Genomic DNA, 72,089 nt, shown 5'->3' with positions numbered 1-72,089 from the left:
GGTTCTTTACCACCGCTGATCAGTGCTAAAGTGCATATGCGAATTGGTAATATGGATTGGTGTTTCCGTGATTGGCTTGTTTGACTTACTGCTAAGTCCCTACTACAGTGCACTGTGTCTGCGGTGGGCATGTCAGTCAAATGCTACTAGCGGGCCTGCAGCACTGATTGTTCCACCCATACAAGCAGCCTTGCAAAAGGTTGTCAGACCTGCCACTGCTGTGTCTGTGCACAGTCTGGTACTCCCATGTCGACCTGGCAAATCCACCCACAATGGTTCTCTTGTTCTTTGTCTTTATTTTCTTAACTTCTTATGCCCAGCCAACATGTGTTTCGTCGTAAGGGTAGTTCCCAACGACTTCTTCAGGGCTGTATTTTTAAAAATGTCACTTGGCAAAACCAACCTCCAAGCCGGTTTTAATTCCGTCCTGGCCGTTCAATATGTGCCTTCCAGAATATCGGCGCTTCACGAAGATCACTTGCTCACAGGTATGATAAGATTTGGATACTAGTCGAGAAGAATAAATGGAGTTGACATATGAATATTAAATTGAAAAGCACCAATTACTGATCAACACCAGATACGGAGAACGGATATTTTGGAAGGTGCATATTCAACGGCTGGGATGGAATTAAAACTGGCTTGAGGTATCTGGAGGTATCATACCTCTTTTTAAGCGAAGAGGTGCAATCATTGTGGTAAAAGAAATGCAGGGAAAAATGCAAACACCTTTCGAAAGTCCATGGAGACGGAATTGCAACAACTTTACACTGTTCCTTAACCAGTGCCTTCTACCCTACATCGAAAGAAAGAGTGAAATAAACTCTATCAATGAAATTAATTGTACATCTTTCCCATTTACTTGCTTTCAGTGGGAAAATAATACGCAATCACAATCTAACGGAAAATATATATTGTTATAAACACCTGCGCATGGAAGCAGTTTCCCTTCAGTATGCTCCTAAGCACATTTTCTGTAATAATGGAACAATTGCTTCCAGCAATTTATTGGTACTAACTTTAAATTACAACAAATCTAAAAAAAAAAAATGCGAGCCCTTAGGAAAATGTCGGGCAAATGAGGGGATGCTCAATAGCAAAATATGATCAATTAAAATGCCAGACCACTGTAAATATTAAAATAAGGTAACATGCACAACAAAATCCATACACCAAGGAAGTCTAAAAGTAGTACGAGCATGGGTACAAAGGGATACACCGCAGGTAAATCAAGACAACTGGATACCAGGGAGCAGGAGGGTTTCTAACACTGGGGCCAGCAGTGACAGCACCGTGTCAGCAGAATATAACAGGAATTTGATGTCAACTCTATCCTACAGGGAATGGTGCCCTGTTAGTTGCCTGGGGTGCCCTCCTGGCGTTCCTTGTTATGCATTAAGTAGGCACCGCAACAATTTGTAATCACTAGTTTCCAATTATTTTATTCCCCTGTTTGCCACATTTACACTCCATGCAAGTCCTTTCTACCATTTTTATAGCAGAGCAGTTAATGTGCGCAGGGCGGCTTGTTCACTGTATGTTCAATCTATTTCCAATGAGAGCAATAATTGATGAAACATCAGTTTACTCAGGTCCTAAAATTATGTTGTTTTCAGCTATGTGGACATAGAAGAAATTGCTGTCAATATTTCATATTTTATACGTGCAAAATGTAATAACCAGTGGTATTATTTTCATGTATGGTTATCGAAGTATCAAAAAAAATTAAGTTAGATTACGTCTAATGGATGATACTGCAGAAAATGAGAAAATCAATATGTGGTTAATGATGTTTAGCATTGTAAGTTCTTTGTCATAAGGGCAAGTGAAATACCATGGGGCAGCTCAGCAAATACGCAGTGGACTGGCCCGTTTTGCTTCCTATACTCAGGTAAATACTTCCATCAGAAGAAACATCAAGTTACAAACAGGCAAAACTCTATCCTACCTTCACCCCTTTACCATAGTTCAGCCACAATGCAGGATGTTTCTACAAATTTCCTTCCAAAAGAGCTTATGTGCTAATGGCAAGCTCTTTCACAGCATTTTCAGTATTTTTGCACACCTCTAGATTTATAATCATTTAGTTCATATTATATACCCAAAGGTAAAATCAGCAGCTATATTCTACACAATTGATACTCTATTGTTCTTGTTACCTAATCTGAAAACGGGATTTAGGTGACCAAACATATTTTTCTAACATAAAATTAATGCCCATGGTTTAAAAAAAAATAAAAAAATGCATTACCAACTTAAAAATACTGTCATCTGAAATGATGATGTTTTCGCCCAGTAGCGGCACCTAGAGGGAGTGCTGCCGGGCGGTGATGCAGGGCAGGGAAGGGGCAGGGTGTGGGGCAGTAAAGTCCGGATTATGGCAAAATGGAGTTAAGTATAGAAATAAATAAATAGAACGAATGTCATTGTGCGCACTGCATCGCATTTGGCGATGCAGCACGCGCAAGAAAATTTGTTTTATTTATTTATTTGTATACTTACCTCCGTTCGGCCATAATCCTGAGTTAACTACCCCCACCCTGCGTCACCACCCAGCAGCACTCCCTCCAGGAGCCGCTACTGTTTTCGCTTTAGAAATTGTTTAGCTCCAAACTTTGAAACGTAGTGATTAAACATAGGAATGGACCAATACCTGGCACTGGTGTGGGGTAGTCCTGGGTGGAGTTTGTGGAGTTCCACAAAGTGACAAAAAAACTCCAAGCAGCGGAGTGAGGTAAGTCGCACTGCCCATGCTGGTTTTTAGTGCCAGGCATTTGTTCCACGCTGTAAAATCAGCACAAATGGGACAACGTGCAGCGGAACAGGGCACAGCTTTTTTCTGCCGCTCAAGTAGATGTTGTACTCAAGTGGCAGCTTCATCAACGCGAGTGCCATGGCTCTCAATGCGAGCAGTAGTGACCTGCCGCAAACGCCCATGTTGAGAAATCTTGCCGGAAGGTGGTCTAGCATTGGATTTTCTATGCTCGCCAACTTAATGTTGGTGAGCCGCGAAATTGAAAAACTCAGCTCCTCACCACTCCGCTGAATTTTTTGGAACTCTACGCAGAGTGGGAAAAACTCTGCTAACTCCAAGCAGAGCTGAGTTTACTGCCCAGGCCTAGTGGGGAGGACACCAGTTAGCTATTTTTCATATTAAACAATTGCTGCAAGTTACTATTGCACTATTCTGTTTGCCTGTGATCAGCTCGCTCACCTCTGCAGTTGATTGACGCTCTCTGCAGTGATCCACAGCAGGGTTCTGCCACTGGTTCAGTTTGCATAGCAAGGAAAGGGGGGAACTGAGGGGGTGGGGGTGACATCTTAAAGTAGCTGCTCCAGTATCGGGAAGAAAATGCTGTTGGGAAGATCAGCTATATGGAACAGAATCAACATCTTGACCCTCCATCACCTTCAGAAAAGCATCCTTGTTCCATGGCCCCTTCTATGTCCCCAGTATTCCTTTATTCCATCCTGAGTGTCACTCATCATACGTAATGACAACTGTTCGGATTATTGCAGCCTTTTATCCTTAGTGCCTGTCCTTTTTGTGCAGAGGAATACCAGCGTGCCTTTTGCAAACACGGTGAGAGGCAGCATCCTTGCTTCTCCCATTCTTAGTGGACAGCGGTCATTCTTAATTAGGCACCAACCTACGAGGCAGATATATACTTGTTTACAATTACATAGTGATTAACCTACCTCTAGCATAATGACAATGTCCCTCTGTACAGCTTAAGTGCCATTTAATGTGTGCAAAATGTCCACACTCTAGGTTCCACAAACTAAATGTATGCCATGTTATTATCTGATTTGATTTGAGGACCTTATAAAGTGCATTTTGTCCTCATTTAGTATCCAGGAGCCAGGTTCAAGGGGGCTGTAAGAAACCAAAGTTACAAAGCAATTTAGAGGTCAATTGTATGAGGAAGAACACCATCCGCATCACGACCAACACCGAAGACACCCTCATAGCCGCCGAGCACCTACACTTCCAGATCCACACCGACCCCAAGACCACCCTCAGAGGCACCCTCATCTACAGACCCCCGGGACCGCGCACACAATTCAGCGAAGACATCGCCGACTTCATCAGCCCGCACGCCCTCCCCTCCGCTGACTACATCCTCCTCGGGGACCTCAACTTTCACCTGGAGAACAAGCAACCGCAACACCACCACCCTGCTGGACAACCTCGCCACCATCGGTCTCAAGCAGCTGGTGACCACCCCCACCCACTACGCCGGACACACACTCGACCCCATCTTCTCATCCAGCAAGCACATCGCCTTCAGCCACGCCACCGGACTCCACTGGACGGACCACAGCTGCGTCCACTTCAGCTTCAATAAGAACACGATCCACCACCACCAGCAACAGGTCGCACGCAGAAACTGAAACAAGATCACAGCCGGCCAGCTCGCCGCATCCCTGAGCCAAGACCCCCCCGCCAGCTCCGCGAACTCCAGCCAGGCCGCCAACAACCTCACGAAGTGGATCAGCAACTGCGCAGACGACCTCGCCCCACTGAGGACCCCGTCCAGCAGACCCGGCAGTAAGAAAGCACCTTGGTTCACCGACGAACTCAAGAGCTCCAAGAAGAACTGCCTTGCCCTCGAGCGAGCCTGGCGCAGAGACCCTACACCAGACAACATGACCACCCTCAAGCTCGCAACCCGAAAACACCACCAATTGATCCATACCACCAAGAAAACCGCATTCAAGGAACGACTGGACAACAACACACACAACAGCAAGGAACTCTTCAACATCGTCAAAGAGCTCTCCAATCCCAACGCCGGAAACAACGACATCACCCCATCACAAGACCTCTGCGACTCCCTCGCCTCCTACTTCCACAACAAGATCGCAGACATACACAACAGCTTCAGCACACAACCGACGCACCCTATGACCGCACCAACGACCCCCACCACCACCCTCCGCGCCTGGACCCCGATCACCACCGAAGACACCATCCGCACGATGAACTCCATCCACTCCGGATCCCCAACCGACCCCTGCCCTCACCACATCTTCAACAAGGCAGACGCTGTCATCGCACCCCACCTGCGAGACATCATCAACACCTCCTTTACCACCGCTACCTTCCCAGAGAGCTGGAAGCACGCCAAACTCAGCGCTCTACTGAAGAAACCATCAGCAGACCCCACCGAACTCAAAAACTACCGCTCCATCTCGCTCTTCCCGTTCCCGGCCAAAGTCATCGAGAAGACCGTCAACAAGCAGCTTGCCGCCTTTCTCGAGACAAATGGATCCCTCGACCCCTCGCAGTCCGGCTTCCGGGCCAACCACAGCACCGAGACTCCCCTCATCGCAGCCACCGATGACATCCGAGCCCTGCTCGACAGCGGAGAAACTGCGGCCCTCATCCTCCTGGACCTCTCCGCAGCATTTGACACTGTCTGCCACCGCACCCTAGTGCAGCGCCTCTGCAACGTCGGAATCCAAGAGAAGGCACTAGATTGGATCATCACTTTCCTCGCCGGAAGGACACAGAGAGTCCGCCTCCCCCCGTTCAGATCAGAAGCCACTGAAGTCATCTGCGGCGTTCCTCAAGGCTCCTCGCTCAGCCCCACCCTCTTCAACGTCTACATGAGCCCCCTCGCGGCCATCGCACGCCAACACAACCTCAACATCATCTCTTACGCCGACGACACCCAGCTGATCCTCTCCCTCACCAGCGACCCCGCTACTGCCAGAGCCAACCTACGCGAAGGGATGACAGACGTAGCCGAGTGGATGATGAAAAGCTGCCTGAAACTGAACTCAGACAAGACGGAAGTCCTCATCCTAGGCCCGTCACCCTCCGCCTGGGACGACTCATGGTGGCCCACCGCCCTGGGCAGCGCACCCAAACCCACAGACCACGCACGCAACCTGGGCTTCATCCTGGACTCCTCCCTCTCCATGACCAGACAAGTCAACGCCGTCTCCTCGTCATGCTTCAACATCCTGCGCATGCTACGTAAGTTCTTCAGGTGGATCCCCACCGAGACCAGGAAGACGGTCACCCAGGCCCTCGTCACCAGCCGACTGGACTACGGCAACTCCCTCTATGCCGGAACCACCGCCAAACTCCAGAAGAGACTCCAGCGGATCCAGAACGCCTCAGCAAGACTCATCCTCGACATCCCCCGACACAGCCACATTTCCGGACACCTAAGAGACCTGCACCCTGTTCCGGTCAACAAGAGAATCACCTTCCGTCTCCTCACCCACGCACACAAAGCTCTCCACAACCAAGGCCCAAGATACCTCAACAGCCGCCTCAACTTCTACACTCCCACACGCCAGCTTCTATCGACCAACCACGCCCTCGCCGCCGTCCCCCACATCCGGAGAACCACCACAGGAGGAAGGTCCTTCTCCTACCTGGCCGCCAAGACCTGGAACACCCTCCCGACCCACCTACGCCTGACCCAGGACCACCTCGCCTTCAGGAAGCAGCTCAAGACCTGGCTGTTCGAGCAGTAGCAGACCCCCCCTCCCCAAGCGCCTTGAGACCCTCCGGGTGAGTAGTGCACTATACAAATGCTTGATTGATTGATTGATTGATTGATTGATTGGAATCATATCAATATTAGGAATCAGAAATCAATAACCGAGTCATATACCAGCCAATGAGATACGTTTGATGTGTACCTACTTCAAATGTGTCTTAACCCCTTGCATGCTGATGACGGCCCCCAGCCGTAATGCACTACGGCGCTCATGTGCTGATGATGGCCATCATAAACCCGCCCACTCGCGATTTTGCCGCACAGGCGCAGAATCGCTGCTACATGGAAGGGGTTAAATGTTTAATGGCATATTTATGAGTCAGTTTGCGTCACACTTGCACCATGAAACGTGGTGTTTGCATCGCTCTTGCACCACAAACCGTGATCCCCGCCAGAGATGCTGCGTCCTGCGATTCTGCAACAGGCACAACTCGAGCCTTGATCTGGACGGTCTAATTGACTCAAAAGCGGGATATCCTGAAATCCTTGCTATCATTGGTCCTAACTGAACCACTCCTCTCGACCTGTACTACCTCCCCGCCTAAGGATCTGCCTTGCATGAAAGGCAATTGTTTATAATTCCAAGACTAACATGATTTATATATTTGTCCTGTGATGATGCCATTTATCTTGTTTTTCGGCATCGAAGCGTCATCGACACAGTAGGATCATATGTACTGAATATGCTTGTGAATGCTATGTACAATGGTCACTCAAACTACAATAAAGTCTGTTCACTGATTATAAGTATACAGACCTATTTGCTCGCTCTTGCCTATACTTGTTGTTTTGTCTTGTTCACTGTAGGTCACGGGCTGTGCTCCCTTGACATTACTTTCTGATTGTGTGCATCGCCAAATAAATTCCTGTCCGGCTGGACAAAGGACATACATACTATTCCAGTTTGTGTCTATTCTTACCCTGATCCCCCAAACTACTAGGGTCCACTGTTTTTTGTAATAAGTTAAATGCCCAAGGTCCCTAGTGTACTACCTTCGGGTTCCCTTGTTTCCTATAACCATATGTGATTTAAGGGCCTGATTTAAATCTTGGCGGTAATGGTCCCACGGTTGTTTTTCCATCTCAATCCCCGTCCACCTACTAGGCAAACCACCCACTCTATTTATATGCTGCAGGGTGCCTGAATGAAAGTCCGTGGGACTGCCACCATCTCTGTCAGAATTTCTTGCCCACGTTGACGGCGCCATGGGCAAAAGTGACTGTCTGAGGTAGTACAGCAACTTTGTCCACCGGGCCAATCACAATGTCCCTTCCCACCAATGTGACTGTGGCAGTAAAACCTCCACACCTGAGTTGGCGGTTTGGAAGGGGTATAAGGCACAGACTCACCTTTTCTCACTTTCACACTTCCTTTTACACCATGTACCCAATCTTCCAAGTCCTGCCTCTGCTGCTTTATGAACAAAATCAACATTATTGTGGATGGAAACGATGGTATGCGCCACTATTTCCTGTTACCTTTTGACTAGTCTGTTAAAATTTGCACTGGACGCGTGCATTTTTAAATCTCTCTTACATGCGATAGCATACCAATGTGCAATGCATATGTCGGTAATGTTGACATTTAAGTAATTTAAAGAAACACACCTGTACAATCACATTGTATGCATACATTTGGTGCAAGGTGCCTTAATAAAAATGGGCATTTGAACAAAAAAGGATATCAATCAAAAATGAAAAAAATAACCATACATGTGGGATTAAATACATTTTGAAAATTGTCAAAATAAAAACATATGCATTACACATTATTGCGATAAGTGCACTGTAACAATGTAGAATTTGAGCTAGACAAGGTGTAACCTTTACCTTACTAATTACTTATCAAATCAATGCCAGACCCAAATTTGAATCAGTCAACATATTCATCCATGTAACATTTCCCCTTGTCTAGTGCAAGTCCTGTATTGTATCCAATTTCAATCGTCACATTATTTTATAAGATGTAATTCGTATGTGTTCATTCTTATCAGTTATCAAGTTGAAACAAACACACCTGAAATAACACTTCAAAAAATAGATGCAAACATCCATTTGTTGGTGCAAGTGTCCATTATCATGATATATGCCTGCACCCAAATCCAAATTACCATCACAAACTATTCTAAACAATGTATGCACTTAAAAAAGTAGACATTATATGTTGTATGTCCTGCCATAATAGTAAATAAAAATGGGTTCCTCACATTTTAGTTTGAAACATTTCTAGGAATCAAACAATTGCTAAGTAAAATGAATTCCAGGACAAACTTGGTGAAAAAAAAATTGAGATTTATTCAAACAACGAGATATGTCTCTCAAAATAAATCTGAATCAAATGGCAGTCCATGACAATATAAAAAGTCCAGTGCACTGTTGTGCTGTGACACTAAGCTTGCCTCCTGGTCACTGCCAAGGGGAAACTCCTTAGGAAGGGGCATCTATTGGGCACAGAGAAGGCAACTCAATTGGTCTTACTAGGGAGGGGGTGGTTTGGGTTTGGGAGTGGTGGTCTTGAGTTTGGGAGGGGTGTTTTTTTGGTTAGGGAGGGGTAGTTCTGCATTTGAGAGGGCTGGTTTTGGCTTTGGGCGAGGTGGTCTGGGGTATGATAGGGGTGGGTTGGGTTTTGGATGGTGGATTTGCATTTGGGAGGGGTGTGCTGTTCTTTAAAAGGGATCAAGGCAAGGGCAAAACGTACATCTTCATGGGAAAAATGGGTAGGATGGTCACCAGAGAGTTGAGTTTGGAAGGTAGAGGGAGTAGCAGTGGGTGATGAGCATGTGTCTGTTGAGGTTGCAGGTGCCTGTGGGTCTGGTGTATGTGGTGTACCTTTGGGGGGTGTTTCTTCCTAGTTGTATGTTGTTTGAGTGAGTGTGGGTGTTTGTGTTATGTGGGTGTGATTTCTAATGTTGGGTGGATGGGTGTGCTGTTGAGGTGCTGGGTGTGGTTGTGGTGCATGTGGATGTGGTGGTGCATGTCAGTGTGATGTTTGTGGGGTGTCCTGGTGGTGGTGTTGGTGCATGTGGGTGTGGTGGTGGGAATGATGTATGTGGGTGTGCTGTTGGTGGCGGTGCATGTGGGTTGTGGTGGTGGGTGTGGTGTCTGTGGGAGTGCTGGTGGAGGTTGTGGGTGTGGAGGTCGGGTGGTGTCGGTGGGTTTGCTGATGGTAGTAGGTGTAGTGTCTCAATGTTTGGCTGTGTGCCTGTGTTTTCTGGTGTGTTTGTGTTATGTGTGGGTGTGCTGTTTGTGTGTGTTGTAGTGGGTGCATGCAAAGAAGTGAATGTGCTTGGGACAGGGCTGGGGATAGGGAATAGGGATGGTGAAGGTGCCTGAGTTGGGGCACAAGGTTGGGCTATTTGGGAGGCTGCAGCGAATGAGGAGGCTACGCCTGTAAATGCTTTCTGCTGGCCAGGCATAGCACATTTGTTGCATGTGGCAACTAGGCCCCTGGATGACATTCAGGAGTGCAGTATGGCCTACAGAGATGTTCCGTAGGAGGTCAATAGGCTCCTCACTCAGCACAGCCAGGGGGACAGGGGTAGGTGGTGCGGAGCCTGCAGCAAAGGAGATGCCACCCCTTTTGAGGGGGGTGTTGCTCTTCCCTCACCCTCCATGCCACTGGGTCCCTCGATGTCGGGGGTCTCAGCACCCAAACCACAGTGGCCAGCTGCCTCACTGCCTACATGGACATTGACTCCCTCGTCTGCTCCTGATGATGCTGAAATGACATATACAATATATTGAGTTTGTGTAAACCAAACTGATCATGAGCCTTGATCGCAAAAAAGTTTTCATATTTTACCTGCTTCAAGGCTCTCAAACTTTGGTTCTACATTAATATAAGCTTATGCATATAGGAGACATTTTCAGAAACCATTTGGTCACATTTTTGTAATTCCCCATGATAGCTCCTATATCATGTTTGTTCTTGTGTCTTATCCATCTTTATTTCTCTCCAGGAACTGTTAAACACCACTGAAAGGTTGCGCTTTGTAGTTTAGAATTGTGAACTCATGTCACCAAAACAAATATAAACCAAAAATACCTTTATACAGTGAGATTACAAGGCCCAAAATCTGCTTTTTTTCATTCAGAAAAAGTACAATATGAATAAATGTGTGTCAACAAATACTGCAATGTTGTACCAAATGTTTTATAAACTGAAAGCCTGTTTCCTTTGTTTGGGCAGTTCACAATGGTAACACTTACTTCAAGTAACTAAAGTATATTTCAAATGTAAAAAATAATATATGGAATCAGTACTGAAGTATCTTATCAATGTATCACGCACTATGTAGATACCTAGGCTGTTGTAGAAATGAAAAATATTCTTGGGTGGATTGACAAATTACTTCTACAACATAAGTAAATACATAGGCCTTGATATATTTCCAGTCCACTTCAGTACATAGCAAACAAAATTCCACATTTGACTCCTTAATACCTCTAGTTATTTGAAGTTTGTTTTACCACTGTGAAATTGTCTTACAAAATGTGCTGTTTTTTGCTTTAGGTGAACATTGGTACAACATCCCGGTAAATATTAAATACACTGATTCATATTTCATTTTTACTTCAAAGGTTCAAATGTAAACCACAGTATGCAACATATGATACCTTGATGCATTTCTACATTTGCCTAATGAATCATGAGTTGGGCCTGATTTTTTGTTTTTCAGATGGGATATTCCTACATATGTGTGATGGAACATTACAGCTACGAACGTCCCTTTAAGTATTCCATTTTTCTTCATCATTGATTTATCATCTGGATATAACAAAGTATAACTTATGAGCAATCAACACCACTGCAATTCCACCGCAGCATATCTGAGGATTAAAGATGTTACTGCCCTCGAACCCTTTTTGGATATCATCACCATTCCAATGGACCGGGCCCTGTACATCAAGTTTAGATTAGGAACCTTACCCCTAGCCGACCTCCTTTCCAGATGGAATTCGAATAAGCAGGTATCACACTTCTGTGCCCTTTGCTCTGACTGTTGCGAAACAGTGGCGCATTTTCTCCTTGACTGTCCAGAGTATGCGCGCCCAAGATCTTTTTGGCTTAAACCGCTCTGTAACGAGATGGGTATCCGCCAGCATTCTGTGGCTCTACGCATTTTACTGACTAATACTGCCCCCCCTATTGTTTGTGCTGTGTCTAAATTTTTTAAATGGGCCTGGTTGATACGTCTTAAAAGACTGTCTTTATCGATTTAATGCTCTTTTTACAAATAACTTATTTATTCTGTTTTTACCATTTTTATGTTATTATGTACATTCTACAATATTCTGATGTGTTGTTTTATATATTTCTGTGTAATGCTTTTATGATATATGCATATCGAATAAAGCTATCAATCAATCAATAACAAAGTATATTGATAATGTTTTTGGGTTTGTGTTACTCTGTCACCAATGAATACACATTCCTGCCTGTTTTGTTCCAAAAATGATATGCCTCTCACAAATCTTTCTCAAAAATACAGACTGGTGTTCAAGCACACTTGTGATGGAGTAAGGCATCATGAAAATCTGTCACCTTTAACATGAATGAAATAGTATTTTGCAATAAAAACACATTTGGCATATGTTTTGAATCTAAAATGTAGCCATTTTATCTGACGTGAGTAGACATTTTGGCTGACTTGCTCACTCTTTTTTAAGTATGAATTCAACTTACCAATATGACGTTTGGAACATCCACTGTATCATAAGTGCATTTTATACTATGCCACCTGTAATAGGGCAAACCTTACATCATTTACAATAGTGAAGGAGCCTCACATCTGATACAATAAAGACTAGTGGCCTGTTTGGTACAACTGCCCCTTATAACATTAAACAAACTCATGTAAATGTAAATGTAAATGTATTGCGATTTATATAGCGCACGTATCACCCGAAGGCATCAAGGCGCTTGCCTTGGGAACCCGTCCTGGCTTTTTCCCTGTGGGATAACCCATACTGGACATCCCCAAGGTGAAAGCCAGGCATCCCGCAGCGGGGTGGGCCGCCATAGTGGAGATTAAGCAAGCTATTGCCCAAAGTTGCAGCGTGGGACCCCCTGATTAGAAACGGCACCGAGGCGAGAATTGTCGAGTCCGTGGACATTTTGGGTATATTTGTTGTTTATGCAAGCATGTGTGTGCTGAAACCAATCCTTTGATAGAAATCAGGGGGTATCCTTTTCAACAAATTCATATACAAAAGACATCATCATACACCTTGTGCAAAACTTACACCTTCAAGAAATTTTCTATCTTTGACATGTGTCAGCCCTACTTTTGATGGCAAAATTAGATGCTGTAAAACAAATAGTTATTTAACATGTAGAACTCACATCAGAACTTACCCCCTTGATACTGCTGTTGGGCTCAACTGCCCCTCAAAGTCTGCATAGGCCACCACAAGTATGCAGGCCATTAGGGGAGGCAGGGTGCTGAGCGCGTGCTTCCCATATTGGGAGGATTGACTGAGTTGGGCATCTGATGACGTCTTGGTCAAGTATCATCGGTCCTCCCACCTCTTGCAACGGTGAATGCTGCACCTCTTGTAGACCCCCAGGGTCCGCACCTTCTTGGTGATGCCCTTCCATGTCTCCTATTTCCAATGGGCGTTGACCTATATGGATACAAGAAATGAAAGAAAAAAATAATTGTTTTGTGACTTGTTGTTTTTCTGTATTGATGTAACACAATTTTACCACATCAATCACAAGTTACTTCTCATCAGTGAATATCATTGAGAAATACTGAAGGCTAAACTATTTGTGCATTAGAACCAGACACCCCCATGCCCAGCTACATTGACTAGAAGCCGAAAGTCCATAGAGCCCGAAACCATGGTTTGAACTAAATACCAAGACTAAGGGCACTATGAAAGGGCTGCCATGTGTGTCAGTGAGAGCGTGCTCTTTGGGGATGCATGAACATTTGTGCATATGAAGGGGATATATTTCTATGGGTGACTGAGAGCCTGTGAAATGTAAACTGTATGTGTAATTAATAACTCTCCATTTAATTTTGCTATTTAAAAGCATTCAGTAGCATCATTTTGTTCACAACTACAATTCTGAGTTGACAAGGAATTTTTTCTCAGAGTCCAATAACTCAGTGATTCAGTTGTTCACCTCTCGTCAGAGACTCAGTCTGCTTCACAAATCTCACTGAGCACTGCTCATTGTCAGGCCCTTCTATATACAGCCTAATGATCATGATGTCACATGAACACAACTTTCCCTAACTTTTAGATATACATATGACCTTCTACTCATTTGAAAAATAACTCACGGCTATGAGCTACTCGGAAGGTGTCTGGGAGCTACTGGTAGCTCCCAAATGACTGGTTTGGAAACAACTGATCTAGGCTGAGTGATATGTGGGATAATACACATAGCAAACATCATTTTCATTTTGTATTGAAAACATGATATCTATGTACAGTAGTAAATAAGATATGTGTTTTCTATATTTACATGATGTGAAATTTCTACATTTCACATTAAAATCATACATATACATAGCTATATCTGAAAATACACACCAAAGAAAATGTAGAGCTCCAAACATACAACACATACTATGGGCCTCATTATGATGTTGGTCGGAAAGGCTCTGAACGGCATTCAGATTTTCCCAATCCGAGTTGGAACCCATGTTTGCAACCAACTTGAAAACATTTCTGACCAACCAATTACGATGGTAGGTAACAATGTGACTCAGTTCTGACTGGCATACAGAGACTCCAAAGTTGGTCGAAGCCGAATCGTACAGCCCTATGGACAGCATTTGCGACCGACATATTACATTGTTGGATTCAGACAGCCTTTCCGACATGGTTTTTTAGACACGAAATGGCTGTCGGAAACTGACTTTCGGGGGCCATTGGAGGCCCCCCTTCAGCTTGAGGCCTCCGGTTGTGGCCTGTGTGGGTACCCATGGGACCCCTCTTTCCAACCATGCACAGTGTGGCTGCACCATGGGGTGTCCGCCACAGGGTGCAAGGTTTTCCCCAGCCACCCCTTTTTTCAATGGGAGCCTGTGTTGTCGGTCGGAACACAGGCTCCCATTGCAGTCAATGGGAGTTCGACTGAACGGTGTTCAGAAACATCGTACTCGGTCAGACTCCCCGAACCCGAGCCGGTCGAAAACGATTCCGACAAAGAGTTGGTTGGAATGCTTTCTGACCAACATCGTAATGAGGCCCAATGTTGTAGTTTTCTCTCATCATTATGATCTTACAAATTCACACCATCATTGTTTAATGTAATGTTAAAAATAAATGACTCTTCAATTCAATCACTACACTTCACTTAGGAGCTCAAAGGGACATTCTAGACAGTGTATTAAAAAAACAGATAGGCAGGTTTACAAATACACTTTAAACATGGACCTGTTCCTCTCGTGAGCTCTTATTCTGGCTGTATGGGGACAAAATCTCTGTTGCCAGCAACGCCAGCTCCTCTGGCGAGAAGGCTGAGGTCCTATCACCTGCTCTTCCTGGCATTGTGAATTGCAGAGGTCAGAAACAGCAGCAAAGGTTGAGAGGTCTTGTTGGCTGCAGTGTTAGGAGGCAAGTGAGCTTTTTTTGAAACGCCACATACATGTACATGACATACTCGATCGCCCAAGGACACATCCATTTGCTGTCCTATGTTGCTCTCACACACATTAGCTGATGGCTGGGTCCATCGTGAACTTTCACACCCACTAGGCGGTCAACTTCAGCCGCAGTCAACTACTTTTAAATGTCCTGATGGCGAGGTCAGGAGACTGCAATTTTATATTGTGGAATAGTGTGATTGTGGCTGTTAAGTTCGTCACCACTACTCACAATTATGGCAGCTTTGTTTGCATCTTGTTCTCAGTGGTGTGTATACCGCCTTTGATGGTATTTTTACAGAAAAAAATTAAAAATAAATAAGAATGTGTAAATAATACATTGACAATGTATTAGTTACATATTTTAAAAAAAGAATCATTTACACATGTAATTGATGTAAATTTGAAAAATAATTATACTAAATATAATAAGGTTCTGTATAATTATGTATGAAAAATGTATGTTTATTGAAAACTAGATGTAGTGTGGTTAGCAAACATTTACGACAAATTTTTATTTTTCTGTGCAGACATATAAACCTAGGGAGAGTGAGGAGATGACAGTCACAAGTGTTTCGACGATTTCCAGACCTTGCCACCATGGAAGAACAGGATATTATTAAAAAAATCCAGATTGAATAGGCAAACAATTCCTCATTTATATCCTCAGCTGCAGCCAGACATTCTGCCGCACAATATGAATTCCACATCAATACCACCAATAGTCAAACTCATGGCAGTGCTCCATTTTGTGACCAGAGGACCATTCCGATACACTACGGCAGTATCTGGTGGAATGTTGCAACCAACTTTCAGTGGTGTGCTACAAGAAGTTCTTTCTTCAATGATGAGACACATCAGCAGCTTCATTCTGTTTCCTGCAAACCAGGATTTTGCCAATGTGAAGGTTTTTTTTTATGCCTAGGCCCGACTACCACATGTGGTTGGAGCAATTAATGGCACACAGTTTGCCTTACTGCCACCACACACCAGAGAGCAAGTGTACCACAGTCAAAAGAACTTCCATTCAATCAATGCGCAAGTTGTCTGCTGACTAGATTTGTAAATCAAAAGCGTGTGTACGCATTTATCTTGATCAATCCATGATTCCTTTGTACTACGAAGTAGCAGCATACCCATGAAAATGTCAGAACTTGGACCTGAGAGGGCCTGGCTTGTTGTTAAGTACTATCTGCCACTATATTGTTTGGTTACAGTAAAGTCTAATGATTTAAAAATGTGCTATAATTGTTTGCACATTTATTTTTCATCCCATATAGTAGACTCAGCTTATCCTAAATGACCATGGTTATTAGCACCACTGAGAACTCCAATAACGGCCAGTGTAGTGGGTGCTTGGGCTCCCAAAGGCCAGATTATAATGTTTGGACAAGACTGGTGGAGCCCTCCTCTACTCACCCAATAAGGTATATAAAATCACCATGGTATGTTGGATGTTACACAACATTGCCCTTCGATGGAACATCTTATACATTACAGATGAAGAAGGGTGCACAGACATAATATCGACTCCAAAATATCGTTTGGACAGAATATCGAGTCAAAAATATCGTTTGGACAAAATATCGACAGGACAGAATATAGACAGCCAAAATATCGTTTTTAAGGTAAGTGAAGTAATATCGACTGTAAATAATATAGAAAGTGAAAATATGTAAGTATATAATATAGATAATAAAAAAATTCGTTTTTATTTTTAGGGTTCAGGGTCAGTTTTGGGTTTTTGGGTAAAGGGGTATTTTTAGGGTTCAGGGTCAGTTTGGGGTTTTTGGGTAAAGGGGTATTTTTAGGATTCAGGGTCAGTTTTCGGTTTTTGGGTAAAGGGGTATTTTTAGGGTGCAGGGTCAGTTTTCAGTTTTTGGGTAAAGGGGTATTTTTAGGGTTCAGGGTCAGTTTTCAGTTTTTGGGTAAAGGGGTATTTTTAGGGTTTAGGGTCAGTTTTCAGTTTTTGGGTAAAGGGGTATTTTTAGGGTTCAGGGTCAGTTTGGGGTTTTTGGGTAAAGGGGTATTTTTAGGGTTCAGGGTCAGTTTTCAGTTTTTGGGTATTTTATTATATTTTGTTACTATATATATATGTTTTAATAAATATGAAATAAAAAAATATTTATTTAACTTTCATTAATTATTTAATTATTATAAGTTAATTTTAGTAATTTTAAGTATATTTTAGTAATTATTAATATTAATTTAATTTAACACTGTTTTTAGTAAATACGATGTTTTTTACAACTATATTTTTGTAAACGATATTTTTAACTCGATATTTTTGTACTTACCTGTTTGTAGATAGAAACTCGATATTTTGACTGTCGATATTTTGTCAACGATATTTTTGATGGTCGATATTCTGTCCCTCGATATTATTTCAGTGATCCATGAAGAAGAACATGCCACTGGGAGAGGATGTTGAAATGCCAAATAAAACTGACAGTGATGAAGAGGAAGAAAATAAATTGATTTACGTCAAGATGTAATCAACAACTTTTTCACATGAGTATATCATTGCATTTTATTTTTTGAAATGTTAAACCAACTTTTTATGTAATGCTGTTAAAAGCCTGTGCTGGATATTTGTTTGAAAGGCCAAGTTAAGTGACATCCAGGGCAAAGATGTTTGTTGATCAACATATTGATACATTGACTACTATGTTCATTTGCATTCTTCATCTTTGATTGTTCTTACAATGTGTTTCCTCAAATATATTAATTTGTAAGGTATCATAATTTAATAAACCTTTTTTTGATTTTCTCTGTTTTAGGACCCTCCACCATGTTATCTTCATTTGGACACTTCAAAGTTGTGACATTTGCAGTTATAGGCTGTTGCTGCAAACTGCAAAAGGAAACATGGGTTGATCCTGTGGAAGACTCACACAGACTTTGGGTGTACATATCTTGTATCGGAGGCAACTTGCACAGCGATTAAATGGAAGTTTGTAAAATTGCATTAGACTTGTTTTTTGTTGAATGTTGGCACCAAGCCAATATGTGCTGCTTGATTTGCTCTAACCACATGTAGTAGTCGACCCAAACCATACTAATCTTCCTTCACATTGGCAAAATGCTCATTTTGTGTTAAGTGTATGAAGCTGTTGATGTGTCTCATCATTATAGTACTAACTTCTTGTAGCACATCACTTAAAGTAGGTTGTAACATTCCCCCAGACACTGTAACAGTGTATTGGAATGATCCTGTGGCCACCTAATTGATTACTGCCAGGATTTATGACCATCGCCATTATTGTTGTGCGATTCCTATTGTGAGGCGGAATATCTGACTCTTGATGATGCCATAATTCAATAATAGTTTGCCTATTGAATCTGATTGTTTTGATTATCTCCCTTTCTTCCATGGTGGCAAGGTGTGGAACTGGAAACATAAAAACGGCACTGAGTATTTGTGTGATGTATGGTTTGTTATGTTTGTGAAACATTTGACAGACCAACCTATTTCAAATATAATAAAATACTAGGTGTTGATTTTTGTATTTTGTTGCCATGGTAGATTTACCTACTTGCAATTAATTCATAAATAAACAATCAGTTGATTGTTCACATTTTAAATTAAATGATGGAAGGAAAAAAATGAATAAATATGGAAAAGGAATATAACACCAGTCTTAGACTTTGTTAACTTTGATTTCGTTAAACAAAACCAAATAAACTAAAACAGGATGTAAACCAGAAAGCAAACAAAAAAAGAAAAAGTCAGTCATGGTGAATTAAACTATTATTGAAGAGCCAAAAATGTTTGGATTCCAATGTCCAAAATACAATTAGAACCAGAAAGGTAATGTCTCCAGAAAATAGTCCACATAGTGAATGGTAGTCACACACTGAAGGAAGTTAGGTTCAGGGTCTCTTGGTGGTGGTTGTCTTGCCATCCTCTCCTGGTGGTCCAGATGAACGTGTGCTCCTGCTGGGGCTGGTGGATCCACGTTGCAGGGATGAGGTGGCTGCAGGTGTTGCCTCTTGTGGCACAGCCTCCCTCTCTGTGGCTGAGGCAGATGTAGTTGGACCACAGAAAGGAGAAGATGGTGCTGGAAAAACCCTGCACATATGGGTGTAAATGTTCTACATCATCCCAGTCGGGGAGCCCATATTAGAGTTCAGAGTCTCCATCTGTACATTGTGCTCCCTCTGCAACTGCTTCATGTCCTGGAGCTCAGTGAGGACCTGGCCCTTCATATCTTGAGACTGATGGAGGGATCCATCCAGATGTGCGGACACACACAGCAGGCGCACCGCTGGCCCGCCAAAGGTAAGCCCGTCTGCACCCGTCCACAACCCATCCGTGACCAGACCGCGGCCAGCGCCAGGAACCCTGGACCTCCCACTACTCATCGCTACGACACCACCACCCTCCTCGTATTCATCCCTGGAAGACTTAGAGAATGTCAACAGGCCTCGCCAAACACGACCCATGGCCAGTTCTCCTGCCTCCACTGCCGCTAGACCCTCACCGCAACCCCGGCCTCCAACACCGCCGACACCAACACCGGCGACACCCTAAAATGCATCCTCCTCAATGTACGCTCCGTACACAAACACGCCATCGAAATTTGGAATCTACTAGACTCTCTCTCGCCCGACGTCGCCTTCTTCACAGAGACCTGGACCAACGCATTCTCCGCCCAGACATCAGCACTGCCATCCCAGATGGATACAAGATCCAGAGGAAAGACCATCCTAACCACCCAAGAGGGGGCCTCGCCATCACCCACAAGAGCACCCTCTGCCTCACTAACTCCAATGAAACCTTCTCCTCCACCGAACACCTGCACTTCCAGATCCAGACCACCCCCAAAACCACACTCTAAGGAATCCTCGTCTACAGATCCCCCAAGCCCCGAACACCCTTCACCAGCATTCTCACTGACATCATCGCCCCCCACGCCATCGCCTCAACAAACTACATACTCATTAGAGACCTGAACTTCTACCTGACAACCCCAGCGACCCCAACTCCATTATCCTTTGTGACAACCTCGCCAGCATCGGACTTAAAAAACTTGTCAATACACCGACACACAGAGCAGGAAACACCATCGACCCCATCTTCGCAGCAGGGAACAGCGTCCAATTCAGCCACACAACGCAGCTGCCATGGACCGACAACCACTGCGTACACTTCGCCATCAACAAACCCAAGGCACCCAAACCAGCCCTATGCCCACCACGAAGAAACTGGAGCAAGGTTACTGACAAGCAACTTAACTCCACCCTCACCCGAGACAACCAAACCTGGGCACCCGACGCAAATGACTCAGCCAGAGAACTCCACACCTGGAACTCCAACTGCGCAGACAAGCACGCCCGCTACAGGATCAGACTGATTTGCATATGGGCATGTCTGAACTGGGGTGCCAGAGTGGGCTAATGAACAGTGATGGATTAAACCCAGATCTGTTGACTGGGTGTGAGTGTTTGATTGGTTCAGATGCTCCGTCCATCACCACCCCCTTTTGTACTGCTTTGTGCGCCATAAGTTGGCAGGGTATGCTCAGACGTGAGTCCCTTGCTCACTTTGCCACTGGATTCAAGCAAGCCTGGCTGAAGATGGCTGTAATGCCAGAAAACGGTCCTAGGAAGCTTGTTTCCGGTCCAGGGAAGGCATGGCTTGGCAGTTCGGGCTGGACTGTTCCCATGAGGCACAGGGTCAGACTGATTTGCATATGGCCATGTCTAAACTGGGGTGGCAGAGTGGGCTAAAGAATGGTGATGTATTAAACCCAGATCTGTTGACTGGGTGTGAGTGTTTGATTGGTTCAGATGCTCCGTCCATCACCACCCCCTTTTGTACCGCTTTGTTCGCAATAAGTTGGCAGGGTATTCTCAGACGTGAGTTCATTGCTCACTTTGCCACTGGATTCAAGCAAGCCTGGCTGAAGACGGCTGTAATGCCAGAAACCGGTCCTAGGAAGCTTGTTTCCGGTCCAGGGAAGGCATGGCTTGGCAGTTCGGGCTGGACTGTTCCCATGAGGCACAGGGTCAGACTGATTTGCATATGGCCATGTCTGAACTGGGGTGGCAGAGTGGGCTAAAGAATGGTGATGGATTAAACCCAGATCTGTTGAATGGGTGTGAGTGTTTGATTGGTTCGGATGCTCCGTCCATCACCACCCCCTTTTGTAATACCGCGTTGTTCACCATAAGTTGGCAGGGTATGCTCAGACGTGAGTCCCTTGCTCACTTTGCCACTGGATTTAAGCAAGCCTGGCTGAAGACGGCTGTAATGCCAGAAACCGGTCCTAGGAAGCTTGTTTCCGGTCCAGGGAAGGCATGGCTTGGCAGTTCGGGCTGGACTGTTCCCATGAGGCACAGGGTCAGACTGATTTGCATATGGCCATGTCTGAACTGGGGTGGCAGAGTGGGCTAAAGAACGGTGATGGATTAAACCCAGATCTGTTGACTGGGTGTGAGTGTTTGATTGGTTCAGATGCTCCGTCCATCACCACCCCCTTTTGTACCGCTTTGTTCACCATAAGTTTGCAGGGTATGCTCAGACGTGAGTCCCTTGCTCACTTTGCCACTGGATTCAAGCAAGCCTGGCTGAAGACGGCTGTAATGCCAGAAACCCGTCCTAGGAAGCTTGTTTCCGGTCCAGGGAAGGCATGGCTTGGCAGTTCGGGCTGGACTGTTCCCATGAGGCACAGGGTCAGACTGATTTGCATATGGACAAGTCTGAACTGGGGTGGCAGAGTGGGCTAAAGAACGGTGATGGATTAAACCCAGATCTGTTGACTGGGTGTGAGTGTTTGATTAGTTCAGATACTCCACCCATCACCACCCCCTTTTGTACCGCTACGCAACCCCGACAGACAACGACCCAGGAAAGCCGCCTGGTTCACCATAGCTCTCCAAGAAGCCAGACGCACCTGCAGACGTCTGGAGAAGAACCGGAGAAACACTAAGACAACAGAAAACCACACCACCTACAAGGACACCATGCTGGACTACCACAACCGGATCAGAGCCACTAAGAGGAACTTCAGCCACAAACATTCCTGGCCAACTCCACCAACTCCAAGGAACGTTTAGTGTCATTCAAGCATTCACCAACCCATGCAGCGATGCCACAGACATCACCCCATCCCAAGAACTCTGCCACAAGCTTGGAACCTATTTCCACCTCAAGATCAAAAACCTCTACGACTACTTCATCGACCATCCACCAGGTGCCACTGATGGCCCACGCCCCCCAGAAACACCAGCCAGCTCAGCATCTCCAACTGGACACTGATCACGACCGAAGACACCGCCTCGACCATGAACAGCATCCACTCAGGGGCCCCCACCGACCTCTGCCCCCTCCCATCTACCACAGAGCCGCGGCCGCCATCACACCCGAACTACAACGCACCATCAACACCACCTTCAAAACAGGCACCTTCCCAGATGACTGGAAGCACGCAGAAATCAGAACCCTGATCAAGAAGCCATTAGCTGACCCCACTGACCTCAAGGACTATCGGCCGATCTCACTCCTCCCCTTCGCAGCCAAAGTTGCTGAGAAATCAGTCAACAGGAAACCAACATGATTCATTGAATAGAACGGCGTCCTTGACCCGTCCCAATCCGGATTACGAAGCAACCACAGCACAGATACCGCCCTACTCGCCCCGCAGATGACATCCGCACCCTTCTGCACCAAGGCATAGCCATTCTCTGACAACACGGCCTCAACATCATATCCTATGCCGTGAACACCCAGCTCATCCGCTCCCTCACCAAAGACCCCACCACTGCCAAACTCAACTTCCAGAAAGTAATGCAAGACGTCACAGTCTGGATGACCAACAGCTGCCTGAAGATCAACGCTGAGAAGACAGAAGTCCTCGTCCTCTGTACCACCCCTTCTGCATGGGACAGCACCAGGTGGCCGACTGTCCTCGGAAGCCCACCTACCCCCTCAGACCATGCCAAGAACCTCGGCATCATACTCAACCCATCAGTCACCATGAACTGACAGGTCAACGCCGTCACCTCCAGCTGCTTCAACACCCTCCACATCCTCCGCAAGACCTTCAAATGGATCCTCCCTGAGTCAAGGAAGACAGTCACCCACTCACTCATCACCAGCAGACTGGACTATGGAATCACACGCTACACCAGCATCAACAAGTCCCTACTCTGCAAACTCCAGACCATACAGAACACCACCGAAATACTCGTCCTCGGCATCCCCCACACGAACATACCAGCCAACACCTACGAAGTCTTCACTGGTTCCCCGTAGAGAAAAGAGTCACTTTCAAAATCCTCACTCACGCCTACTAACGCCTACACAACAACAGACCCAAATACCTCAACAACAGAATCAACTTCCGCATACCCAAAAGAAACCTCGAATCTTCCAACCTCGCACTGACCAAAACGCACCACATCCACAGAGCCAGAGCAGGCCGAATATCCTTCTCTCTCATTGCAGACAAGACCTGGAACGAGCTACCGGCAGACATCAGACGCGCCCCTTCCCTGAACACCCTCAAGACTTGGCTCTTCGGCTAAACAGATCAGCAGACCCCCCCCCCCCCAGCACCTTGAGACCCTCACAGGTGAGTAGCGCGCTTACAATTCCCTGACTGATCGATCTCAAGACTTGGTTGAGGGTGGCCTGGATGATAGTCAACCCAGTGGCCTCACCATGCTAGCCCACTGTTTCCCTCGCACGACCCCTACCCTCATTACTCTGTGGCCTTGACCCAGTGTGCCTCATACCAACGGTGCCTGACTAAACTAGAGGTGGTGGTGTCTCAACAGCAACCAGTACTGAGGGGCAGAAGATCGGTGTGGTGTTGGTTTCGACATAGGAAGTGGAGGTATTGTTGAGGTGTTGTAACAGCTTGGGTGGGAGGTGTAGTTGTGGGCTGAGTGAGACTCACTCGAGCCGTCTGCCCAGGCAGACCAGCTGGACCAAGCTGCTCTTCTTCATCCAGAGTTTCAGGAGTAGAGTCATCCCTGGAGTCTTGATCCTGGGTTGAAGTGGAGGTTTCCTCACTGCCAGATGGTCGGACACGTGCTCTGGCTGTAGGACCTCTTATGCATGTACGAAAATGGATACATTGTAAAAGTGTGGATTACACAGACAATGGCTTTTAAGCAAAATATTGTAGCAACCTAAAAGGAAAAAGGAAATCAAATTCATGATTATACCTATCAGTGATATTATAATTAGTTACACAAACACTTTACATTTCTTACTAAACAACTTCACATAAATAGGTAATAAGATGTCCTGAAATGTAAAATAAAAGAAATTTAGGAACTGTACATGATAGGTACCAACCATTCAACATAACACAGTAGAGAGGAGAAATGTGAAATTAACCAATCCAAGGCCTAGCAGGGTAAAATACAGATATTTACCCAACTTAGAATGATGTTTAGAATTAGTCATCATATTAACAGTGCAGAGTAAATCTTTCACATATACCACTTATATTCAGTATACAAATGTACATACCTTAAAAAGTTTCACTCAACAAACTTTGATTTGTGCAACTAATAAAATCAATTCAATCACATGACAAGAAAAGGACAACATACACATTTTCAAAACATACAATTTACAAAAGAGAACGTTAAATATAGATTGATCTATAAATTACACTTTACCATGTATGAAAAAGTTTGAAAAGTTAGAATGAAATTTTTTTAGATTGCAATATGATTTTCACAAAACAGAAAAAAGGCATCATAGTTGTTGTAGTTATTTTAATGATACATTCACAACACTTGCAAAATTGTAACTTGAGCATGCCTAAAAATTTGTAGTTCTAAGAAAACAAAGATTTACTATTAGAAACACATATATGCTATATGCTATTTGTTACTTGGTGTACAAACACAAGCACCATAACATTATTTGAAATGTAATGGAGATCGAACCTGTTATCTTTCATACAATACAATACATTCAAAAAAACAAGGCAAACTAAATGTTACTGATATATTGTATTTTAAAGAAAATTTGCAAAACACATTAGCAACAGCTAACTTCAAAGCAAAGAGTACATTTAGGTATAGTGACACCTTGAAAAGTCTAATTTACCAGTCTCCACTCCACCAAGGATTACTGTCAAGCCTTCAGGATGTCGAATCTGCAAGACCTTCTCCTCCCAGGAAAAGAGTTGTAAGGGGGGCCTGGAAGAACCACTCCCAGTCCTCTGGGCCTCCAGGTGAAGCTTGGAGGCCAGGGAATGCACTCTCCCCCGCAGGTTGCTTCACCTCTCCCTAATTTCCTCCTGCGTATGCAGGTTGTTTGCTACAGCATTCACTATGTCAACTATTCTGGCTCGCATCTGCCTTTTCTGTGCAATAGTTGTAATTTGTACTTGAGCTCCACACAATTGTGGCTCTACTCTAATGATTTCATCTACCAGGACTGACAATTCACCCTCGGTAAACCGGGGATTTTCCCTCCCTGCCATTCTGAGATTAGGAACTTAAATACATTAAATAGCCCAAAAGATGATAAAGAAAAAGGGGTAAATGAACAAGAAACAGAGAGCAGCAAAAAATAGAAAAAATCCTGAATTTAGTGATAAAGTACTCTGGTACAAAGTTCTGCTGTGCTGGAATGGCAAAGGATCATGGTCTGAAATGGAGTGTGTTTCATTGTGTTGTGTGCAGGTGTTAACAACTAAGCAAATCACTTTAGGTGTGTGATGCTATCATCCATCCTACAGCCACTGGACTAGTACAATCTTGACAGCATCTCGCAACTGTATGATTCCTTCTGCAAACTGCCGCTAGAACACCGCCAGCACAACTGTGTAATCTAAATAGGCTCAGTGCAACCCTGCCGCCCTTATGGAGTACTATTCGACAGCTGAGAAGTCAGCCGCATTGTCAGCAGGGAGCTGCGTGGGTGATGGTAAACACTCTGTTGACACGAACGAAGAGTCAGCCAACATACATCTAAATAGAAAGGGCGGGATTCCATCAGCTTGACAGAGTACTTGGACACTCTGACGCGGAGTGACAACAATTGTTCGGCCAAGATTTAAATCAGGCCCTACGTGTCTAAAAAAGGGCAGCATACCTGGGTAATTGTACATGGTGGAACTTATTTTTGACATAGTGAATACATGCTTTACTTAATAAACTTTAGACCTGATGAAGAGGAAGCAGGGTGAGAATAGACTTGTTTAGATTAGTCTTGCAAATTATTATCAATGACAAGACAAAGTGTCCTGCAATACTTATTTATCTAGCTCCATAATAAGCATTACAGCTTCTTTCTGAAAATATCTAGTACTCTGGTCTATCAAAGCACAAATTGTTGAAGGGAGAGAACTCATTTTTCTCTCACAGGAGTAGGATCTGAAAGAAACACAAGTAAATTAATATTGTCTTGTTTTTTCATAATGTAGAGGTTAAATTCCAACAACCATTTTTGACATTTCTTCATTTTGGATAAACTAAATGTGGTAATTGTAGTGTTTGTATATGTAGAACCAGGTATATTTGCCTTGGGACCAGAGGTCTTTGATTAAAATCTAGAAGCACGTTTGTTAGTATGGTTTGGCCACATCGCAACGCCACTTTCAGGACATGATTACAAACTAAAAGTGCTATTTTTAATTACCTTATTTACTTAATACTTGGTCAATGCTTTCCCCTTTTATAAGTTACAAAATGTGTGTAGTATTTTCAGGATCTAGTAAAACATCTAAATCTCTAAGGAAAGCCAACAGTAGCAGGTAGTTTGTTTAACAGTTTCACTGAAAAGATAAACTCTCTTAGATATAAACAGCAGGGAATTGTGTATTGTTAGGCCTGGCATCATTGGCGTGAGTCTCCCTTCCACTTTTGACGGATTGCCTCCTCTGTTTTAATATGTTTTTGCTGGTTTTATGCTTTGGGCACTGTGCCACTGCTAATCAGTGCCACAGTGCAAGTGCTCCCTATGTTAAATTAATGTAGTAATTGGTTATTCCATGATTGGGTTATTTGATTTATCTGTCAGCCCCTAGTACTGTGCTCCATGTGTGCCCATGGCTTGTAAATCAAATACTGCTGGTGGGCTTGCTGCACTGGTTGTGCCACCCACTGAAGCAGCTTGTAAAGTGTGTCTCAGGCCTGCCAATGCAAAGCCTGTGTTCAGTCTAGCACTGCCATGTCGACTTGACCAAGTGCACCCACTTGCCAGTCCCCAAACTTTCCCTTTGCTCCATATTAGACACCCCTATGGTAGGCCCAAGGGCAGGGTGCATTGTAAGTATAGGGTAGGACATGCTCTGATGTGTGTAGCATGTTCTAATAGTGAATTACAGCCATTTTTGTGTTTCACTATAGAAGGCTACCTGTTCTCATAGGCCAGAATGGGCAGTTAGATTATTACATTCCTATAATCCTAACTGACTCAGGGAACACTGTAGAACTTCGAGTTTAGTATGCCTGAACTCAGAATAATAAGTTACATCTTTTAGTGTAGGTTATTTTAATATTCTGTGTTTGCAAATACCACTTTTAGAAAGTAGGTATTTGCTTGCCTAACCATTTGAGCCTGCCTCTGCTGGGTTGTGTATTCCTTGTCTGGGTTTGTGAGTGACAGGGCTGAGGGATTCCAGGAGAAAGGCTGGGGCAGCCCTGTGGTGAATAGAGAGATCTGCATCTAGATGGGAGGGACGAGTTGCACCTGGGACCTGAATAGGGCTGGGCCTTCTCTCTACAATGCTGGCTCCACCTCCTGTGGCTTGTCTGATGTCTCTGCCCTGCACTGTGAAAGGAGAAGCAAGCCTTCGTCGCGTCGCCCTGGAAGCTTGTGTTCATCGAAGCTGTCTGCCGTCGCATCACCGGAGAAGCGTGACACCATCGAGAGAGTCGCCATCGCATCACCGGAGAAGCATGTCGCAGGGCTTGTCGCAGCTCCAGAGTACAGAGCCGTCGCAAGGCTGCCAGGGCATCATCGCATCGTCATCGCATCGCTGCATCAAGGGCGCCATCTTCTCACAGCGCAACCGGATCATCGCATAGCATCAAGGCGCCATCTTGCGCACCGCAACAGGCCTGCAAGCCGAGAATCTACGCATCACCTTCGCCCTGGTAAGGCTCACTACGAGTCCCCTACTCTGTGCAAGCCTTGAGGCAGGACGCACACGTTTCCCTGGACCACAGAACCAACGCATCTTCCCTTTTGCGAGCCTTTTGTTTACTTTGCGTTACGCATCCAGGTACTTTGTTGAGAACTTTGTCGCATTTACCAACAACTTGAGCTAAGCAACTTGAATCACCTTTTAAGTAATCTTAAGTGTAGTATTGTGGATTTTTGTTGTGTGTGGTCTTGTGTTTAAGTCTATATTAAGCATACTTATTTTTATAAAACATGAGTTGGTCCCATCTGTAGTGTTTTCACTGTATTACTGTGTATATTCACAAATGCTTAACACACTGCCTCTGAGATATGCCTGTCTGCTCGTGCCAAGCTACCAAGGGGGGGAGCGGGGGTTATTAAGGAGTGTAATCCCCTTATCCAGACTTAGACGTAAGGGTCCCTATTTGGACAAAGGTGAATACCATTGCCAACTAGAGACCCCCAGATCTAACATGTACCAAGTCCCATAATCTGCTACATTAACAGGGACAGTCTATGGCAATATGTGTAAGCTTGTTCTAAAAACAACTCAGTATTAAAGTAAAACTAACATTGCTGGAAATTCTTTGCGCTATTAGCCTGTGGAGTCTCACAGTGTTCCAACTGAGTGAAAATATACAGTTCATGTTGGCTAGTTGATTGATTAACGTAATAGTGATGAAAACTATCCATTTTTTCAGAATTTTTGTGCATCAATATAGGGGCCTTACAGTTAAGGGAGGCATATGTATTAAGATTCTCTAGGAGCTGTTTAATCACATAGACTTGCAAAAGGACTTGGAATGACAATGTCATCCAATGAAATGTGCATGACATTTGGTATCTGTACTACTTCCTTTGGCCCCAGTATCTAGTATGGACATCTTTCCCAAAAAATGCCATCATATAATGGATATGCACTGATGTTGACAACTTGATAGCTTCTTGCTACACAATATGTGGAGGTATGTGGCTGCAACTCTTGTATCACAGAATATGGTGGAACATATTCTGATAGAAAGTGCCCATGCGTCATCCTCAAAACAGTAATCAGCACTTTAATTCTCAAAATAAATAATAAACTTGCTACAAAAATCCAAATATAGGACCTAGCTGGACGAATATACCTGCCACCACACCAGCAACGAGTGATCTGAATTGCCCACTGGCTTTAGACATTGACAATTCTGGGAGGGATAGAAGAAAATTACCTTTGTTTCATCAGAGCAACGTCTTGACAATACAACTTCTTGCTATGCAACATAATATTTTATTGGTGTGGATTATAGTACTGCTAATATGAAGCAATTTCAGTTGCTGCTTTACCGAATCAGGATTTGACTGGAGTAAAGCTGGAGATTCAGGAGTCCTTCCGATTGGGGAGTCTACCTCAACTCAACTTATCTAGTTTGGGGGTAACTCCACAATACGGAGAGCATATGTTTGACTAATCTGGATGCACCTTAGCAGTGGTGGTGGCGGCAGAACAGAGTTGGTCACATGATGATTCCTAATGTGCTCAAGTGACACTTTCCTGTTTTAATTAGCACTAAGCAAAGTTGCCAGAATTACACTGCAAATACCTTCTACTAAGAGAACTAGAACAGTTGATTGGTATGATGGTTCAAAACGTGCTTTTTCAGGAATCTTTTCTTGGACTAATTCTTCCAGATGTGGTTGCAGTTTTCGAACACGGAATAAGAGGAACTCTTCATGTTTCCAAGCATTCCTCGAAGTGGTTAGGTAATAGACTGATACTTACTTCAAGCACATCATTTGCATCTTTGCCTTCCAGTAAGTCATATACGACGATTGGTACCCCAAATAAGAGTTTGTAAGGTATGCAACCATACATTATACCCCTCAGCATATTACTGAGTGCTCGCTGATTTAGGTTGTGATACCACGTCAATCCTGTGTCCAATACTCTCACAGTCAGGGTGTTTAAGCATATCATTTGCTCACTCTACCATATTGTTTGACTCCAGGTGGAACGAATCCAGATATCGAAGGAAAGAAGTACAGCAGGTGAACTCCCATAAGTGAAATAGCATCAACAAATGCTTTGGTGTTTAACACCGGGCCATTGTCTAAATGAAAGATCTGCAGTGCTTTAATAGCGACTTTGCACTGCAAGTCTTTTATGACAGCGCAAGCTATGGCACTCTTTTGTGGACCTACCCACAGGAATCTATTACATGAATCTACTGCAACCAATATGTATTTATAATGGTTAAGAACTGGCAAAGGACTGACATGGTGGGGACAGACAATATGAAAATATTTTTCTGATATACTCAAAGGCATAAGAGTTGGCCTCGCAGAAGCAGAGGATTTTGCTTCATTGTAAAGGCAGGAGCAACCCATGCTGTGAAAGGGTCCAACGGTGTGTCTGCGTGGGTCCTGTGTTGCCACACTAAGGGCCAGATGTAGGTCGGTCGGTAACGGCCGAAAATCGGTATTTTCTGCCGTTACCGACCGGTATATGGGTGACAGGTATGTAGGGGGCATTATTTTAACGAATCGGTAAAATTACCGAATCGGTAATTTTACCGATTCGGTAAAATAAAAAAATCAGTAAATTTACCGATTCTGAGGCACCGAGATGTAGGTGGGACTCTTCAGAGTCCCAGAGGCCTTACAGAATCGGTATTTTACCATCAAATCCAATTTGATGGTAAAATACCGGTTCCGGTGTGCATGCACATGTGTGCATGCACACCTATGCCATGTGACAGCCAGACCTGCCCTTAGGGCATGTATGCCTGCCACATGGCACCCGAGCCTGTTTTGGGGGTGCCAGAGGGTGTCAAAGTGACACCCCCTGCACCCTTGTGCAAATCGGTAATTACCGATTCGGTAAATACCGAATCGGTAATGCCCATTCATTCCTATGGGCTTCAAAGCCCATAGGAATGAATGGGCATTACCGATTCGGTATTTACCGAATCGGTAAATACCGAATTCTTCAGAATCGGTATTCCAGCACATCTGGAATACCTACATATCCACCCCTTAGATTTACCGATTTTTAATTACCGAATCGGTAAAATTCGGTAATTAAAAATCGGTAAATCTATTTTACCTACATCTGGGCCTAAGAGTGTTATGGAGCTAATTCCACATGTGCGCCCGTCAGTCCACCAGGGGCTCGAAAGGCTGCCATGTGACTGAGTGAAGCTTCGTGCATCAGCACCAAAGGGGGAAGCCCTGATCAGACCAGAGGCTGTAAGTGCTGAAAGTTCACCACTACGTATGACTCTGATCAAAACAAAAATGACGGGAGGCTTGTTTGATTTAACCTCAGCTGCTAGTAATTACTCAGAGCCACAATCCAGTCCATTGTGTTTGTGCCCAGTATGCCACCTCAGACAGGAATCAGCTATATGCTAATCAGACTTGGTCTTGCTCCAAAAGGAACAGTCAATCCCAAACTTCCTTTCTGGGTTCTCTCTGAATGGGAACAGAAGCAGGGAGGAAGGGAGTGAGGGAGGGAGGGAGACAAGAGGGAGGGAGGGTGCTCTCTGAATGGGAACAGAGGGAGGGAGGGAGGGAGTGTGTGTTGTCTTCCTTTTTTCCTGACAGGTTTTTACTAGTGGTTAGAGAGTGTGCTGAAATCTCACCTTACACGTGGCATAATTTTGCCACATTCACCTCCTTCACACGGTCCTAAAGAAAGCCCTTCGTTTTTAAAGGGGCTGATACATGTAGACCTCATGTGACAACAAGGATCATTTTTCTCCAACATTGTCTTTTGTTTTTACGTTACCCTGTGCTGCTATCAATAAATCATTTGGCAAGGATTCCCAGAGGTAATTTTAACTTTCACCACTTCCTTCACATATTGCACAACACCAGCTCCGCTGTAATCAAGTGTCGTAGCGCAATGGGTGGCATTCGGCTACCCGGTTGGGACCCCAATGATGAAGCATGCCACCAACTAGGTTGGTGGGTGAGGGGTCTTTTAAAAAACAAAATCACATTTACTCATACATTCAGTCATGCACCTACTAAATCCTTCGTCCAGACACTTATACATCTACTCATTCTTCAATATGTAAAACATATTTAAACTTTACAGAAACACACAGTCACTGGATGATGTCATCAGTGATCTCATCAGTGATGTCATTTGAGATGTCATCAGTGATGTCATCAGTGATGTCACTGACCATGTCATGAATGATGTAATATGTGACATGATCAGCAGTGGATTGCGGGTGCGCGATATATAGTTAGTGCAACTAACTATCTATGGAATTTCAATGGTTTTGTGTGAGTAAAATAAGGTTTTTTAAATGCTAATTCCTAACTATATATGGTGTATAACCTATGGTTTTTTCAGTGAATTTTCAAGGTTTTGTAAATGCTAATTCCTAACTATATATGGTCTATAACCTATGGTTTTTTCAGTGAATTTCAATGGTTTTTTAATAGCAAATATCATAAGCTGTCGAATGTCAAGTACGTGGTAAGTAAAAACATTTTCGTGTTTATGCACACTGATCTGCTTTGAATGCTGCCCCCCACCCCTCATTTCTATTAGGAGTACTCTCTCTTTGCAGATAGTGAAGGGTAGTTAACGCAGCCCTTTGCCCCCTTTGTAATCCGTCGTGCCTGCTTCTCTCTCCATTTGATTGATTGTTCTCTTTGGTTCATTCTCTATTTACAAACAAGCACAGAGTCGCAATACTCTGTTTAGTCTTTGCAGATAGCGAAAAATCGTGTAAAAAAACAAAAGGAATCGAGCAAAATCAGTAGGCCACTAATGGGATCTCTTTTTGACCTCGCTAAAATAGAAACATTAGGAACAACCTGTTGAAAATAGCAATGCGTATGTACATAAGCGGCGTTCATTTGTGTTCACAGTACCCCTTGTTGATTGTTTGAATCGAGCATTGAATTGTTCGAAGTTAATTCTCTTAAGGATCTTCTCTGCCTGCAAACGAGGAAGAATAGGAATATTCTCTCTCCCTTTGCAGATAGTGAAGGGTAGGTAACGCAAGCCTTTAACACGTCGTACCTATTTCATTCCTCATTGATTGATTGATTGTCCGAACATTGACTGTTTGGGAATTAGTTCTTTTTGGAGGTATTCCCTGTTTGCAAATAAACGTAGGAAAATCTTTGCAAGTAGTGAAAGGGTACGTAATGCGGACCTTTCTCCCCCGTTGTAATCTGTCATGCCTATCTACTCCCCACTGATTGATGAACCTGTTTCACCCGGACCATTTACTAGAGATACGTCATCTGGCCTGACCAGAGAGCACCCCTAGTGAAAAGGACATATGCAATAATAACGAAGTGATCACTGTATCCTGTTAACAGAAACTTTAGCATGAAACAACCTGGAAAGAAAAGAATAGGAAAACGAAAATCAGTAGGCCACTGATGAACATGAACTTTTATTAAACAACGAACAAAGAAACGATAACATAACGTAATGATAAAACCTATTAATGTCCTAGAAACAAGAAAACGTTAAAATATGCCAGTGGTGAGAGACCAGAAAAACAGTAAGAGAAACCAAATCACCCCTCGCTGTCCCACCGCCTGCCACGCCAAAAAAATCGATAGACTAGGGAAAATGCAAGTCAGTAGAACATCCGCCCCCACTCTGGAAACTTCCAAGGTGGGGCAGGGTTCCGGCTACGCCCAGCCGGGAGCAGCCCATATAAGGCAGGTCCTGCTGCCACGCCTCGGCCAGGAGATCCTAACGTAGGGTGTAGCCGGAGGAGAGGCCGAGGCCAGCGGGACCCTGCCAGGGGATTGCCTTTACAACGCTGAACAGTTGCAGGGGGGGGGAATGTCTCCTCGACCCTCCCCTCTCTCTCCCAGTCCGGCCGCGGTGGCCCTTGAGAGTTGCAGGTAGTCCCGCCACATGCTCTTCCGGTCCGGCCACCAACGGTCGGGGGGCCGAGGCCGACGGGATCCGGCTGCAGCCGATAAACCAAGAAACCCGTTCATGGGGCCAGAGCCAGGGGCGTCCGGCCGACATCTACCGGAAGCCCGGCCCGAAGACGGACGGGACACTTCTTCTTTCTTGAATAATGGCTGCGACAACACTGGGGGGGGGATGTCTTGCACATGCCTCCGACCCCCCCCCCCCTTCCTCATCGCCTGGTCCGGCCATAACAAATCTCAAGCGAGACGCCGTGGGGTGCACTGGGAGGGAGAGACGGTGCGAACAGGCCTCTCCCGCCTCCCCAGGTGGAGGCTTCCCAGCTGCACCCTCAGCGCTCCAGGCGCCCGGAAAAGGGTTCTTCCACTGTGGCCATGCTGCAACGTCTCGCCCGGCAGGGTGGAGCCCGTCCGCTCATGTGACCCCGCGATCGCCGGTAGCTGCCGAACTCTCAAAATGGCGGTCGACCTGGCAAGAGCGGGCCCAGCATAAAGAAATGGCCCGGTCACTGGTTGACTCCACCACCGTAGTCCTCCACGACCTTGAAGATTCTAGAGGAGCCGCGGGAGTCTCCGACCCCCGATGGGGAATGACTGCCATGATCGCCCGTGGAGTGACGAAACTGTATCCGCGGGACGTCGGCGCTCCCATGCTGGCGCCAGCCTCACTTTGAATTACTAGAATCCTGCAGACCTCACTTCCAGTGAAAGCACAGTGTGACCCGGTAGGAAAAATTATTGCACCCCCTCCCCTTTTTGACTGATAGTTCAAACCACCAATCCTTTCCTTTGCCCTTTTAACGGAACTTTGGACTGCCTCCCCCTCTTTTACATTTTCTAGAGAAAACAAAACATTAACCACTACATTAGCATAGCAGTTGACACCAGAACTGTTTTCAAATTGAAAACCAACAACATCTTCAACAGAATCCTTTTTGTTTCTGCTGTGACCCTGCTACAGCACAGGCATTGTCCCCAGCAGTAATTCTGCAATGCCGGTAAGAATAGCTGTGGTGCCTACTGGACTCACTCACCCCCGCGGCGCCCCACGCCGTTATTTGCTGGGCGGCAACTTACTAGACATCACCTTCGTGCCATCTAGATTTCAGCGCGTTCTGCTGCCTTGGAACTATTCGCACAACAGACCGCTACTGACAAGAATATTTCATTATTGGTGCTGTCAATTTCAATAAATCTATTGGATAATTCAAAAGAAATTGCCACGGTCTCTTCGTTGTTTAAATGTTTTTACTGTTTTTGTTTTGTTGTATATATTTATATGTTATTAAAGTTTTATATTCCTACTACTTTGTTGGAGTGCTATATATTTTTAATGTGACACATAATTGTAAAAACTTTGATGTACAAAGAGTCATTCCTGGAATCTTCCGCTTCAGGCTCGGTCCCCTCCCCAATCACAATACAGGATGGTTTTCAGATAGTAGGAACACGTGTGGTGTGACGGATCTCATCGGGTGTGGGCCTTGATCTACTATAACTCCTTTGAAGAGGGGTGATTCTTTACAGCTGGGGCCATAAACTACATCTGCAGGGCTAGCTGATAGCCTGGACAATCGGACACAGAGGAAGAGGAGTGTCAGAGGGTGCGGTAGTGAATAGGGCGAAAGGGAGGTGTCGGGCGGGCACAGAGTGTGATTCTCAGGGAAGAGCAGCGCAGATGGGGGGAGGTTTATTGCCCATGCATAAGACAGAGAGCGGTGGTGACCAGTGCCTGGGGAAGTTGCTTGCGTGAGTGAGGAGCCATGCTACGAATCGACAGCGTGCAGAGAGTGGGTCTGGTCAAGACATCTAAAATGGCTGCCGTGCACGACAAAAGTGTGGCATTTCAAAAAAGGCAAGATGGCGCAGACAATGTTTTTCAACACTTCCTCATTTCCTTCGAATCGAACGTTAACAGACGTTGGGGCATATTACCAAAGTTAAGCGATATTTATCGCTAACGATGCTTACCAACGAATTTTTTACCACTAAGCATCGTCAGAAATTATCGAAGATAAACCTTGCTATTATCAAGGTTTATCGCAAATGCGATAATAAACGGCCGCAATGCATGAATATCGCTAAAAACTCAGCGATATTCATGCATTACCGAGCTAATGCTCTTAGCCATGTTATCCACCTCCCATTGGATAACATGGCTAAGAACTGCTCAGGGCAGGTGTTACTTTTTGGAGATATTCGCGCTTAGCGCGAATATCTCCAAAAGTTGGTAATAGGAGATAGATATCTTGCATGTTGTAATGCAAGTTATTGTGGTATATGGAACTCATACCATAATCTCTCAGGAAAGCAGAAACTGATCCTTTTGGGACCGCCTAAAAAGGCCTAGGGGGTGAGGAGTACTCTACTTTGCCCCCTTTTCACGTTCCGAACTATTTTATTTTACTCTCTTCTGTAATTACACAAAATAGCAGCGATAAGATGCATCGGAGACACACAGTGAGAGAAAGGAGGCCGGAGATGAAGAAGAGATGTCAAATACACATTGGAGATAATATAGTGGCAGAAGGGAAGTAAATATGAGTAAACTTACCATGTAACATAAAAATGTTGCACTCTATACTATAAGTCTCATTTTATACTACAATCACTTCGCTACAACCTCATAAATTAAAAATAAAAATGAATAATGTCTCAAACAATTTTTGATTTCTAAATATAAATTTATTCTTCAGAATTTTCTAAATTTGAAAGAACTAGTAACATGTCCTCATCAGCAATGTCCTCATGAAAAGTCTCCAATGATGATTCTTGTAACTCTATGGTCTCCAAACACTCGATTAATTCGCCATCAAGAGATTGATCAAAAAAATCATTCAAGTCATCTCCTCCTTGTGACAATATTTCATTATTGGTGCTGTCAATTTCAATCAATGTAGTGGAATCATTCAAGTCATCTCCTCGTGACAATATTTCATTATTGGTGCTCTCAATTTCAATCAATGTAGTGGAATCATTCAAGTCATCTCCTCCTTGTGACAATATTTCATTATTGGTGCTGTCCATTTCAATCAATCTAATGGAATCATACAAGTCATCTCCTCCTTGTGACAATATTTCATTATTGGTGCTCTCAATTTCAATCAATGTAGTGGAATCATTCAAGTCATCTCCTTGTGACAATATTTCATTCTTGGTGCTGTCCATTTCAATCAATCTAATGGAATCATACAAGTCATGTCCTCCTTGTGACAATATTTCATTATTGGTGCTCTCAATTTCAATCAATGTAGTGGACAATTCAAAAGAAATTGCCACGGTCTCTTCATTGTGAGCCATTTTATTTTGAAATTGCTTGCTGTAAATTGCAGAAAAAAATAATCACTTTCATTTATCGTTTTTAGTAATACATAATATAAAACTAACTTTATCAAGTATTTAGTATAACAGAAGGACTGCAAATAAATAACAGAAAACATTTTTCAAATTATCTTCAAGTGTACAACATAGTTCCCCTTACAAATTAACAACTCACCTTTTTAAAAGTAGGAGAAGTGTTAGTACTGTGTAAATCAAACACCAGAAATTCACCACCAAAAATTCCTCACAAATGTACCTCAGACAGTAGTATCACAAAATGGCTGTGGTTTCCTCTCATTTGAAATATATACATAACCAATTAACTTTCATCACACACAAATACAAAACCAAAGTAACATTTTAATTGGTTCTAAATTTCAACACTTTCAAATGTGTTTTCCCCATGCAATTTTCCATAGGACATTTACATACGTCTACAGCCTGAATGGCTGAACGGAATTACACCAAACTTGGCAAAATGGTACATCAAACCTAAGAGGTCAGGAAGGATCTACTATGCCCCCTTATGGTCATTTCCCCCTTCGCTTTGGCCTCCTCTTGTCTCTCAATCCTACCGAGAGACAAGATGGCGGCCGCTACGGACTGTTTGGAATGTTGACAGACGCCGGAGAACCAATCAGCTTCGCAAAGCTCCGTAACGCGAAAAGTACGCGAAGCGGAGCGCTGTTACAGATATATATCTTTTTTTGAACGTTAATTTCTCAAAATCCACTGGAGCACATATATTGAGACCTAGCAAAGGCACATCGGGCTACCAGTCCCTAATATTTTGCCAAGTTTTGTGCAAATCCATTCAGCCGTTCGATTATTATTATTTTTTTATGTTTTGCCCCGCGGGGCCCTTTTAAAACCTCCACATCAAACGTAGGGGGTCAGCGAGGATCTACTATTCTCTCGATCCTACCGAGAGACAAGATGGCGGCCGCTACGGACTGTTTGGAATGTTGACAGACGCCGGAGAACCAATCAGCTTCGCTTCACAAAGCTCCGTTGCGCGAAAAGTACGCGTCCTGGAGCGCTGCCCGGTCCGCTGTTACAGATATATATCTTTTTTTAAACGTTAATTTCTCAAAATCCACTGTAGCACATATATTGAGACCTACAAAAGGCACATCGGGCTACCAGTCCCTACAATTTTGCCAAGTTTCGTGCAAATCCATTCACCCGTTCGGGCTAAAAGTGAGGCCAACCGCCCTATGGAAAACTCAATGTTAAAAACACGTTTTGGGACCCCCCTTTTTTCTCAGCCCCCCCTTGACGAACCCCCCCCAAATTTTCAAGGGCTGCTCAGAAACAAAATGTGCCATTTTCCTGAAAATTTCAGCCAATTGCGTCCACAAACCCCAAAGTTATTAGACATAGAATTTTCAAAAAACCCATAGAGAAAAAATCCTAACTATATATACCTACTGGCGACCGCCAGTAGGTAATATATATATATATATATATATATATATATATATATATATATATATATATATATATACTAGACACCCATGGATAAGTTGGGTTAGTCAGGTAAACAGAAAAATGTTCTTAAAGGATTCCGTATGAGATTATGGGGATATTTTGAAACAATCATACTTGTAATATACCCATTTTTGTATATTGAGAGACACATTTAATTTGAAGAAATTATTAATAAAAAAACATAGACAGACAAATAATTATATGGTATTCTGGTGAAGGCTATAATGAAGGAGGAGAAACTGTGCATACATGGTCAATAACTTCATAATAAATGGATGAATAGAAGAGGAGATTTAGTCTAATAGGCTATTAATATAAACATTTATTATCTTATAAAAATCTCCCCGCCACAAGTTTTGATTAATTTAGTGTGTACAAGATGTATGCTTGGATAGGCATTTTAAATATTTTTATAGACGTCTTATGTGATGAAACATTGATTTGTATTATATGTTGTATCAGCATTAGCAGGAATTGATAATATTTGATTTTGAGAACAAATGATAACAATGAAATTTGTTAGATAAAAATGATTATCTTTTTAATATTTTAATTCATTCTGAAATCAATTTCTGTGTTTGGAAAGGTATAATTATGTACCTAGAAAATTAAACAGAATTACCCCTGCTGGTTAGACTTTGCTTATATGTTTAGCGTGAATGTACACTGATTTCTTTTTTTTAACTTAAGTTCTGGCTGCCCAAAATGTTCCCCATCCACCTACCACCAGGATGAAAGCTGGGGGGCTGAAAGGATCAACACAAAATGTCAAAAAATGGACCATTTCAAATTAACTTTATTGAATTCACACCAATTTCATATGACAGTCATTGGTGCCATTGCTTCTGCTTTGCATTACTCTAAATCTAAAGTATGTAAGAGAACCTCACCTGGGGTTGGAAGGCAGTCTGAGGAGCGTATTCACAAATGCATTTTTGAGTGATTAAAGTAGTAGCCCTGTAGTAAGTACTCTTTTACAAATTCTTACATGCCTTTATGAACTGGTCCCAAAACATCTGAACTGGAAATAAAATGGCTATATTTTGGGTATATCCATGAACAATTAGTGCAAATAGAAAGGAAAGAGACGGCTGCACTTTTACTAAGATGGAAACTGGATGTTTCGGGGTTGATTTACAAAGATATGCATGAGTACATAAAAAAGTGCTCTTGTATCACTACTTCCTGTACGCCTAAATGCTTTTGTGAATCTACTGCTTTGTCTTCTCTGTTGCAAATGTACTTGAAAACTAAACAATCAAAACATACTGTGTGACAAAAAACACTAAACATTTCATGAAAAACAGTATGCATTACTCCGGAATTCTACAGCAACGTCCAATAAAGATTCAAAGAAATCTACATCTCATTTGCTTTCTTAGTAGACACGTGTGTTTTCTTTGATGACATATAATTTACAAGAGAACACAAACTCTTTGTAGCCAGCTGCAAGACTTTCTTTACTCTGAGGATAATATTCGTCAGCCAGTTGCACATTAAAAAGTCTAAAGCCAACCTTTCAGACGACACCATAGGCACGAACACACTACATTTCTGAGTGGCGCTGGTACAAGTCCTTTTTGGTAACGAAGACAGAGCTTGGATGATGACCACGTATTATGGACACAGATTTTTAGAGGAGGTAATGTGTGTTCAAATGTTTGTGCACAATTATTATGGTGCATATTTGTTGTGTTGGTGATGTGCTGAATTGATCTTTTGTACTGCAGTGTTATTGTGCTGCATTACTGCATTGCGTTGTTTTTGGGTTACACTGTGGTTGTTGGGCTGCATTCTCTTAGACTGTTTTGCTGTGTTGTTCCATTCAACATTATTGTTGTGTTTCTTTTTCTTTATCTACTCTCACTGTGCTTTGTGCTTTTGTTCACCTTAACAATGTTCAGAAATGTTGCTACATTTCCAGATCAAAGCAGAACAGAAAACGAATGTAAAGGTCCAGTGGCAAACCATTTACCACTGTCAAAGGTGGCAAAACACAGTTGCTCGCGCTGTTTGACTATTTAAGACACCAGTCAGTTCAAGACTGTGACAGAGACTTTCCTTACATCAGCAATTTCAGTGCCCACTTTATGAGACCCGGCCCCTTTTCTACTAATAGCAAGGCACTTACAGGCACATGCATCAAAGGATTTTGCGATCGCAAACGGTGCGAATCGCAAAAATCGGCCGTTTGCGATCGCAAAATCTGCTTTTGGAATCCATGAAGAGTCAAGTCCCTCGCAATTTAAGAATTCGCAAATATTTGCGAATTCTCAAATTGCGATTGCATTTAAGGAATCACATTTTGCGATTCCTTAAATGCAATGCATGAAACTTGAAAAAATTGCGATTTCGCAATTAAGGGGAGCAAATTACCATGAGGTTGAACCTCATGGTAATTTGCGAAAACTTTGAAAAATGCACTTTTGTGCATTTTTCAAAGTTTCATGTTGTGCACATGCATGCCCTAAGGGGATGTGTGTGCACAACATATGTGCACAGATGGATTTCAGGGGTGCAACAGGGTGTCCTTTGGACACCCCTGCACCCTTGAAATCGCATTCTCAAATTGCGATTCGCTAATTGCTAATCGCAAATTGAGAATGTCTTCCCATTCATTCCTATGGGCCTCAAGGCCCATAGGAATGAATGGGGAGGTATTCCTTAATTGTGACTCGCAATTTGCGAGTCGCAATTAAGGAATATTAAGAAATCGCAATTTATTTAGCGATTTCTTGATGCATTGCATTTTGCAATTCCTTAATTGTGATTCCTTATTTTTCGCAATTAAGGAATCGCAAAATGCAATATTGATGCATGTGCCTGTTAAACCCTGCCTTAAAAGCAATATACCATTTTCATGTTGCTGTTAAATGTCATATATGTATTTTATAGGCTAGCCTATCCCAATCAAGCAATTTATAAATAAATTACAGGTCACCTCGGAGATCGGTGCCATTATAAAGCACTCAGTTAGCAGCCTCATGGATTATTTGCCACAGAAAGCTCTGTTGACATATGATATCTTTTTGATGTACAGTTGATTGCACACTGTTCTACATAAATTGCATAGGTCAAATGCATTACATACTACAAAGCAAATGCATGCACATGTTTCGTTCAGAAAAGTAATTTGCGAGATTAATATTGATTATAGCGCAGCCTGGGGAATATGATATAATACCTTGAGCTACTAAATACACTTTGGCCAGACCTAAAGCTCTGCAGGTTGACCACAAAAACTCCCAATTAACCATGTTCAATGCTTTCTCAGCATGAATAGTTTTCACAGCCAGCGGTTTTGAAATACTACAGTCACTATCAATTATTGAAATGGAAACAACTGTAAGGTGACATGTTAGGTTTAAAATGCAATACATATTGATATATTTTTGAATTGGTAAATATATCTAATTATGCCTGCATGTGAGCACTTTTGGACTATAATAGCCAGAACAAAGTCGTGTTTAAACATTTCACTAGACACACAATTGCACATTAGCCAATGGTTCCATTAACTTGAAGTCGCTGTCATTTTATGTGCAAAAGTACTGGTGTGAAAGAATCAACAGATTACGCATAAAATTCAGAACAGAGCCCATCACACATTAGGCAATGCTGTTTTGAAAGTATTTTTAAACAAGATAAATGGAAGGGAAAATTGGGATCCAAGTTCCTAGCTACAAGTATAGAGTTTTCTAATGTTTTATTTTACTATCTAAGCATTGTCTCAATTATTACAGATAAGTCAAATATTATGGTGATCTCTTACATTTTTCCGATTAGTACCATGCGACCTTTCATTAATCTCCCAAACATATGTGGGGACATTATGCGTTATCGGTCAGTTTATTTCAAACAATTGAAAACTTTTCTCACAGTTGTACAGCTTCAAAACTTTATTATTGTCTTAATAATTTTAGAAATGTGCTCTGTAATGCCACAGTCTAATTTGCGATCAGGTTTGTAATGATCGATCAGAACAATTGCTATAAGTGAAAAGGTTTGAAAGGTGTACATGCATTAAGAGAAACTGTTAGATTAAATTAAAAATCGGTGCGAGATGTTCTAGATTACAGGCGTGTTTGTAGACTGCATGTGCTGTGTGGAGGCATGTGCAGGGTAGTGATGGGCCTAGATGGATATGTGTGCCAGGCTCGTAGAATATGAGTGTGGCTCTTGGAATGTGTCAGATTTAGGGGATTTTGTGGTAATAAGGAGCATGTTGTAATGCGGAAATGCTTGCACCTCTGTGTAGTGCTATTTTAATCCTACTTCTTGCCAAACACATACCTGCTGCCTCAGTTGAGCATGTAAGGCTAGTTGCTGTTTTGCCCACATTGGATCTACCTGCCAGAGCTAACCGCCTGCCTCCCGCCGCCTCACTCCCATTTCCAGATTGGGAGCCGGGCCGCCGAGCGGAGTGCGGGCCAGGGGACTTCAACCCCCAGCAGCCCGCGCGCCCCGCGTACCACATGACTGCGCCAGGAGGCGCATAAGAATAGCGTCACCCCCTGCAGAGCGGGGTAACTTTGCCAAACACATACCTGCTGCCTCAGTTGAGCACATAAGGCTAGTTGCTGTTTTGCCCACATTGGATCTACCTGCCAAAGCTAACCGCCTGCCTCCCGCCGCCTCACTCCCATTTCCAGCTTGGGAGCCGGGCCGCCGAGCGGAGTGCGGGCCAGGGGACTTCAACCCCCAGCAGCCTACGCGCCCCGCGTACCACATGACTGCGCCAGGAGGCGCATAAGAATATCGTCACCCCCGCTTTGCGGGACGCGGGCGGGACGCAGGGCGAAGCCCGGGCAAAGGGCGGGCCGTCTGTGGCCGTCGGGGGCCAAACGAGGCCGGGCTGGGCCGACCCCCTTAGTACACGGCAGGACTACTCGAACAATACTTCAGTAAGCTGCCATTTTCCAACTTTTGTCAAATGCACTTTGTAAATACTGTCTGAGCACCTAATTGTTTGACACTAATTTAGCGATTTAGTGTGGTTTAACTAGTACTTCATTACCTTAGCACGCACCATTACTTCATGTATTTCCAAAGGAAAATCCTCAATGTCAGGAGGCGTAAACAGAGGAACATTAGATAACTATGTCACCAGGGCTACCTCAGAAATTGAAAGGGAAATCGCACTCACAGAGCGACGGGCCGAGCGACGCCGCTCTGTTGAGCTTATTAAAAACAAGCGCTCATCCTTGGGTCCGATACAGCTAGCCATTTCGCCACACACCAGTAATCACACAGAAAGCGAGGGGCTCGATCTATCTAGCAATGACAGCATCCCACTACTCCTGCAAGATAGAACTTCTTTACTCGATATAAATAGCGAACTGAACATAAACGCCTCAGTTTCCTTACGTAACTCGATACTAGAGGTAGAAGTTCTAGCAGATACACCTCCACCAATAGTAGAGATTGCCCAAAAAAAGATTAAAAATCCTAAGCACATTCGAGTCGAAGGACCACCTCCAAAAAAAAGAAGGAAGAGGGGGAGCGGACCACAGAAAAGTAAGACTAATCAAATTGATTTCGCCAAAACTTCTAAAGGCCCCTTACCTAATGCACCTATGACACCTGTCTTAGTTAATCCAGCACACTATCCAATAAAAGAAACATCTAGTACCGATTTAATGGGAAGTATCGAACATTTAATTAGATCCCTCTTATTGCCTCTAATAGAGAGATTAAAAAGAATGGCGCACCAGTTGGGGACTTTGGAACAAGTAATCGAAAAAAACACAGGGCTAATCAAGGACTTACCAAAGCCTACTCCAGCGCCCTCAACTATTGTATCATCCTTAAATTCCACTGCTCAAAAGGAAGTTAAAACTAATAAGCCAACTAAATCAAAACCCCTTACACCAACATCTCCCAAAATATTACGGCAAAACGAAAATGACAAAAATAGGGATAAAGTGGCTCAGATGGGAGGGAAACCTCACCCTCTAGGAAATGTTCAAAACCATAACAGCCGTGTTAGTCCATCTGGGGTAATGAAGCCTAAGAGGCACCAAGTAGAATTGCCACCGGAAGCGGTTCCGCTTGTGGTGGTTCTTACGGGAGTTCCAGTACTAGAGGATGGGAGGAGAGAAGATTATTTCCAGCTAAAAAACAAAGTTATATATTGGCTCCGACAGAACCGACCACTTCCCCCAAATATAAACGGCGAAATTTTACATGTGCGGCGCCTCCCCTGGCTGGGCCACAGAACAAAAGATACAATGGGGGATATCATTATTATTAATTTTAGGGACCACAGAGCAGTTAGATATATTACAAATTGGTTCCCAGAAAATGGTAGCAATGGCATTACAGCTCGTGAACTGACTTACTTTTATCCCAGATCCTTAATGGCACCCATAACTAATCCCAGGGCCCCATCCCGATATCAGGATGATCGTTCTATACCTGTTTATAACCGCTATGCGGCCCTTTCGGGTATGGAAGGAGTGGACTGACTTCATCTCCAGAGCACAGCGAGGGACACTGTTGACAGTCCACAAAGAGTGCTATCCATAAGCATTGAGCCAAATCCTTTTCACAACGTCCCTAGGCCCGAGTCAAAACATATACAGATTCAGGTTATAGCCATAGACCCGTTGGTTAATTCCACCGGGTCAAACCAGGTTCATTCTGTTCTTGTCCCTGAACAGGACCTAAATCTTAAACATGCAACTAAAACCACAAAAGGTACTGTAAGATGTAATGGGAATGGAAATAAACCTTGTATTTCTGTCTTATTCTGGAACATAGCAGGGCAATGTTCTAAGGTGACAAATGATGAATGGAAGGCCTTTATTCCCAGGTTTAATATTATAGCGCTCCAGGAGACCTGGTCACTTGATGCGATTCATATAGAAGGGTTTAAAACCTATTTTACATCCGCTCAACCATCGACATCGGGTAGAGCGAAAGGAGGTTTAAATATTTACATCTCAAACCTCCTCAATACAATGGAAGTAGTCCCTATAAAACTGGAGCCTAACTTTCAGATTCTTAGTATATCTTTAAATAAAAGGGATAATTTCCTTATAGTAAATTTCTATAATAATCTCCGTGACGTAGATGCAGTGAAATTGGTATCCTTGATTCGTTCTATACTACTATCCAAAACAAGGAAGACAGCCAATGAGGTGGTAATCATTTGGGGGGGGGGGATTTTAATCTGGGACCATGCCCAGTTGGTAATTATAACATCTGTGGCATCCACGATGAGAGTGATAACCCCATCTCACATTTTAGACATTCAACTCTAGGTAGTCACTTAAATGAAACCTTGTTTGAGTTAGCTTTGGTTCATGCAAATAAACTGGATAATGAGGAGTCACCAATGGCTCCTACATTTCATGGGAGAGGACATCAAACAATTATAGATTACATCCTGATCTCAAATGGGAAGAGGATTATAGATACAGTATTTACTAGACACACAATTGCGCTAAGTGACCATTATCCACTTAGCATCTCTTTCCCACTGTCCTATAACCCAAAAAGTAGTCTTGGTTCTATTTTGGCACAAAACAACATGACACTGAACAGGTTAAACGGATATGCGTTAAAATGGGGGAAAGTAGATCCTATAGTAATAACAAAGTCAGTTATAGTAAAGGCCTTCCCCTCCATTATGAAATGTGTTGCCCCAGATACGACAGAAACTGAAGTTATCTCTAATTTTGACATGATTATTAATGCCATAAACGAAGCCCTGTGGATAGAAATCAAACATAAATCAAAGAAAAGGAAGGGATGGTTTAATCACGAGTGCACGGTTGCTTATTCAAAACTAAAAACTGCCCTAAGGAAATCAGTCAGGATACCACACAAGATAACAAGTCTTAGGAAAATATACAATTCCGTATTAAAGAGCAGGAAAGAAGAGTTAAAGAATCAACTCTGGGCCCAACTCCATGAAAGCTGTACCCATAAAAACTCTGTTGCTTTCTGGCAAGTGGTCAAGTCCCCTTTCCTAGTTGATAACACTGACCATCCAAAATTAGAGGTAGCAATAGAGGAAAAGGATTGGGTCCACCACTTCTCTAGGATTTTTGCGGTTGATCCAGAGGCTGTCAACCCTCAGGACTCCAACCCCCAGAACTCCAATCCCCGAGATAATTCAGATAGCCCATACCCCATTGATCTACAGTTTTCATTGGAGCAAGTTGCTCTGGCTCTGAGAGCAAGTAAAAATGGGAAGGCACCGGGTCCAGATGGTGTCCCCATCGATCTCTTTAAAGCCCAGATGGACCTCTGGACCCCTCTTCTAACCAGAGTCCTGAATGCAACATGTACCATAGGCCTTATGGAATCATGGTCCAAATCCGTACTAGTTCCCATCTTTAAAAAAGGGGATCGGGGGTCGGTAACCTGCTATCGCCCAATCTCTCTTCTAGACTCCCTTGGAAAGGTGGCGGGTCGAGTCATTCTCGAGCAATTGCAAGACTGGGCGGACGATGGTAGGATTATTTCAGATCTCCAGTACGGGTTTCGACAGGGATTGGGGACCATTGATCAGGCTTTAAACCTGTCACTCTTGATAGATAAGTATGTTCACATCAAAAGAGGAGACCTGTATATGGTTTATGTGGACTTATCGTCTGTGTTCGATTGTGTCTCCCATTCCAAACTTTGGACACTACTAGTGGACATGGGGGCACCATCGAACTTGGTCAAGTTTCTGAGGGAACTCTATTCAAATGCCACAGCAAGGGTGCGCTACGGGGTGGGAGGAGAGTTAATGGCGGAGTTTGCAGTAGAAAAAGGGGTTAGGCAAGGTTGTGTCCTGGCCCCCTTCATCTTTACATTATATACCAACGGACTGGAAAGAGAGATGATCAAGGGGTCCCAGGACTTTCCAGTGGTGAATAACCGCCCAATACCCGCGTTACTCTACGCAGACGACACCGTTATACTAGCCCGTACCCCCCTTGAACTCCAAAAGAGTTTGAATAAATATTCCACATTTATGGCAGGCCTTGACCTAAACACTAATATCAGTAAAACCTTTGTCATGAGGGCAGGTACCGGTCATAAATGTAAAATGAGGGACATCTATCTGAAGCAGGAAAAACTAGCGACCACACAGAAATACCCGTATCTGGGCATAATCATAGATCACAAACTATCCTGGAAACCGGCAGTAGAAACTAGAAAACTCCTCTTTATAAGAACTACTACAGCCCTTGTTAACTTTTCCAGGAAGTTGGGTAAGAGAGCTCCCCCTGAAATCATCATGATCTATAAAGCTAAATGCCTCTCTGTGGCCCTGTACGGGCGGGTCTCTGGGGTTTTGTGGCCACGGACAGTATACAGAGGGTGGAAAACTTCTTTCTGAGGGACCTTCTCGCGGTTCCTAGGAGTATGGGTACCTTTGCCTGTCACGCAGAGCTGGGACTTTCACATGTGACGGACTTAGCGAAAGTTGAACCCCTCTTATTATGGCGCAGAATTTGGACATCGGACAAAGCAACTCTGACACAGTCTATTCTTTCCGATTGCCTAGCCATGGACAATGCGCACAAATCTAGGTGGTTGTGGTATATTAGAAGATTCTTTCACGATTTGGGTTGGGACAAATATTATCATAATCCCTTCTTAATTCGTGAGGTACCGAGGAAGGCACTAAAGGCGAAATGTCTTGCTCATCTTGAATAACTGAGACTGATGAATGAGGTTATGAAACCATCAGTTGTGCACAGCCTGATGATACAAGTGGTAGCCACTATACAGCCGTACCTTACATATAACATTATAAGTTATGAGCGTTATCTTTTGGTAAGGTTCAGGATGAATCTTTTTCATCGACTGGTTGCACTCCCTACTCGAAACAACTGGGCTAAAGATCTCCCGTTTTGTGCTTGTGATGACAACTCTATGCAATCTACTATGCACACCATTCTTTTCTGTAAATACTATAATGATTTTAGGAAAAACTGGCTTGTTCCACTGCTACGGCAAATTGGCTATAGACAATGTCGCCCGGCATTACTTTTTTTGCAGCGGTTGGAGGGATGGTCCTCATAACAGTTAGTTTTCTGAAGTATAATGTCCGTCATCGTATGAACATAGACTGAATATTCCACAAAAGTCAGTTTTTTTACTTATATTATTATAAATACAGAAAGTTTTTAACTTATTTCTTTTGTATGCTGTTAATTGTCTTAATTAAGCGACAATAAGTTGCAATGGAAAAAGTTTTACTCTTTATTTTTTAAATAGAATGTTATCAAATTACTGGGCTAATACCAATGAGGTTGGTCTCATATTTTTAACTTGTAAATACTCTGCTTTTTTTACATTGTACGTTTTTATTGCATATAACTGTTTATTGTATGCTTTTATGATTTGCAACTTAAATCGAAATAAAGCTTAATTTGACTTGACTTGACTTGACTCCTACTTCTTAATGTGCCAATCATTTTGGCTCCTAAAGGTTACTGTCTCAAATTGTCTTGTGTTTCAGGTCAAAGTCCAAGAGGTAGAGAGGCTTCATTCATCGTGAGTGGCATCATTTTGCATAAATGAAGGTGAAGCGTTTCTGGGCTCAGAATGGCAGGTGAGGAAACTGTTCTGTGCTTCCCACACTATTGATGGGTCCCACCTCCTCCACAGTGGTATACTGTAACTCTGTTTTTGTTGCAGAACTGGGATGTCTAGTGTGAGCGTGTGTATTCCTTCTCCGTAACTATTCAAGATGCCCTTCCACTGCGTTTACGTTTATAGTAGTTTTTCTAATCTGTTTAGGAGATGATAGCTATATTCCTCTCCCTCTGCCACCAGGCTTTCTTGTCACTTGGCTAGTTATTCCAAAGAAATAAGATTCATTTCAGCCCCCTTGCTTTTTCCCCACCTTTAGACTTTCCTACTGCTCACAGAACTTGGGTTGCACTTGTAGATCAGTTCTCCAGCTACATCAGTGTGCCCATGATCATTTGGTATGTAACGACTGCACTGAAGTCACTTTCATCCATCCATGCACTCACTCATTCATCATTCCATCTATTCATGAACATGTTAATCCAATTAAATACTCAACCACTGATAGATGCACTCACTTAACCAACCATTTACTAAGCCATTGACCCATTCTTGCACTCATCTGTCCAACTTCCACATTGCTACACACACAAATCCACAATTGAAGAAAAAATGTGTACAATCATGAAATGAAGAAGAAATGTGTGCAAAAGCACCTCAACTTATAAAAATAGATAGACCTACAAGCTTTTTCAATGCTTGTTCTTTGTTGGTTCTGTCTTTTACTGGTATCACTTTCTCCAAATAAGAATCCATATGCCAAGATTGTCTACAGTGCTGCATTTCATATTGTGGTACTAGTACGTTTTTCTGCATTGTATGTGGACATTAAGCTGCTAAGTTTATGCCAGTGGACTTTTCCTCGCCTGCACAACACACATCATCCATCTGCACAGGAAATTGCATCATTGGATTTCCCATCATCCATCTGTGCACGAAGTGAAATCACTGCATTGTCCATCATTTATTTGTACAGGAAGAGACATGACTTGTTTCCGCTCAAAATGGTCTTTATTTAATGGTGGTGGGAATGCAGCCGGGCAGCGAATGCGCACAGCGGGGTGCACCTGTGCCCTCAGTACGTTTTTATCAAATGACTGAAACCCATCAGAGCATCCCTCACACTTTCCGCACTCTGCCCACACCTATTGCCAGGACCCCTGATCCTTCTCACACCCACATCACTATTCCATTGCGACCCTCCACGTCATGGACCCTGGTCAAATTTGCCAGCGCTGCTGCAGTGCCTCGCCGCCCAATACTGCACTACCTGTCATTTCATATAAACCCTCCGGCATTCACCTCACTCTGCCCCATACCCCACACACCCAACACACTCACCATACAGCACCACACACCCAACCCCCATTTCACCGCACCATCACTGTCGTGCATACTCCTCAAAACTCACTCCCTCACTAAACAAATCACAGAAATTTAAGATCCTCTTCACCAGCCCTGCTCTTCCTGACTACAACCTGTCTCTCTCCCTCATCAGCACCTGTCCTTGCAACATCAAACTCCCCAGATATAAACAGACCTGGAGGCAGAGTTTCCAACATCTTCAAAGAATCTTCACAGTTTTCCAACACCTCGGAAAGCACCACCAGCAACATGGAACACTTGACCCTCAAACTCCTCATCACTGCCAACTACACCCTAAACGGCACCCTCATCTACCACTCCGAAGGACAACACAAAACTTCAGCAGCACCCTTGCAGACTTCGTCATCCTCCCTGATCCTCGACTCAAAGACCTTCATCCTCCTTAGAGACCTTAATTGCCACCTGGAGGACCCCACCAATCCCAGCTTGACCAACCTCCTTGAGGACCAGTCCAAACTTGGACTCACCCAGTGAGTTTAAGCGCAGACACATGAGATCAGACATCTAGTAGACCCCATCTAAACAAGCTTCTAAGACACCACAGTAGACAAGACCACAGCAATCACCTGGTTCGATCTTGCTCATGTCAACTTCAGCATACTCATCCCTAACCACCACAGATACACTATCACCAGACCTTCATGACAGGACTGGAACAAAATCCCAGAAGCATTCTGAACTTATGAACTCCTACACCACAACCTTGACACACCAACAACCTCCTTGAAACAATCTCCACCTTCAATGCTTGGATTACAACGTGTGCAGACCCGGGCTCCACTTAAACCCAAGACCAAGCAGGAACACAGAAGGGCTCAGGCTCACCAAGCGCCGCTGCAAGCCAAGTGAACGTAGATGGAGACAAAGTTAGGAAAACACTGACAAGAAAACTAACAAATTGGCCCTCAGATGCTACCATAAGCAAATTAGAGCCACCAAATGCTATGCTCACGGCTCACATCAAAAGCAGGTCCACAGTGCCAAGGAAAACTTTGCCATAGTGAAAGAATTCACCTCTCCTGCAGCAAGCTCCACCCATGTAACCTCCTCCCAGGACCTGCCACACTTAGACCCACACCCCTTCTGGGAACTCAGGCAAAGAACCTCGACATAGTAATCAACAACCAACTCACAATGACAATAGAAGTGAACACAGTCTCCATCTCTTGCTTCCACACATTTAAGATGCTCAAGAAGGTCTTTAAATGGCTCCCCACCAACACTCGCAGAACCGTCACCCAAGCTCACATTACCAGCAAGCTGTACTACAGCAGCACACTCTGTGCCGGAAGCAATTTTCAACTGATTAGAAGTCTCCAGACTATGCAAAATGTAGCGGCCAAGCTCACCCTCAACATCATACTCGGCACTCACATCATATCGCACATCAAACTAGCTCCACTAGCTCCAATTGAACAAACTAACACTCTTTAAACTTCTCATGCACACATACAAAGCCTTATAAAACAATGGCCACATGTACCTCAACAAATGCATACATTTCCACAAATCTACAAGACACCTACGCTCAGCTGGGCTCCTACTTGCACAGAGCCCCCCACAAACCCCATTGCATAAGCAGAACCAGATCCAGCATTCGAGCTTCTCCTACCTCACTAAAACCTAGAACGACCAATCTCTGCCAATCTGAGCTACATGCTCAATTCTTGAGTTCCGCACGAAACTGAAGACTAAACTCTTCTCCGAGCCCCGAACTTGGCTCAGCCGATACATCTCCAGTTTTAGACTGAGAATACCCTCCTAGGTGAGCCGTGTATTATACAAATACACATAACATAACATAACTGTGGAGATAACACTCCCCCAAAAGTGCAGGGAGGAAAAAAAAGATCACAGAGAAGTGTGAAGGCCATCCTTTTAAAATAAATAAATACATAAATAAATAACTACAGAGAGCAGGGGTACCCGGTTGAAAAATGAACATAAAACATGGAGTTACTTAGAGTTATGTGGGTTGGGAGGGCCACCTTCCAAAATAAAACAATAAGAAAACAAAGGTGCCGGGATCACCCTCGTAAAATAATAATTTGAAAAAAGAGCACAATAAATGAGTTTTAGTACACCACCACAGCTGTGTGCTCTGCCTATACTTCCCCTCAGTCTGGCATATGACACATACTCCCAGGAGAGGTACGGGAAAAGCTCTGCAAGCCACAAAACAAGAAGGAATGCAGGTAGGGAGCAGGATAGAGAACATAAATGTAAGAAAGTCATCAACAAAGTGCATACATAAGTGACATTGAACAGTGAAGTCATAACCCCTTTCTGCATCATTGTGGTCAGGGGTGTCATCAACCCCCCACTTCAGCAGCTTGAGTGGGTGCAAGGGAGCAACAAGGAATATTTTACTTTGGCTCCTTTTGCTTGTTCAGAGATTGTTGTTTCTTCAAAAGAATCTAACAAATAACACTGTCAAAGGTTAGTATGGTGTAGCTGTGGGGCAGGGGAGCAAATGGCACGGGAACATGAAAGGAGAAATGAGAGAAGGATGGATAAAAAGTTGGATGGATGTATGGAGAAGTAGATTGATGGAAAGAAGACAAAGTATGAAAATTGGTTGGATTGAATAAATGAGAGGAGGTGGAACGGATGGAAGAATGTGGAATTAATGAAAAGACTAATAGATGGAAGGATTTAAAGAAAGAAAGAAGGAAACATAGCTGAATTGATAGAAGGAAGGGCAGAAAAATGGGTTGGTGGATAGAGAAAGAAGGAAAAGAAAATAGAAGGATGGATGGATGAAAACAAGAATCATAAGAAGAATGAAAGATGGATGGATGGCGAGATGGATGGGGTGGTGTCTGGATAGATGGAGAAATGATAGGGGATGGATGGAAAGAATGAATGGACAGAAAGGTGGATCGATGCAGAGAAGAAAAGATAGATGGAGAAAATGAAACCATTTAAAAAAGAAGTAAGGAAAATGGCTAGATGGCTGGGGAGAAAGAAAGGCAGAAGAAAAATGAAAGGGGGATACTTGGATGGAGAAAGAAATAAAAGAAAGACACAAAGAAGGAAAGATGGGTGAATAAACAAAGGATATCGAGAATGAAGGATGGATGGATGTAAAAAGGACAGAAAGAAAGGTGGAGAAAAATAATGGAAAGATAGAAATAAGTATCAAGAGAAAGAGGGAAGCAAAGAAGGAAGAAATATTTAAAGAAGGATGGAGGGCAAGAAGGGTTTTTCAAAGTTCACTCAGGGGGAGTACTCCCCTGAAATCCTGCTGGGCCGGCTCGCCTTACTCACTTATTATAATCTGATATGAATCAGTTGGTGGATTTTATTTTCCTGTGTGTGCCTTTCTATTGTTACTGGCATCCTTGTTCAACGTTTTCTGGCAAACTTAAAAAGATTCAAATGAAACAAGATATAACTACATGATTTGAAATGAAAACATTCACAATGGAAATATTTTGAGGGCAACTAGACAAGAGTGAAACAGAACACTGCTCCACTTTTCAAAGACAGCAGTGGAAGTGCACTCAAATAAATGAAATCACATGCATGCGTCACTCTCTCTCCATATATTGCTTTCTTTCTCTCTGATTTTTGCCAGTTTCTAAACTACCAGTCGTAATAAGCTTAAATCATCTTTAATCTTTATTCCTATCTACTACAGTCATACTTACGCAGTACATTTAATAAATTGCATCAGCCACATCAGTTATTTGTTTTCAGGCTTCTTAACAAAATTATATTTATTTTGTACCAATAGTCACTGCACGGCTATGTGTCTTGAAATTGTTTTTCATAAACTCCTCTGAATACATTTTATTCGCCATTTGGTTCTTTGCATCTAAAGTATTTTTACTAGGGACCAGTGTGATTTTTGTTATAGTTATTACCTCAAGTCCCAAGTGTCCCAAGTGATCCTTTGGTCTCGATTGTTGAAATAATATTACCATTGTGCAAACAAATGATTGCAAGAGTTTTGTTTACTCCCCTTCAAATGGTTTCAGGCATTCCGCAGGACCTTTTGTTCATTATAAATGATAAATGTGGCTATGCATTGCTTTCAGTTATATCTAATTGCTATTACATAATGACGCAATTATAACAAGGAATGGAATAAACATATTAGTAACTTCAAAATTAATTTTAAAATGGACGCACAAGTACATTCTGGAGTCCACTAAATTTGGAAATTGTATTGAAAGGGAATACACTTGTTAGGTGCTAAGGGTTTGCATAGTAGTACATGTCCTTGCCATACCTTTAGCCTAATTTCTGTCGGCTTTCATAAATAGTTAAATGTTCTCAGGAGTATTTGTTTCAATAATCACTTTCTTCTGAAAAAGACATTCCTTATCTAGTATATACCTTCAATGTCTGCATGAGTCTTCCTTACAAACTGCAGAGCTGTGTTTTACCACCAATCTTTCCTTTACGTTTTCCTTTTTATGACAATTTCAGGGTCATATAGAACTCTCCAAACTAAAGTTAGAAGCTCTTTAGGGGGGGCAAATCGAACTTGGTCTCCCACCTTTTATTCTTAAATGGATATCTTCTCTTGACCACCTGTGGATCAGTCCTGAATAGTCACTGTGTAACATACAATGCACTTACACCTAGGGGCCAGATACAATGTCGTTTGGAATCTGCCCCGAACTAATTGGTTCCAGATTAGTTCCAAAATAAATTGGGTCCTGTGAGTCCATATGGCCAATTACTATGCTTCCGAACATCATTCGGTCAGACTTGCATTGACTTTAATGGGAGCCTGTGCTCTGAACGAGAACACAGGCTCCTATTAAAAAAAGGAGTGGTTGGGGGAAAACCTTGCAACCTGTGGCGGGCACCCTATGGTGCCTGCCACATTGTACCTGGTTGGGATGAGGGGTCTCTTGGGTACCCCCACAGGCTACTTTTGTACATCTCCAGATGAAAGGGGGCCAGCAACGAGCCCCCAAAGACCAATTCCGGCAGCCATTCGGAATGGCTGTCCGAATCGGGCATCGTAATCGCTCGTCTGGAAACTGTGTCCATAGAGCTGTACGAATCGGCTCGGAAAGACTCTGGCTGTCCGGATGCCTTTCGGAACCGATTCGGACTGCCGGGCATCGTGATCGGTCATTGGGGAATCTGTACGATTTAGTCAGGAACAAAGGTTCCGAATCGGATTCGGCAATTCCGAATCCTATCCGGAGCCCTTCCTACTGACATTGTAATCAACCTCTTAGTTGGGTTGAGTTATCCTATATAACAACATCAAATAAATAAATGTACAATTTCGGGTGCCTATTATGGTGGGAATTAATGCAAAAGCAGGTAAATGGAATAGAATAACATTGCCATGGTTTATTAAGTAATTTCAACAGTCTCTTAATTTCTTTCCCCAAGTTACTATGGTAAATAGTCTCTCACAGCCAGTCCTCCTTTTCCCATTTGCAGTCTTTCAGGTCAGCAGAGTTTCTCCCTGCTCAGTTCTCCAACAGCCAGCATCGATCAGAACGTAACCAGATAAGTATTAGTAAACAAAAATAAAGAAAACTAAAACAAACTGAAAAATAACTCTAGTATTGCTATGATTTGTGCTTTCTCTTTCTTTTTTACCTTAATTGGGTTCTTCTTTCTTTACTACGCATTCACTGATTCCCTTTCTGTAATTTCCTGTTCAAGCTTTGTTTTAATTACTGTGAGTCATTAATGTTCCTACAAAAGAGGTTCACCAATCAGTTAACATGTCTTTTGGAAAACCCTGTTCTAGAGAATAGGTAAATCCTGGCTGTTGAAATGTGATTGGAATTGAACATATGGACTCGATCTTTTGAAACTGAGTCTCTCCTTACATTTTAATATGCTAGAGAAGAAATGGCAGCTCAGTAAACCTGACTAAAACCAGTCTTTTCTGGGGGGTTTTCATGACATCAACCGCATTTGATGTCTGTGTACCAAATATAAAATATTTTCTCTGAAGGTTTGAGGAACTAACTATTGGAGTGATTGGTGAAGTCCTACTTTCCTATAGAGTAAGGTTTGAAATTGGGTCTCTAGTTGGCAGAGGTATGCACCCTGTCCAAGTAGGTGTCACAATCCTAGTCAGGATAAGTCAGATACACAACCTAAATTAACCTGTGCGGACCCTCTGGTAGCTTAGCACAGAGCAGTCAGGCTTCTGTGCAACATTTAAATTACAGTAACAGAGTGAAAACACCACAAAACGACTGCACACCAGTTTATAAATATACACCATATCTATCTGAGCAAAACAAGACCAAAATGACAAAAATAAAAAAATAGATATGAATTTTTAAAGATTAAATCCATAAAACAGTGCTTTCAATAGCACTAAGAGTCTACTTGAGGTCGCACTCAACTGGGGTATATCCAAAGTTCAGACCAACCACGATGGAAGGAAGGCCAGCTACATTACCCATCCTGGGCCCGCTGAAAAAATATATTGGATGGAGCAGGCATTCAAGGCACAATGCGTTGGTTCCAATTCACGCAGTTGGGGGTGATGCGTCGGTATCGGGCCTCGCAGTCGGTATTGAAGGATTGGTGCTGCATCGAAGTCGTACCTCGCAGCGGCGTATTTGGATTGGTGCTGCAGCGTCGTCAAACCTTGCAGTCGCGACCTGCGTTGTCGTCATATTGGCACTGCGTCCGCGTCGGAGGGCACTGCATTGGTTCCGATCGGCTCAACTGTGACCTTGCAGAAAACAGCTGCAGAAGCCACTTCTGAGGCCCAGTACTGGAGGGGACACTTCAGCCAAGGGTAGGACTCGCAGATGGCAGAGTTCAGTAGCACCAGAAGAGTTTCAAGAAGTCTTTTGTGACCCTGAGAATTCAGAGAACAGGAAGCAAACCCTTGGAGAAACTCGGGTGAAAGGATGTAGAGAGCAGGTCCAGTCCCTCTCAATCATAGGCAAGAAGCAGCAGGCAGCAGGCTAACACAACAGAGCAGGTAGCAAAATGGTAGTCTCTCCTACAGCAAAGCAATCAGCAGGCAGCAGGCAGCAGGCAGCAGGCCAACTTAGCGATGCAGTTAGCAAAGTGGCAATTCCTCCTACAGCATATCAGCTCTTCTTCCAGGCAGAAAGTCCTTGTTTCCAGCAAAGTTCTGATTTGACGGTGTCAGGGGTCCGGTACGTATACCTAAATGTGCCTTTGAAGTAGGGGAGACTACAAAGAGGACTTTGAAGATCACAAGGTCCCTGCCTTTGCTGCCCTGGCCTCAGACTCACTACAGGGGGATGCAGCTCTGTGTGTGGGGACAGGTACAGTCCTATTCATGAGCAAGTGTCAGCTCCTCCCTACCAATCTACTTCAGGAAGGCCCATCAGCCTGGTGATGGGCCATCAGGATGTGAATGTCACACCCCAGCTCCCTTTGTGTGACTGTCGAGATTGGGTGACAGCCCAGCTGTTACCCAATGCAGACGTGCTTTTAGAGCCCGGCAGAGGGGTCCCGCTTCGCCGTTTGTGGCTCCTTGTCATCTCAGCTGCCTGCCGCCCCTGGAGGGGATTTGAGCCGAGGGATTTGCTGGAGAGACTCTGCGGGGGAAACCTAGCACGGTGCACGGGACTCCATTGCCCAGGAGTCCGTGCTGCCCAACACCTGTGCGGAGGTCCGCCCTCTCCCACCACCTGCACCTGAAAAACGCTCGCGGAACCCGCTAGCGCGGGTCCCACTTCGCCGTTTGTGACTCCTTGTCATCTCAGCTGCCTGCCGCCCCTGGAGGGGATTTGAGCCGAGGGATTTGCTGGACAGACTCTGCGGGGGCAACCTAGCACGGTGCACAGGACTCCATTGCCCAGGAGTCCGTGCTGCCCAACACGTGTGCGGAAGTCCGCCCTCTCCCATCACCTGCACTACATTACAACTCCCGGCTCCCGCGGCGTGGGACGCGCTTGGGACACGCCGGGCTAAGCCCGGGCAAAGGGCGGGCCGTCTGTGGCCGTCCGGGGCAGGAGGAGGTAGGGCTGGGCCACCCCCCTGTAAAGTTCAGCCCAAGGTACTGTACTGCACATTGTTTATTCCTACATGTTGACTGATATTCCATAAATATGGGAAAATGTAAATCTACGGAAGACCCTATCGAAATAGCTGGCGTGATGTCCAAGGGAGGGAAGCAAGCTAAGAAACGGAAATACAAACCGTCAACAAAACGTTTGCCACATGCAGGAGGGAACTGTGTGATGGATAGGATTGACGACCTGGTCCGAGACTGCACTGACCTGTTACAAACTGCCCCTGAGGGTGGGAGTCTTGGGGGGGCTTTGGAAGGGAGGTCCCAGAAGAAGGGAGTTGCAACCATTCCTGAAATGTTCTTAAACAAATCTACCGTGGGGGTGAAATTGGGCCCAGCCCTAGTATTGGGGGATGATTCTGACATCGAACAAACCCAGCCCACATCAACCCCATCACAGACCCCTGAAGATCTTAACGCTTTGATCTGCTCTAACAGATTTTCTGTATTGGCCCACGTTGAAAGTAACCAATCTGAGGTGTCTAGGACTGTCGATACGGCTGACAGTTCCCTGATATCAGTTGTAAAACATTTATGTGATATGGTGGAAAAGATGCAATTTAAGATCGACCATTTGACAACTGTAATCAATAATATGAGGGTAGTCCCTGACCAAGGTTTATGCTGCCCTACGACATCTAATTCATCGGGGCCAAATCCGACAGGCACAATGGGCTCCACCGGGAATGCTTGCTCTAAGACAACCCCCCAGGGAAACCCCCAGATTCCAGATCCTCGTTTAGTGAGGTGGTCAGGGATGGAAGGGGAGTAACCCAAGCTAAACCGACACCACAATGCCGGGGCACAGTCCTAGCAATTCCTGCTACTCTAACAATTCCACCAAGTATTGCTCCAGAGAAATCAAGTAGCAAGGGTACTCCCAGAGATAGACAGGTAGACCAGAAAACTGCAGCCAGCTGTCAGGGGAAAGGACCCACTTTAGTAAGCTCTCATGTTCTCTCACATAATACTGATCTAAATAAGTCTCCTGCAGTGTATCTGATTAACATACCTAAGTTGCCTATTGGCAGAGATCGTGAAACATCTGAAGCTCTGACCAATAAAGCTATACACTGGATCAGATATGTACGAGGTTGTAGGTCTGTCATTAGGGAGGACATTTCCCGTGCAGTAAGGCTTTTCTCTCCAGGCGAGGCCTACGATTGTATCAAACTTATTTTTAAAAACCCTATGATAGCAGGTGAGTTACTAAATATAGAATTCAGATCATGTTCTCCAGACCACTCCAGGATACAGATGAGATCAACCCCTCCCTCCAATTGGTTAAATGATATTGGAAAACTCGACAGGGGTTCCGGCATGGCAAATTCCAATTTAGATTCCAATGATTGACTGCGCATACAAGCCCCCCCAGAAGCATCTAGTGAGCAAACCAACTATGATACTATTGGGCAGGATCAAATTAGTGTATCTAACGATGTTTTCGAAATTCCCTCCAATACGGCCTACACAACATCCCTGTCTACTATTCCAATTACCTCAGTGAGTAAAGCCCATATCGAGGGTACTGTCTCCACCTATGGTAAAGCTGGCTCGATCCTTTCTTGGAACGTAGCTGGCCTAAAATCTAAAGTAGAATCACCAGAGTGGACAACTTTTATAAGCCAGTACGAAATATGCTTATTTCAGGAAACCTGGTTATTGGAATCCCTGCACTTTTCTGGATACCTGAACTATAGTATAGTAGCTGAAAAGGGAGGGAAAGGTCGCCCACCTGGAGGCCTGACAATATGGGTTAGACAGGATCTTGCCATTAAAATTAAAGTCATAACAGCAAATCATAGTGACGTGCTGGCTCTAAAACTTGAGTTTCCCAATAAAGAGCCTATTTACATTTTTAATGTCTATGCTCGCAGTACTGGAGGGAAGAAATCTGTAGTTTTGGCACATTTGGAAGACATGCTAGAATCCCAACCTGCTTATTCTAACCTAATTGTGGGGGCAAATTTTAATGTAACTTTCGAACCCCTTTTAAACGATAACTGGACCCTATCGGACGACCAAGAGAGAGAGTGGGGGGTACCCAAACTTGATCTTGAACCAATTAAAAGATGGACTGAAGTATCGCTTCAAATCAATTTACTCTGTCTTAACAAAGGATTAAGATCAACAAACGGGAGAACCGTTGGAGACAAGGCTGGGGAAAACACTTTTAAGAACAGTCTCAGAACGAGTAGAATTGATTATATTCTGGTCAGTTTGGGCCTATGGAGATTCCTTAAAGACATGTTAATCACGGAAAGGGTTAAGAGCGACCACAATCCTTTGTGCTTGACTCTCTCATACTGGATTTCCCCAGACCAGCCCGGAGAGGAGACGGAAGTCACCACTCTCACAGACACTGTTGTAACAAACGACATGCGTCATGTCCGATGCTCCAAGGTTCTAACTAACCAACAGAGCACTGACTCTATATCTATCAAGTTAGCTCAAGCAATAAGTGTCTTAGAGGTTTTATTTAAAAAGGATACATTGCCTGTAATGAATATTGAGGCTACTAGGATCCACGAAGCCTTCTTTGGCGATCTAAAAAGCCTTTTTGTTAGGCCTAGCACGCCAAATGGTCCTCGAGCACCTCAACCCCCAAGATGGTACTCAGGGGAATGTAGACTGGCCCGTCTGGATCTGGGTAGAGCGATCAAAACTGGGCCCAGTTCGAAAATTCGACTCGCCAGGGCCGCCTATAAAAATGCCGTCTCTAAAGCTAAACGCAACTCGGACGAGCAAAGGTGGAATGATTTAAAAGAGGCGGGATACCACAAAGATACGCGAACGTTTTGGAATGTTTATAAGTGGGGTGTGGATGGCAACCCTGAGAAGCCCCAGAACTGGGTCCCACGAGACAAATGGGTACCATATTTTGAGCCGCAATACGCGAAGGGTGAAGTTTTAAATCTCTCCCCGGAGATTCCTTTCTTTTCACGAATGATCCATTTACATTGAAAGACGTGGAACGTGCCTTAGACTTAGTGATCCCTGGTAGAGCGCCAGGTATCAATGTCATTCCCGCGGATCTATTCTTGCAGGACAGGGACTCTTGGGGCTCTTATATACTTCTTTTGTCAAACATGATTGCTAAGGGTGCACCTATACCGAAATTCTGGTTCGGGGCTGAAATCATACCCGTCTTTAAAAAGGGGGACAAATCCTTGCCTGGAAACTACCGGCCGATCAGCCTGATCGACACCTCACAAAAAATCTTTGGCAGGCTGATCCTGGATAAAATATTGGCATGGGAACGGGACCACAATATCTTGTACAATCTACAAGCAGGTTTTAGAATATCCATTAGCACGGTCGACCAGGTGTTGCATTTTACAATGCTGTACTGGAAGACTGTGATATTGGGTCGCGGCTGTCTATACGCCGCCTTCGTAGACTTGAGAGCGGCATTCGATTTAGTTCCCCGCTCAACTCTGTGGAATGTTCTTAAAAACATGGGTTTACCCGGACCCCTCCTTTCATTGGTTAAAAAATTCCATGACCAAAACTATGTCCAGATCAGATGGGGTAGCCCTGGAAATGTCACAACTCAGTTCCCAGTCGAATCTGGAGTCCGGCAGGGCTGTGTTCTGGCCCCACTTTATTTTCGATTTATATTAATGATGTTGCTAGAATATTAGTTAACTCCAACGTTGATGCCCCTATCCTTGCAGGAGCTAAAGTTCCCATTTGAATGTTCGCAGACGATTGCCTCATCGTAGCAAAAACCCCAAGTGGGCTGCAAAAGGCGCTGATGCTTTTTGATGAATTTTGCACCACTCGGGGTTTAGAAGTTAATGTACTTAAATCCAAGTTTATGACTTTTAACGCCCCCCAAAGCTTTTAGAGGTTCTGTTACCATGAATGATCGCACTTTGGAGAAGGTCCAGGCCTTTAGTTACCTAGGTGTGTGTATCCAGAATGATTTACGTTGGATGCAGCAGATTGAGCTGGCCACTTTGAAACATCGACAGCTCACTGGTGCTTTGTGTCTGGAACACTCTAGGTCCCTCACTGAACCAATAGCCCCTGTACTTGTGGTTTATAAGGGTAAAGTGGCTAGCTCCGCCTTATACGGAGTTGAAATGTGGGGTCATGAGAGCCTCAGGGAAATGACTGTGTCTGAAAACTCATTTCTTAGGAACTTAATTAAATTACCCCAGAGCACCCCCCTGACTCCTCTCTTTTATGACCTAGGGCTCTCTCCAATAGCTATTATTGCATCCTTATGCCCAGTTTTATACTGGAGGCGGATCTAGACCACGCCAGAACTGGCCAACTTCACTCGGGGACTGCTGGATATAATTACTAGTGGTAACTCCCACAAAATCAAGTGGCTGGTCCATATACGGGGTGTGTTATGTGAACTAGGCCTTAAAGAATTGTGGGAGGATCCAGTGAACGCAAACTTTCCCCCCAAGAAGGTACTTAAGGACCTCTATTGGAAGTCTGTGGCCATTAAGCTTTTCAGGAAAACAGACCCCTGTTCCCTGACTGGTATGTTTTTGGACATTAAAGAGGGCCCAAACTTGGAAACCTTCTGGGACACTATCACGAATCCCCTGGACCGCAAACTTTACTTCCAACTGAGAGTTGGGATTTTGCCTGTAAGGGCTCTCACTAGTAGATGGTCGACAGGAGACAATCCTTCGTGCCCAGGATGCTCGGCACTCTCTGAAACTGTCGGACACCTGCTGTTCGAATACCCAGCATACGTGGCCCCCCGCCGGTTCTGGCTGCGCCCAATGTGCAGGTTACTTGGCACCAATAGTGGTCTGGTTGCTCTAAGAATTATCTGTACCTGCACTAACATGACTGTGTATGTAGCCACAGCAACATTTTTGGGGTGGGCATTGCCCATTAGAATGAAATTGCTTGCAAACTAAGTTTGATTATGGATGCAAAATTGTTATATTCATTCTTTGCGTAACATGTACAGTCTTCAGAGTATTTGTTTTGTTTCTTTTTTACCAGTTCTATTTTTATCAATTTTTTTTAAACTATATTTATTATCTTAAAAACAAAGTTGTATGTACTGTATGCTTTTATGACAATCGTCGAATAAAGCTTGCTTGACTGACTGACTGATTAAAGTATGAAAATGACTAATTTCTAAAAGTGGCATTTTCAGACTTACAATTTAAACCTCAACTTCACCATCGATTGTGATTTTAAATTGTGAGTCCAGAGACCCAAACTCCAAATCTCTATCTTTTCCCAATTGGAAATTACACTTAAAATCCCAATTTGAACTTATTGGAGATAGGTAGATAGATAGATAGATAGATAGATAGATAGATAGATAGATAGATAGATAGATAGATAGATAGATAGATAGATAGATAGATAGATAGATAGATAGATAGATAGATAGATAGATAGATAGATATTGCACAATTAATTAACATCATTACAATCGAGGATCCCAGAACAAGGGAAGAATACTCAGTTAAATAGGAAGTTAAAAATATAAAAGCTGTTATAAAAGACATTAAAACGGTTATAAATAATAAGAGGCCCATTTGTCCGCAATCTTAAAGGCTCCCCTTTATCCCCCTTCAGCCTCTGTTTACAATCCCGATGAGGGCTAAATTGGTTGACGGGTTTTCCTAACCCTGGCAAATCAATCATTATAAGAGTGTACAATTCAGTATGGATTCATTTATTTATTTATTTATTTATTCTAAGTTTTGTATAGCGCTAGCTGGACCCAAGGGTATCAGAGCGCTTCACATCAGGTACAATAATGTGCCTTAGCGGCGAAGGCAGAATCCACATCTGGTCAACTTAAGAGCATTGCAAATAACATTACCATACAGATCATGTGGTCCCCAGGAGGGTTGCGGCTGTGGGGTATAAAACAGAGGAGATCTTTTGCTGATTGCGAGAGGGGAGTCCATCAAGTCGGACGAGGTATGGAAGAATCCCAGTGGTTAAAATTCGGAGGCAGCTGATCTTTTGTTCCCAACAGGGATGTGGAGCATTGTCGCGCTTTTTCCAGCATGTCCTATGTTCTTCCAGTTAAGATCAGGTGCACTCAAGGAAGAGGGCTTTGAGTAGAGACTTGAATTTCGGGAAATAGGAGGTCATTTTAATGTGGGGGGGAATCGAGTTCCAAATCTTGGGTGCATTTCCCACAAAGGATTTACTTGTAGTTTTGCGTTCTGAGATTTCAATGGAATGAGAAGGAACGTGTTGGAGCTTCTGAGATTCCTGGACTGGCCGGTCCTTTTGAGTTTCGCGGCCAGGTATTCAGGTTTGCCTGTGTGAAGGGCTTTGTGCGTAAGACATGCTGTTCGGAAGTTGGCTCGTTGTTCAATTGGGAGCCATTTCAGTTCCTTGAGGGTGGGAGAAATGTGATCGAATTTCTTGGTTCCTGTGACCATTGTAGCTGCGGCATTGAGGGTGGTTTTCAAGGGGCCTAGGTGCGATTTGGCTGATCCGGTCAGGGCTGCGATTCTATAGTCAATTCTGGAGAGCACCAGTGCTTGAGTGGCCTGTTAAAGGTCTTTCGGAGGAAGGAAGGGTTTTATTTTGTAGAGAAGTTTCAGATTGAGGAACGTGCTTTTGGCGGAACAAGAGATGTGTTTTTTCATGTCTAGTTTGGGGTCTAGGGTGATACCTAGGGACTTTACCGAGTCCGTTGGCGTGAGGGTGCCATTGAGGGCATCAACGGCTTTGAGCCATTCTTTGATTTGGGTGTTTTCGTCTCTGTTGGAGATGAGTAGAACTTCAGTTTTTTCATGATTAAGCTTCAGGTGGTTCTGTGAGAACCATTGTTGAACCTCTTTGAGCGTGTCATTAAGTTTGAGCATGTCGTCCATGGAGGTGGTTTCCAGATAAGCTGTGTATCATCTGCGTAGAGGTAGAAGGGGATGTTGGAATTCCTGAGTAGTGTGGTGAGGGGTTCCATGTAGATATTGAAGAGTTGGGGTGAGAGTACTGACCCTTGTGGGACACCTCTGATGACGGGTAGTGGGTCAGATTCAAAGTTTTTTATTTTTATTCTCTGCGAGCGATTGTGTAGAAAGGAGGAGAACCAGTTTAGTACCATCATTTCCATGCCTGCTCTTTCTTGAAGGACTTTGAGGAGCAATGTGTGATCAACTGTATCGAAAGCGGCCGATAAGTCAAGAAGAATGAGAAGGCAGCATTAGTCTGAGTCAAGTTATTTGTGTAGATTGTGTTTAGGTGTGGTGTTTAGGATTGCAGTTTCAGTGCTGCATCCCTTTCTGAATCCCGAAGTGTTGGGTTAACTGTGGCAGAACACATCTTCCCAGTATTTTGGATAAGAGAGGTAGGTTCGACACGGGTCTAAAGTTGTTAATATCTTCCGCATCTTGCCCGGGTTTTTTTAGTAGCGGCGTGACTTGGCTGACCTTGAGGCAGTCAGGGATATTTCCCGAGCTCAGCGAGCTGTTGATGATCTTGCACTAAATTGAGGCTAGGGTGTGTTTCAGGTCTTTGGCACGGTTTTAGGAAGCTGATCCAGGGAATGGGATGATGGTTTGGCATTGGCGATCAGACTGACTATCTCTGCTTCCTGTATGGGCGTGAAGACGGACCAGTGAGTGGGTGGGTTTACTGGGGTGCTGACCACTAATGCTGCTGTCTTGGTCTCCCTAAGAAAGAAGGGGTTTGTGCTGAGAGAGAGGTCGATCTTGACGATTTTTTTGTTGAAAAAGCTGTCAAAGTTGTCGCATTGTTCTTTGGAGGCCACTAACTCGGATGTATTTGATTTGGATGTTTGGCTTCTGATGAGGTTAAAGAGTTCTTTGCGTCGGTTTTTAGCATTATCTAGAGCGGAGCAGAAGAAAGAAGATTTTTTGTTCTTGATGTGTTTGTTGTAGTTTCTGCGTGCTGCTTGAGTTGTTCGTGGTGATGGGTGGAGGGATTGCTCCTCCAGATTCTTTCTAGGGATCTGAGATGTCTTCTTTCATCATTGATGTCAGAGGTGAACCAAGATCTGGATGGGGTATTTCTGAGTTTTTTTAGTTTCAAGGGCGCTAGGCGGTCTAAGGTGGCCGTCATGTTGGAATGGTAGAGAGAGGTGAGATCTGTGGTTGAGAGGTGCTCCGTCGTGTTCGGGAGGAGCGTGCTTAGCTCTTCTTCAAGGTTGTTCCGTGGGACTTGAGCAATATTCCTGACCCATTTGGGAGGAGCTTATTTTATGGGTTGAGTTAGCGCTGGTTGGTTGATATGAAAAAGAATTATGTGGTGGTCTGACCAGTCTACTGGAATGATATAGTCAATAGTGATAGTGTTTTTGTCCGCAATGATTGCGTCAATTATCGCTCCTCTGTGGTGCGTTTCTTCCGAGCAGTGTTGTGTCCGATCATTTTCTAGCAGAAGACTATTGAGGGATTGGATGAGCGGGTTATTTGTTTCATTCCATCCTATGTTGCGATTGCCCAGGATTATGCTGTTGGCGTTGTTGTGCGCGCAGTGGGTGATTAGGTCAGAGAGCTGCGCTCCGAATTCCTTGGCATTGCCTGGTGGGTGGTACAGGAGATGGCATAGTATCGATCTGTTTGAGCATGATTTTATGTTGCTTGAGAGGTATTCGAAGGAGCTATACAGGCATGATGAGCTTTCCGTGATAGAGAAGATACTTTTATGAATGATAGCTAAGCCTCCACCTCTCTGCTTATGTCGGTCTTTGTGGGTTATTAAAAACCTGGGCGGCACCAGCATGTCCATGATGGAGACGGACAGGGTGTTGAGCCAGGTTTCCGTGATAAAAGCTACATCTAGGTCATGGGAGAGGATAGCTTCTGCTAATTCTGTTGCATGTTTGGAGGCAGATCTGCTGTTGATGAGCATGCATTTGATGCGGGGTTCTTCATCGGGCCTCAACTTGCTGGGTTGGGCTCTGGTTAGGGAGGTTAGGTGTGCCGGGGGTCTGGGGATTCTAGGGGGGGATGTTCCCTGCCCACTCCTGTAATTACATGAATCGAGGACTTGGGGGAGGAGATGAACATGGGGTCCTGTGTTAGGGCAGGTGGGGTCCCTCTCTGTGAAGGCTGTAAAGTGATGTAGTCTGGGTTCGCGGGGTGGTCATAAGATTAGATGAGGCGAGTGTCATCGCTTCCTGGGGGGAAAGGGAGGGATTAATTCTTCTCGGTCTGTCTGCTTGTTTCTTGTCTCTGGTTTAGTGACGGGCGGACGCGATCTGGGGGAGCGGAGCCAGGTTGGGGGGAGGCGATTTGGGCAGTCTGGGAAGGGCGAGGGTAGGGGGGTCAGTGGGCTGTTGGGTGGACAAACAAATTTTGGCTAGGGCGGATAGGGTTTCGTTCAGGCCTCGGACCAGGGTTTCCAGCTGAGCTTCCAGAAGGGTGAGGCGGTGCAACATGTTGTTTGTGTGAGTGGGAGGAGGAGGGTGGAGGGTGCTCTGTGTTGGGGGTGAGTGTGCGCTTGTATCGATGTTTCTGGTATGGTTCAGAGGAGGTGGGGGAACTAACTCTGTGGTTTCAGGCTGAGTTTCACGAAGGCTGGAGCAATGCGTCTGGCTATTAGTGTGGGTGGGAGGGGGAGGAAGGGTGTTGTTCTGCGTTGGGGAGGAGTGTACGGACCCGTCTTGAAGGATGTGGGAGGGTGAGCCGCAAGTAACGTTATTTCTAGAAGGGTTCAGGGGAAGTGGTAGAACTATCTCTAGTTGGGTGATAGGCTGCGCTGTGGGAGGTTGGGGGCGGGCCATGGAGCCATTGAGAGTGGGAATGTGAATGGGGCTCTACTCTGGTGTTCTGACTATGATTGCTGGTGGTGTGGAGTTGGGCGGCTGTTGGAGGTCTCTCTAGCTGGGTATGTGAATGGGGCTCTACTCTGGTGTGCTATGATTGCTGGTGGGGTGGAGTTGGGCGGCTGTTCGAGCTCTCTCTGGCTGGGTGATTGGCTGCGCTGTGGGTGTATGAGGGGGTGGGCCATGGGGCCATTGTGAATGTGGATGGGAATAGGGCTCTACAGTGGTGTGCTGAATATGAATGGTGGAGGGGTAGAGTTGGGCGGCGGTTGGCACCTTCATTGCGGGGGACGTTTGGTGGTGATGTCATTGGGAGGCGGGGGCTCGGGGAGGGGGCACGAGCGGGGTCCTGTGACTCGCTAGGAGTTGGAGTTTACCCGGTTGGGAGGTCCACGCCTGTGGTAGGATAAGGGATGGGGGTAGTAAACAGTGTGGCTACAGATGCCATACATTTCACAAAATGGGCAGCGAGCTGGACTTAACCTCATCTCAAACAGGCTTCTACAGCGCCTCAACAGGTCCTGACATTTCAAATGCACCATACTGGCTGAAGCAAGAACTTCCTTAATGGGAGTAACTTGTCACAGATGCTAGGTGCATGTGTCAATGATCCCTCTCCCTTTGCACAGAGGAGACATTGACTATCAAAGTCATCCAGCTTCCTTCAGCCGTACCAGTTAGATTTTAAAGAGATTAGTCCAAATTGTAAGCCCATCAGCTGACATTTCATGCTCAAGCTAAGGGGCAGGGAAAGATAGGATGAACGAATCCCTGGCTCGTGCAGCATTGAGGCCATTCCACTGTGTGCTAATTTCTTCACGACTTGTATGCCATATTCTGTTGATATTAGCCATGCTTGTTTGATCAGCAGTTTGGCTACCAAGGGCACAGGCAGGCCGCTTGTCCAAATTTCACTTGCCTCCAGTGCCTATAGGGAGTGATTTAATAATAATAATAATAAAGAAATTTATATAGCGCATGGTTAAGCCATCTCGGCGTGTCCCCGCGCTGAGTGAGAGGGAGGAGCAGTTCACTGCAGCTGAAGACCACTACATGCTGCCAGAGAACAGATAAGTTTTAAGCATCTTTCTGAACTTAATCTCAGAGCTTTCCTGAGTTTGGGAGGGAGCTTAATCCAGTTCTGAGCGGCCCGGAACCTAAAAGAACGACCCCCCATCCTGGCCTTCTTTACCTTTGGGATCACCACTAGCCCGGTTCCAGTAGACCTCAGAGACCTCCTTGGCACATACCTTTTTTGAAGCAGCCCTCCTAGGCTGCCTAAGGACCAGCCGAGCGGCGGCGTTCTGTAGAACCTGTAGTTGCCCAAGACCCTTGTCCGTGGCCCCAAGATAGAGTATTTTGGCATAATCGAGGCGTGATGTAATAAGCGCATGCACCATGGTCTTTCTGGCCCCTACCGGAAGAAGATCCAGCGTTTCACGCATGTTTTTCAGGACTCCAAAACACTTTCCAACTACCCTTCTAATGTGTCCTTCATAGGAGAGAGCAGGATCTACCCAGACCCCCAGATTCTTCACCTCGATGCACGGTACGGGGGTAGGACCCAAGCTCGAAGGCCACCATTCTGTTGACCAACTCGAGGTACTGCCTCCCACCACCAGCACCTCGGTCTTGCTGCCATTCAATTTCAGGCAGTTCTTATCGATCCAGGAGGCAAGCTCCTGCATGCACGCCCTGAAGTTGGAGGCAGCAATCTCTGGTGCCTGGGATTGGGAGATCAGCAGCTGGGTGTCGTCCGCATAGGAGACCACCCCAACTCCAAAGCCCTGCACTATCTCTGCCAATGGCGACATATATATGTTAAACAAGGTGGGACTCAGGGCAGAGCACCAGGGTCCCAGTTTGTTGCTGGATTGCTTATCACTTCCCAGATTATATTTTTTAATGTGTGATTCTTCAACTGCTTGACTTTAAGGCTGTAGGCTACAAACTTCACTTTTAGTATTCAGTGCTGCTAGACTCACCCAAACTCTTGTCGAACTCGGGTGCGCAATGTACAGTTTAGGAACAAAAATATTCTTTAATAGCAGGAGGAATGTGCTCTGTCCAGCCAGTTGGCCATTTTGTCTCTAAATGTCATTGCCCCGTAGGTGATGGTAGGGAGGAATTTGGATCACATTACCTTCAAGAGAGGGTATGGATCTGGGTTCTTCAGTGATATTTGTAGCTTATGAAAGGCCCATTCTAGGGAATTTACTGCCCACTGTTGAGTTTGGATGTGTGGTGCTGAGCGGCCTCTGTGGTCCAGCCATATCCCCAAATATTTATAAGCATCAACCACCTAAATGGCTTTCCCTCAAAGAACCATGTCCCCATTTTTCAGTTTATGGGAGATTATTATTACCTTTGTTTTCATTACATTTATCTTCAGGTTATTGGTCCTGGGGAGCTGGTGAGCGACTTAAAGAGCCTCTAGAGGCCAATTGGCGTTAGATTCAAATGGAACGTATCATTTGCACACTGAAGCGTTTGAACTTTAAGGCCTGCCATTTTTGGTCGAAATATCCTACCCGTAGCCAGGTAACCTGGTGGTCACCCAAATACAGGTTGAATAGAAGTGGTGCCAGTATGCAACCTTGCTTAAGGCCTTTATTTCCCCAGATTGTGTCCGTGGTGGTCCATCTTGCACTGAATCTCATCTTTACTCAGGTGTCAGAATACAGGGCTTGCAGTAAATTTTGAGGAATACCTCAAGTATTCAGTTTAGACCAGAGTTTTTATCTTGATACACAGTTGAATGTTTGAAAGTTGAAAAAACCTGCATAGAGGGTCTTGCCCTTTGCAACCACAGTAGCAGATGAGGTTATCTTCGATGTGACAGCCCTTTTGAAAGCCGGTTTGAGTTAGAGGGATTAACTTCTTTTCCACCGCCCAGACTTTGAGGAGGAGTGTTACATTTGGAGTTGGCTGAACAGAATGCCCTGAAAATGATTCTAAAAGCCCAGGATGAAATCTACTAGGATCATGAGGGGAAGGGAGGAGAGTCGGATTCAAGCTCTTCCAGATAATTTGCTTTGGATCCAGTGGGTAGTATAGAACTATGAGATGTATTCAAGGATCTGAGAGTAGATGGTGAGGGGTGGAGAAGCTGAAAATGTAAGGGTTTTTGTTGATGCGGGTCTAAAGTCAACCTCCCTTACTTTTTTAACTGAGAGTATTTAAGAATGCAATTGTATTGAGGACCACTGAGGTAGCAATGTCGTTCAGAATAATACATGTCCTTGTGATGGTAAGAAACTGGAGGGAGTCCTGCAGGGCAATATAGTGGAAAGGGGGCTGTTTTCACTGTGCCTGGTTGGCAGGTAAGCTTAGTCCCCCATGGTTAGCTCTTTCTGACACTCTTCTGTTTGGTGCTCCACAGAAAAATACTAGTGAATAACAATTCAGATTAATTGGGCAACCCTCAGAGTGTGGGGGATGGCTGTCAAATATGCCAAATATATTAAAAGTGAGAAAGAAA

The sequence above is a fragment of the Lissotriton helveticus genome, chromosome 8 (assembly GCF_964261635.1).
Source record: "Lissotriton helveticus chromosome 8, aLisHel1.1, whole genome shotgun sequence".
Lineage (NCBI taxonomy): Eukaryota > Metazoa > Chordata > Amphibia > Caudata > Salamandridae > Lissotriton > Lissotriton helveticus.
The sequence above is the reverse complement of the archived record's forward strand: the minus strand, read 5'-3'. Positions refer to the sequence as shown.